We start from the raw sequence: 72,089 nt of genomic DNA on the forward strand, positions 1-72,089 counted from the left end.
CAACTGCAACTAAGGCTGCCTCCAGAAAATTTCCCCGAGAAACCTGCTCTCCCCCAGAGAAAACCATTATATTATTCTAAAGAAGAAGATCACATTTTTAACTTATTATAAGTTTTGAGGATTTTAATTTTCATTAGGGTGGAGATCTGTTTTGTTTTACAACTTGGTTTTATGGAAATGTTTTGCATAACTTCATATGTGGTTTCTTAATCTTGTATGGAAATAAGAGACAGAAACTGTTGCAAGCCGATTAGCCAAACCCCAATGGAGTTTAGCCTAGGGGCAGATGGGTTGGATGAGGAGCTGATTAAATAAGGAGTCAGATAGTTTTTTTTATGTTTGTTTATTTGTTCATTTTTTTTTTTAACAACTCCATTTATTGCTTAGCTGGCTCAGCCTTATCTCGAATATGAGATAAGAAACACCTGTACTCTGTCCCCTGGGAGCCAAGCCAGCACTCCTGCTTCACTTCCTTTTTGATTTGGATAGCCAAATATCCATGACATCATGGTGGGGCTTATAGAGAAGATGCTGAACCTTGAGCCTGCTTTTCACAGCAACAGGAGAGCTGTAAGCTCTAACTTGGACTCAAGGCTTAGACTCTGTTCAAGTTCTTTACAAGAAACTAGAACTCAAAAAAAAAAAAAAATAAAAATAAATGTAACAAATGTTATGAATGTAACTGGGGGAAAATATTAAATAAAAATAATTGACAAAGAAATTAAAGCTATTTCTAGCCATATATAAAAATATTCTATATCACTATTAATTAGAGAAATGCAAATTAAGACAACTTTGAGGTATCACTTTATACTTCTCAGATTGGCTAAAATGACAGGAAAAGATAAATGTTGAAGGGGATGTAGGAAAACTGAAACACCAATCTAATTGCTGGAGCTGTGAACTGATCCAACCATACCGGAGAGCAATTTGAATTTATGCCCACAGGGCTATTAAACTCTGCGTACCCTTCGATCCAACAGTGTTTCTACTGGCTCTATATCCCAAAGAAATCTTAAAAGTTTGTGGCTGCTCTTTTTGTAGTGACAAGGAACTAGAAATTGAATTGATGCTCATTAGTTGGGGAATGGTTGAATAAATCAAGGTATATGAATGTAATGGAAAAATATTTTTCTATAAGAAATGGTGAGCAGGTTGATTTTAGAAAGGCCTGGAGAGACTTACATGAACTGATGCTGTGAAGTGAGTAGAACCAAGAGAACATTGTACACAGCAATAAGATGATGTGACGATCAACTGTAATAGTTTGGCTCCTTTCAACAATAAGATGATTCAAGGCAATTTTAATAATTTGGGATGGAAACAGTCATTTGTAACCAGAGAGAGAACTCCGGAGATTGAATGTGGATTAAAGCATAGTATTTTGACCTTTTTGCTTTTTTTTGTCTCATTTTTTGACCTGATTTTTCCTGTGCAACATGAATATGGAAATGTTTAGAAGAATCGCACCTTTAATCTATAGTGCATTGCTTGCTGTCTATGGGAGGAGGTGCTGGGGGAAGGAGGGAGGAAAATTTGGAATCCCAGGTTTTGCAAAGGTGAATGTTGAAAACTTTGCCTGTATTTGGAAAACAAAACAAAACTTTCACTTTTCCCACCGTGCAGGGGACAGACTAGGGGAGAGACTGGAGGTAGGGGTATTTCTGTAACCTTTACTGTCCCTACCCTCTACTATTATTGATAATTCCTCAGAGGTCACAAGTACTAGCTCTTTAATCATCATATCTATGAATTCATTTGCTCAGAGGAATAACTCATCTAAGGGAGAAGATTCTGAACAGATCCACAGGCAGTGGCCTCATATCAAAGAATATTCAATCTGTGTGATCTTGGAGCAACTCAAATCACTTCAACTAACTCCTAATATGAAATATCCAGGTCAGATGATCTCTAACCAATCCAAGGGAAGATACTGCCCTCAAGCCATAGCACCTGCTCTTCTTTCTTGGGTAGGTCCCTACTATGTGGCGTGGCCAGGCTAGAGCATCCACTGGACTGTCACATGGATCACTGAACAGACTGTCCACACTAACTGGCAGCCATCACTTCTACGTGATTTCAGTGCCTCACAATGGTGACCAGCTCTTCCCAAATGGCTCATTATAAAGTCTTCTCTTTGTCAGCTTCAGTCATTTTAACACTTTTAAAACTATGTGCTCAATCTCAATTCCTCTTAACATTCATCTATCTTTGGTCAAAACACATGGCCCAGTTGGGCCCTTAATACTTCATAGTATGAATGCTTGGGGGGTGAGCTATTTCTCTATTTGATTCTTCACCCTATCTCTGAAAGTCCAGCGAGGTAGAGACCTTTCCATGGTTGGTCACACAGTGACAAACTAGAGCTAGACCTGGCCCTCTCCACCATTCAATCATTTTGGTCCCTCTGACGAATGAATGGTCCTGGCTCTTGCAATCCAGAATTCCATCATAACTTACTTTGAAAAGCATCTTTCACCATTTAAAAGAACATGGGTCTATTATTAGTTGAAAATATGAGACAAATTAAGGTCAAATTTTTACTGTCTTGTGTTTTTTTCTACCTACCACCGACCCTCGCTGTGTTTTAAGCTGATTCAATAGAGAAGGTATAAGAAGGCAAAAGTTATTTGCAAAGAGCATGCAAACAACACCCTGTTTCTTAGAGAAGATTGTGCACTGAGATCTGCAATCACCCATCCCCCCACCCTCCAAAAAAAGAGAAACAAACCATTAGTCACTTTTGTCAACCTTTATGTAAATATAAAAAGAACATTTTCAAAGAAGGGAAGAATAAAAAGTAGTGCAACATTGTTTCTAAACCGAGGTGAACATACACTTGAAAATTATAGGAGGCAACATGTCATGTGCCCACTGTGAAGCTGGCAGGCCCACTAGAGACAGAGCGAGAAAGGAGTCCGGGAACCTGACAAGAAGCTTCACTGTTGCTCGATCAGCTAGTTGACAACGATGACTTTAAAAAAGATGTCCTGGCTACTTAGGGAAATAAATCAAGTATTGCTTCTGTTGTATTCCAAGTAAAGCTTTCCCACAGGAGAGAGAAAGGGCCTTCATGTACCTTTAATGGATAAAATGTTACACAAAACTACATCGAGTTCAGGAAATTGTTGATTTCTTTTTTAAAAAATTAAACTGATGCGCCTCAGTGATTCCATAAACTATTTCATTGGTTAAAAGGAAATTCACAAAAATGTGTGCAAACATATTTACATGCAAACATTTTCTTAGAATGAGAAGCTTCTGACTAAATACAATAGGATAAATGGAAGGGAGAAATGAAACACGATATTCGCTTGCTGGAATGATTTTTCTCTGGTTCAGATGTAGCTGTAAGTAGATGTAAGTAGCCTTAGCTCATGAAAAACTAATCTGTTAGCATTAATTTCATTTAACATTAAAACACAAGATGACCAAAAAAAAAAGAGGGAGAACACAGTTAGGTTTCCAGACAAAGATTTAAGAGATATATGAATAATTTAAATTTGTACTAAAATCATATGTTCAATAACTTTAATTATTCACTGGAAAAATAGAGTAAAATTCAAATATTTCTCAATATTCTCAATAAATCTCAGATAAACATCATTGTCACAGTATATATATATATACACATACATCCATGTACACATACGTATACATATGTATGTCCGTACACCACCACACTTTCAAAAAGAGAAATAAAAATCTCAGAATAGAGACTCCAAATTAAGGACTGATCACCCCACTAGAACAGTCCCTCCTTTCTTTTCACATGGATAAATGTGGTACAACCCACCCCAAGTCCCAGAGAACAGATGCCTCTTTTAAAGAAATACACCAATCCTGGCTCATGATAAATTATTTCTAATGTTGTATCACCCACAGGGTGTCAATCTCCTCACTAACCAACCAGACCAGGGGCTCCTGTCTGGTTAGTCCTCAAACTTGCCTATTATTATTACAACCCTTCTGGCAGAGAAACTCTCCCTCTACTCTCCCTAGGCAAATACACGTATCCTCTGAGTTTCACAGTTCCTGAAGATTAACTGAGAGATGTCTCCCAAAGGGGGGTGGTTGCTGCTGTTTTTCCATGCATCAAAAAGAACCAAATACAACCTGACCATGCCCCTTGTGCAGATACTGGAGGTGTTAAATTTCATTAGTACTGGAACAAGGGCCCAGAAATTCTATTTAGCACCCGCCTGAGATGTTATGAAAAATAGCAGGGCTCAGTAGAAGAGAAGCTGCTGCTTTAAAATAAATCTCATTAAAAAAGTGAAATTAAGCTTTTGTTGAATCTCATTTATAAACACATATTAAACATTGAAGTGACAATCCTTTCTACTTGCTAGGATGTACTGAAATGTCACAGCTAGAAAACTTTACACAGCATGCCAAAATATTTATAAAGGCTTTTTTTCCCCATTTCAATAAAATCATAGACAAGCAGAGATTATAAAGATACAAAATACAAAACAACCACATCATTGCACCAGTCAAAATCATCAAAACCCCAGAGGTAGTCAACAGAAGTGGGCCCTGCAGAAGGAAATCTGGTCGTACAAACCGTGCTGATGCTTGCTCACGGGGAGCCCAGCCTGCACCTGACCAAGCAGTTTGCAGTTATGTCCTTGCAATAAACTGGAGAAGCTTCCTGGGACAGTGGCTAAACCAAAGGCCTAAACACATAATACTGTAGACAGAACACCACTCGACATTTTGGAAAGAAAAACTAGCATTAAAAGGCTAAGCACGGCACAGACACCATGTCCAAGGGACGGACACCGAGAGGAGAGCTCTTGGAAGAGCCCTCAGGAGACAAGAGATATTGGGGGGAGGGTTGGGTCTCAATCTGGGGATCACTCATCTCCAGTGGACAGTAATCCACCCAATATTCCACAATCCTCAGCCTGAGACGGAAAGCTCAGTGCCCAGACAAGGACTCACACATCTCCCACAGCAGATGAAAAAATCACATCCTTTAAGGATTATTCAAAACTCGAGGCTGTAGTACATTAACAACTTTTGTTATTGTAAATTGAATACCACAAGGTGGCTCCCTAGGGAATAAGTCAAATTAAATTCATGTGGCTAAATTAGTGTCCCCATTTTAAATGGAGGCAAAATGACTTTCAAGTCAGATCTGAAAACTCCGGAATGTTTAGAAGCAATAAATTATTCTGCGCTGTCAACTGACTTTTAAAAAATGCTCTGATTATATCAGGCTTAAATCTTAGTTTTTAACTTATTTTCCAAGAATAAAATAACTTTTTAAAAGTCAGCTAAATTTCTGATTTCAACATAATTGAGCAGGGTCTAATCCTAGGCATGGTCCCATTTATGATTAATAGCTGCCCAGGGAGATTCTGACCTCTCAGATATCAGAAAATGTTTCTATTTAATCATTTCCATTTACAAAAAAGCTATTGCAACCTTTAATTTTTTTTCCCCCAAATGGGAATCATCTTCTAATAAATACTAAAATTGTCACATCTAACAATAGGAATAGAAATATTAAATTGAGCAAGTATTGGTATTGTTAAAGCAGCATGCCAACCTATCCAAATAAAATTTCTTCAGTTTGGTGTGCTCATTTTCACCTCAGTGATTTTTAACTTGCAGGATAAAAAATAGCTGGATTTTTTTTTCAAATTATACATTTCCAATGATGCCTTGTTAATCAAGTTACCAGACTAACTGAACATCTTGAATTTAAATATATATTGCCAATTTTTAAGTCTAAACACTATGGTCTGAAGACAAATATAATTTTTTGAGATATGTGCTTTCTAATATATTTCAATTCCTCATTTCTGACCATCTAAAAAGATGGACATAACTGCTACAACTGCCTTATAGAAATCAATTTCATTGATTTTTTTTTTTTTTTTTGATAAGCCGATCTTCATCTGTCCAGCACCGGGACTGGCTCTTTAATCCATATGGATTGTGGAAGCTACAAATGGGGTAAGGGCACTTAAAGGTCTGTGTTTCTTTTGGAGTTTAATCGGATGTTGCAGCAGGAACTTTAACAGAGAGATTTCTTCTGGTATTGGTGATGTGGCGTTGCTGTGCGAGGAAGGAGCGCGCGGGAGGGCATGCACCAGCATCCTTGCAGGCGCCATTTCCTCCAGTCAGTCTGGATTCCATCCCCAGCTTCTGGAAAGCGAGGCTCTAAAGAAGAGAAAACACATCGAAAGCATTCACTGAAAATGGCAGCTGTCAAGGTGAGGGCAGCCATGAGAAGCCATTAGGAGTGCCCCGGAAGAGCTGGCCCACCTGCTGGGTGACAGTGATTTCCAGAGCCCCCCAGCAGGCGGCTAGTGATAAGATATGGTCCCTCTGGCATCCATTCTACCAACAGCATCTAGTCATGGATGTACCAGCATTCTTGTGCCCGAAGCTGAAGATAACTCTCCCCCTATTCCACCCCCACCTCTTATCAAGGCTCAGACACTGCTGTTTTCATGTTTCCTGAAGATTCTCAGTGACTTCCCCCTTATTTGATCCCAAAGATGTCTAAAGAGCAGAACATGTCTTTTGCGCTGAATTCCCAGCACTTGGCACAGTATCCTGCACAAAAAAGGCACTTAATTAACCAAAGACATCCTCTCTCCCAATATCCACATGTTAATCCTCCTACTGCTTCTGGAGGTCAAAGAAAACCAGGGAGCTCACTCTCAGCCCAAGAGCCTTTCCACCAGTTGTGTCACTGTTACCATGGATGCCTCCCACCAGAAGGATCTCCCTTCCTCAGAAACATTTCTTAAGTCATGATTTCCCAAACCTCCTTCCCTCCTGGGCTAAGCCCCTGCCCAAAGTATTTCAGGGTCTCCTCCTTTGGGTTCCCTGGCCACAATGACACACATTCTTCCAAAATTAAAGGAGAATGATGGCAGTAGCTTCTTCCCTATCCCCAAGTCTTGAAAAGAGCGGACATTTCCCTACAAGGATCCAAACACATCTACTTGTCGCTGAGAATCAGATCCAGAACAGATGTCTTCCTAATTGGTACTTCTTTGAAGAATGCAATTATTATTAAGACAAATGGCCAAAGGAAGTGAACAAACAATTCTCAAAAGAATAACCACGTGAAAAAATGCTCAGATCACTACTAAGAGGAGAAATACAACTGGGCAAAGATGACAGAGCACGGCAATAGTCAACATCAGAGAGACTGTAGGAAGAGGAGTCTGCTTGTGCACTGGTGGTACCGATGGGAGGCAATGCAACCTGCTCTGGAAATTAATTTGTGTTGTACAAATAATGTGACTTTTAACCTAGAGATTTCAGTACTGAGCTCATACTGCAAGGAAGCTATTGATAAGAGGCAAGTCCTCCTATATAATTGAATACATACTAAAAGCCTTTTTTTTCATAGCAAAACACTGAAAAAAACAAGAGTAGATGTCCGATGAATTAAAGAATGTGATTTATGACCATGATGATTAATGTAACAAAAACAGCAAAGTGTGGAAAGCACAATGTGAACTGAGAGAAAGCAAAGTCAGCAAAACTAAGAAATACACAATGACTACAACATAAAATGAAAAGTACCACCACCACACACTTAACACCAAGTGAATACTGACAATTTAGAAAAGGCTGAGATGAGCTGGAAGGAAGAGCAAAGAGCTGTGAGAAGATCCCCACATTACCCCTCTGCAGAAGCAAGAGGTTATTTTTCACACTTTTCCAACATGGAACAGGAAAGGAATACTAAATGGAAATTTTGACAATGTAAAAAATAAAAATTCAATAAAATTATATTTAAAAACAGAATTGAGGCAAAAATTTTAAAAATGATAAGCTTATCAGGTCATATTTAATTTGTCCTTTCCTCCAGCAGTTAGCTGAGAGTCCTGTATATAAGAAACACCAGGAGAGTAGCAATATGGTGAGAAGTGGAGAGGACTTGTGATCCATCACTTAAAAGGACCTTTCACCCTTTCTGAAAATATCATTTCAGTCTTAAAACAGATTGAAGCTCACACCTCCATTTCTGGTTTCAATCAGTATGAATGCCTGACATATTATGAGAATAATAATTACCTTAATGTCATGAATAATGATTACAAGGAATAAAGTATTAAAAATTGTAAGGTTCCTTTATTTCTATTTACTTTTCTTCTTCTAAGTCTAAACAGCAAAAATATAAATTTAACAGAAAAAATAAAACTAGCTTCAAAATAAACTATCTAAATTTAAAAAGACAACTATGAATTTTTATCCCAAAGATTTTTTTTAAAGCTACCCTGTTCATACTTTCATGATCTATAATCTCTTTATTCTGATGTCTCTTTGTGATAGGAGGCAGCTCTCCTGATGATGTGTGTTTATCAAAGGGGCCCATGGGCTGCCCACTGATTTTCCTCCCTTCTAATTACATAATGGTTCATCTTTTTTTCTTCCCACAAATCCTGGTGACAACACCCTTGAACAAAGTCGCATTTTTCCTCTTACATATCAAGCACATCTCCATTTCCATTTAGAAGATCCTCAATTTTAATTGAGAAAATGCCATTTCAAGACTTGCAACCATAGAGCATAGAGAAGAATGTGAGCTTTTCCAGCATAACTTCCCACATTACATCTAGAAATGTGCATCTCATTCTGCTTATTAAGGCTATTGTCTCTTAACAGAAACTGGAAAGTGGTTTCTCCATCAGCCCATTGAATGATGCTATAAAGGTTTTTCCTATTTCATTTTTTTTTCAAGGGATACACTAGGGATCATCCTGTGGCACAACTTTCCCTGAGCAATCCTTTTGTTATATAATATGGGCTTTTGTGACACACAATCAATTGACACATATGCCGAGCCGTATGCTGCTATAAGCCACCTAGGCTAAGACCCATCGTCAAAGGGACATGGACCATCAAGTCTTTGTTCATGACCTCATGGACAGGGCTCTGCAGTGTTTGGGGGTTGGAAGTTAGACAATCAAGATCACCTCCAACCATAATCTCCAAAGGACACTCCTCATCCATCGGTAATCATAACAATTTTTAACTCCTTTGTTGGACCATTTTGAGCACTACTTGATATCAGAGGGTTTGTTCTCTCTCATGGAATCCTGTATGACTTGGACACGTGAGGAGTCAGTCACAGAGCAGAGCCTCTTCTGTGAGTGTGTGTTCGCTGCCCTGAATCAAACAATAACTTGGGAATTCTTACTCTTGACTTTGCCACCTTTCAGTTGAGGGTGTGATTGCTGTAGGAGACGAGCAGTGAAAATGCACCTATTTCCAGACTTTTATCAAAATGCCCTCAATATGTCACGAGACTTTGTCCAAATTTCATAATTCGGGGGCCTAATTAAGGAAGCCCTTTCAGCACACATCTACCCTCAACATTTTGGAGGAGCGCAAAGGCTCGGCGTGTCTGCATTCTTCGGTGTAACTTCTACTTCTTCATGTAGCACATATGGAAAAGCGACATCATATCCTGATGTTATGGCTCCACTGTCATCAATGATGACGAACATATGTGGGGAAAGTCACGATGGAGACGTTCCATTTCAGATCTCTCTACCTCTTGTCCACTGCCCAATGTTACCATGTCACCTGTAAACACTCTTTAGACTCATCTCTAAGATCCCTCGCATAAAACAAAGAGCTGATATGGAGAATGCCCCCTTCACCCTCCTAGGCTCCCAAAGCGCTTTCTGCCCTGAGGTTTACCAACCTCATATTACCTTCTGGCAGGTACCAGTATATCCCATCCCAGTGCACCCCATGTATATCCCATCTCAGTACACTCCAGGGCTGCTCCTGTCCCACAGTTTTACAAGGACACCTCACCCACTCTTTGCCTCCAACCTTCACTCCTGCCTCATTCTGTCATGCTTCTGTGTTGGTCCCAGTATATCCCATCCCACTTTAGCTAAACCCCAAGACTCTTTATAAGCACATAGAGGACAGAGAGTTATTTGACCTTTCGTCTCTCTAGCCACAGATTTAACAAACATAAGCAGTCACTGAATAAACATTTGCTGAATTGAAATTAGTGACAAAACAAGTGAATTTTTAGAACCATGAAGTTGTTTCTGATCAATTTTTTAAAAAAAATATTAATGGAGTTGCTTAACATTTTTCTCTCTATAATCAATTAAAACAGTGAGATTTCAACCCACCTTATTATACCAGGCAGACACAATGAGTTTCTCTTCATAATCACGGAATTTTGCTACCTTACATTCACTCTGGGAAAAGATGCAAGAAATATTAGAAAAATCAAACTGTTCCAGGTATTAAACAGAATAAGCTACTTCTACTAAACATTTTAATAAAGTTCTTTCCTGAGGATAAAAGATAAGCCTGAAATTGCATATAAAATTGCAAAGCTTAAACATGACCAAATGCCTTTTACAAAAGCCTTGGAACACAAGTAAACTGGGGGCAGAATGGAAAGAGCATCGCACTGAGTTCAAATCCAGCCTCAGGTACTTAAATCATTGTGTAGGCAAGTCACTTGACTTCTGTATGCCTCAGTTTCCTCATCTGAAAAATGGGGATAATAATAGTACTTCGCTCCCAAAGGACAGGTGAAATCCTCTTTGTAAAGTGCTTAGCACAGTATCAGGAACACAGTAGATAAATATAAATGCTTATTCCCTATGTTATGAAATCACAATAAACTCATTATAATGATCCTGGAAACACAGATCGATATGGATCTTTCCCTTCTTTGTAGGGAATCAGACAGCAGGATATGACACAGTTGTCACGCTTAACTGATAGGTTGATTGAGATTGTGAGACTGGGTTTTTTTCTTTATTTTAAGGCAGAGCCTCTGAAAAGGGGAAAGGGAAGAACTTACTGGGAAGTACTAAGTGATATAAAAACAAAACATCAGTAATTTTTTTTTAAACTTCTTACCCAAGTACCAAAGCCAATTAATAATCATCTATGGTTTTTTTTTAATGTAATAAACAGAACTGGACATATTTTGTAAACTCACCCACGTACCTATGTACAAAGAAGGTATGTGTATATATCATTTTTCAAAAATAAAGTGATGTGAGATTTCAAGTAAATCTAGAACAAACACTAATCCTGAAATCATACTGATCTCTGGTTTCCCTCAGATTCCCCTCCCACCAGAACCTTCTTCCCATAATTAGTTCTGATTTTCTGTATGAGTTGACACATGTACACAACAAAATGTAAACCACTTGAAAGCAGGGATCATTTTATCTTTGTATCCCAAAGCCTATCACATGCTGGCCCATAGCATGTGCTTTACTTTTTTAATATACTCATTCAAATAAATCAAAAGATTTTATTCGTTGTTTGTTTAAATCTGATTTGTGATTTCATCAGAAAAAAGGAGCTCAAAACACTAGCAGTCAAAGGTTATATTTAAAGTCAACATCCAAAAGGACTGTTTAGAGGGTCAACATTGACATTGCACTACTGTTATCTATATCAGGGGGCTTGGGAAGGTGCCTCATGAGGAGCTCAGTGGGAGCCAGGGAAGTTCCAGGGTTCTTAGACCGAGTGATACCATACATGGCAGAGAGTACCAAGTGAGAGTCTAAAGCTCTGAATGGGAGTCTCAAGTTTTGTTGTATAAGCTTAAGATATATCTTTTTTTATTTCACTTTTTCTCATCTGTGAAAGAGGAACAAGAATTCCTACTATGAGCAAATTAAAGTGCTCTGTAATTGTCATCCTTGGCTGTCTTGGGCAGCAGCAAGGCAACTCCACGCGTTCATCTTGGCTGGAAAAGTGAGATTGGGCTAAAAAACTGTTCCCTGGGAGGTCTACACAAAGGCCTGGGTCAGAAGACCCAATCCATAGCCATCCCAATTTACTAAGAGATCAAGTATGTTTTTAGAAATACTTTTGCTTAATTCAAACATGAACCAACCAGGAGTGACTGGTGGAGGTACTGGGTGGGAAAGGGGCCTGGAGATTGGGGCCCTTATTAACTGGGTCATCAGGGCTAGGGGTTTTTGCTCCAAAACACCTAGATAAAACACTTCCCAGAATCCAAGCCCAGGGTCTGGGAGCTAAAAAAGACTAAATGGAGCCTGAGTGAAAATGAAAAATATACCTCCAATATCTCAATCCTTCTGTCTTTCTCTGCCAGGTGCTTTCTCAGTAGCATTATTTCAGCTGATGCTGGATTTAATTTGGGATCCAAGGTTCTAATTACCTGTTCAGAGAAAATAAATACTGCATATCAAGATTTAAATAAGATAGAATTGAACAAAAACACAATAGAAACAAGGTGAGGTATCAGGGAATTTGGGGTTCCTGAGGAATACAAACCCACAGTAAAACTGTCTAAGTGGGGGGGGGGGGGAAGATCGAGGTCTTTGTAAATGGATCCCACCAATGGATAGCTCTAGAACTGGAGTCCAGAAGACCCAAAGTCAAATGTAACCTCAACCACTTCTCAGCTGGGTGTGCTTTCTCAACTGTGAAATGGGGATCACATTTCTTGGCACAGAGTTTGGCATAAGGCAGGATGATTTAGTAGCTGAATGGTCAATACTTCCCTAGCGAGGAATGTAACCCTCTGTTCTCAGAGCACTTCTCCAGCCCCATGAACCTGGCATAGCTGACCGTGAGCAGGAGTCCAGGCCTGGCCACAGAGTTCCCATCTTTCTAAGGGTTGGCTCAGGGAGAGAGAACAGGGAGTGAGGATAGAGCAAACACCCACCCAGAACCAGACTTGGTGCCTTTACCAACGGTCTATTGTTCTTCAACAGTAATGAAGTCTGCAAAGCAGTGTGCCCACAGCAGGAAGGCAAAATGCCAATGCCCTTGCCCTGTGCCCCTGGGCACTTCCAAATTGGGAGGTTCCCACCACTTCAGCCCCCCTCCTCTTTTCTCTTCTCTACCTGCTAGAAACCCTGCCATTGTTTAAGGCCCACCCCGCCAAGCAGCCAATGCCCCCTGCCCCCATCTCCCAGTGAGTAGAGGATCCTGAGCATGACCACACCCTAGCAGCCCAACTCCCATCTAGAGCTTCATTCATGGGGCTCCCCAGAGGGATGGTCTGACTTGGGCTAGTTACTGCCTCCCCATCCCCCTCTTTGGGCTGTCAGCTCTTTTCAAGCACAGACCACATGCCACATCCCTGCAGCCATCACAACTCAGAGCATTTTCTTCATGAAAACAGGGTGAGCAGACGTCCCAATGCATCAGTACTCTGGGCCATCCATGCTGAAGAGATGTCGGGGGCCTCATTTCCCATTGAGGAGAGAAACAGTGTCCACCAGCCGGAGCAGCAGTGAGGGTGACATGAAAACGCAGCCGTATGGGGCTTGGTAAATTTAAAAACACCCCATATGTGCTGGTCAGTGCTGTGGTCATTATGTTGGACACTGCACTCTGCAGAGGCTGGTTACAGCACTACATACACACTGACTATTATTTTTTAAAGCAGTACACATGGGTTGCTGGCTAGTATTAACATCTCCATGACTAGCTGCAACTTCCTGTTAAATGAACATTACATTTTCCTCCCCTTCCGTTAAGTGAGAGGGTGATTGCTGAGCACACCTGGGGAAGCTCCTGCAGGGTCCCTTGGATGCCAAGTCTGCCAGGGACACTCTTGCTCTAATCGTCCGCAGTACTTTTTTCAGGGGTAAATAAGCCTAAAGAAATGAGCCAATTGTTGGTTGGGCACTAGAAATAGCATCCTCACTGCCTAGATCTGGCTCTGCCCAGGACATCCAAGAGCTAGGAGAAAGTGGAAACATTATGCTGTGCATCTGCTGTATTTGTCTGCTGAGGCTACTGAAATCTCCAAGTCCATAATTTATCAGGGATCAACCACTAGAGAAAGGGGCAAAGGGAAGGAAACAATATGGCATCCTAAAGCTGAATCCTGAGTTCTTTATTGTGTTTAATAATTAAGAAACCTCCTATTATATTCTTTAAGAGTCTTGATCCAGAAAGAACAATGATGATTAAATGCAAAGAAGTGACAAGTGTAGAGGGCTGGAACTCTGAGAGAAGTATACTTGAAACAAGGATACTTAGACCAAGGTGTTAACTTGGTGGAAGTGAAGAGATGATGCTTCTTTAATATACACAGACATGCTCAGTATGCAGTAATTGTAATAGGATAATGATGTAATTGTCATAGGGTATTTAAGGGCTGAGAGAACTAGGGACACAGTCAGTCAGAGTGAACAGATTGAAAGAGTATGAAGGAGACAATAAAGACTTTGGACTCTATTCCTAACCATCCTCGTGGTGACTATCCTGCTGAGACCAAGGCCTGTCCGGAGGACCTCCAGAAAGCTAGCCCGGACATTACAGACAAATTATTACAACAAAAGTATATCGAGGCTCTGCAGGCATTTCAATAATACTGAAGAGTTTTAAAGGATCTGGCTATAGTGAAAGCCTGTGTCAACATACTCGCTGTCTGAGCAATCTGTGGCTGCTTTTTAAGTAATGACATAATTTTAAATAATGAAAAGATTACATACACTGAAGTAACCTTTGACAGTCTATGAGAACATGTAGATGAAAACAAGTTATTTTTGCAAGCTTTTGCAAAAAGCTATTAAGTTTTAGTTGAAAGGGCAATGTCTCCTGTTTCTCCTATCAATTGACATTATTAAAAACACATGTTACTGTTTGTAAACTGTCCATAAAAAAGATAGGAAAATTTTACAGCATGTTTCTCAGACATACAAAGAACTGAGCCAAATTTATAAAAATAAGAGTCATTGCCAGATTGATAAATGGTCAAAGAATACGAATGGATGAATTTTAGATGAAGTAACCAAAGCTATCTAAAGTCATATGAAAAACCACCATTAAGAGAAATGTAAATTAAAATAATGCTGAGGCATCACCCCACACCTAATAAATTGACTAATATGACAGTAAAGGAAAATGACAGATGTTGGAGGGAATGTGGAAAACAGATACTGATGAACTGTTGGCGAAGCTGTGAACTGATCTAACTATTTTGGAAAACAATTTGCAACCATACCAAAGTCCTATTAAAAAACTATTCAATATCACTGACCAAGCAAAATCACGAGTAAATCTGTATTTTGATATAAAAAATAAAAATATGTAAAAAAAAATGTAACAGCTCTTTTAGTGATGGCAAATTATTGGAAATTGAGGGGATATCCATCAATTGGGAAATGGCTGACAAGTTGTTGTATATGATTGTGATGAAATACTATTGTGTTATAAGAAATGATGAGCAGAATATTCTCAGAAAAACCTAGAAAAATTTACATGAATTGATTCAAAGTGAAGTGAGAAGAACCAGGATACTATACATAGTGAAACAACAATATTCTATGATAATCCACTCTGAATGACTTACTTTTAGCAAAACAATGATCTAAGATAATTTGGAAGGACTTATAAAAACACTAAAAACCTCCTGAGAAAGAACAATGGAATCTGAATATATACTTGGGCTTTTTGCCCGGTTTTTTTTTTACATGACCAATATGAAAGGGTTTTGCATGACTGCACAAACATAACCTATATTAAGCTGCCTGCCTTGCCTTCTCAGTGAGAGAAGGGAGAGAGAATTTGGAACTCAAAAAAATTTTAAAGCAAACATTAAAAATTGTTTTTACATGTAATTAGAAAAAATAAAACTAAGTTTTTTAAATGAAAAAATAAAAATAAAACCCAGTCTGCAGACTGATAAATGCTCTGATAAAGAAACAAAGGCAATAATGATTGGGTGACTGCCAATGGACTTACATTTCTGGCTTTCTCTAGGTACATTTTATATCTCTCTTCCATCGCTTTCATATCTTCATCTTTCTTCTGTAGGGCAGCTTCGAGTTCATTTATCTTTTGTACTATTAATAGAAATGAACAAAAATATGACGATTTCAAATTTCATTCATGGTATTCCAGTACTTGGACAGAAAAAAAAAAACGAATAGATTTGACATTTTATTTATCTTCTGAAAGACTGGAACAGAGGGAAAAAAAAAAGTTTAGAACTGTTTTTTTTTTTTTTAATTTCATCTTTGGCTTTCTTCTTTAATCTATTTCCCTTAATGGGTAACTAGTCATTTAGAAGAGACAGTGTTATGATTTGCTGCTCAATACCAAGAGTTGAGGAGGATACCTTGGATCTTATAGAACTGAAAAACTTTTGCATGAACAAAATCAATGCAGTTCAGATAAAGAAAATAATGCAGATAAGGGAAAAAATTAATCAGGGTAAAAAATTGTGAAATCCAATCTCTATGATTAGGGTCTGCATTCCCTATCAATGCTAACTGTAACAAAAATGTATAAGATGAAAAGCCTTTTTCTCATAGAGAAGTAATCTAAGAAAAGGAACAAATAGCTCTCTCAAAGATCACAAGTGAAAAACAAGTACAGGAAAGCCTGTTTCAAATCAAGAACAAGCAAAAATGACATCCAAATAATAATGAGGTTTAACCTCCCCTGGGACACAGACCAGGATGAAAAAGGATGGGTTGGGATGGGCTGTGGAAAGTCAGGGCCACAGACACAGGATGGGACTCTATGCATGGACAAGGACAGCAGGCCACGGCCAGAGCATGTGGCTGTGTGTGTAGTCAGACCACAGACATAGCCATGGGGCTATGCGAGCAGATGATGTCTGGCCAGGCCACAGAATGAGGGTGGGATATGTAGACTGGCCTGATTCTACCTAGGACTTAACTGTCTATCTTGAGCCAGAGACATCTCCCTGTCAAGGTCAGGCTCACAATACAATATACCAAAATATTCAGAGCAGTTCTCTCTACTATAGTTAAGAATTGGGAGCAATGGAGATGTCCAAGTGATTGTGCAATGGCCAAATGATAGGGATGCACGGGGTTATTGCAGTCACCTAAGAAACAATGAATAGTAAGAACTTAGGGACACTTGGGGAGGGATTGATGCCGAACTAAGGAAAACTAGGAAATGAATTCTGTGACTAAAAAGGGAAAGAACAAAAAAATGAAATAAAACACTGGAATTATAACATGTAAATCTTGATCTTGAAGAAAAGTTGAGGAAAAATGCCTTCCACATTCTGTGCAGACGTTGGGGATGGGCACAGTTACAGAACACTGTGTATCTATGATTAGTTACAGCCAACTTCTTGGTCAGCCTGTGGAATTGCTTTTTCTTCTCTTTAAATATATATAAATTAGAGGAACATAGGATAGTTTATCTCTCAGACTTGTGGAAGAGGAAGAAATTTATGACTAAAGATGAACTAGAGATCATTACTGATCACAAAATAGAAAATTTTGATTACATCAAATTAAAAAGCCTTTGTACAAACAAAACTAATTCAAACAAGATTAGAAGGGAAACAACAAACTGGGAAAACATCTTCAGTTAAAGGTTCTGGTAAAGGCCTCATTTCCAAAATATATAGAGAACTGACTCTAATTTATAAGAAATCAAGCCATTCTCCAATTGATAAATTCAAGGATATGAACAATTTTCAGATGATGAAATTGAAACTATTACCACTCACATGAAAGAGTGTTCCTAATCACTATTGATCAGAGAAATGCAAATTAAGACAACTCTAAGATACCACTACACACCTGTCAGATTGGCTAAGATGACAGGAAAAAAATAATGATGAATGTTGGAGGGGATGCGGGAAAACTGGGACACTAATGCATTGTTGGTGGAGTTGTGAACGAATCCAACTATTCTGGAGAGCAATCAGGAATTATGCCCCAAAAAATTATCAAACTGTGTATACCCTTTGATCCAGCAGTGTTTCTACTGGGCTTATACCCCAAAGAGATACTAAAGAAGGGAAAGGGACCTGTATGTGCCAAAATGTTTGTGGCAGCCCTGTTTGTAATGGCTAGAAGCTGGAAAGTGAATGGATGCCCATCAATTGGAGAATGGCTGGGTAAATTGTGGTATATGAATGTTATGGAATATTATTGTTCTGTAAGAAATGACCAGCAGGATAAATACAGAGAGGCTTGGAGAGACTTACATGAAGTGATGCTGAGTGAAATGAGCAGAACCAGGAGACCATTATATATTTCAACAACGATACACTGTATGAGGATGTATTGATGGAAGTGGATTTCTTTGACAAAGAGACCTAACTCAGTTTCAAAATTGATCAATGATGGACAGAAGCAGCTACACCCAAACAAAGAACACTGGGAAATGTATGTAATCTGCTTGCATTTTTGTTTTTTCTTCCTGGGTTATTTCTACCTTCTGTATCTAAGATATACTGTGACATATCTAACATGTATAGGACTGCTTGCCATCTGGGGGAGGGAGTAAAGGGAAGGAGGGGAAAAATCAGAACAGAAGTGAGTGTAAGGGATAATGTTGTAAAAAATTACCCTGGCATGAGTTCTGTCAATAAAAAAGTTATTTTAAAAAATTATACTGAATACAGGAGCAAACTTAGAAATGGAAGCAATATAAAAAACAAAAGATGTTAATAAAAATAAAACTTATTTTTCTCGATTCAGCAACTTTACTAAAGTGCACATAAGGACAGAAAAACCCAAGATTTTTATATTGAAAACAGAACTTTTTGTAGTAGCAAACTCCACCACCACCACAACAACAAGCAGCCCAGGAATGGTAGCTGCCCATGCAATATTGTGCTGCTTTGGGAATTTAAAACAATGAAGAATTCAGAAAAGGGTGGGGAGCCTTCTGTAACATGAGGCCAAGTAAAGAAAATAAAACCCTGAACAGAGCCCAACCTGGGAGAACTCAGCCACACCATTTAATGCAAAGGCCAAGATGATTTCCAGGGAACAGACAACAAAGAAAGCCCCTGGGATGGGGCCTGGAGGCCTCTGGACAGGGGCTGAAAACAGGTAAGGTCTTTTGATGAGGTTGGTTTGATTCACTTATTTTCTTTGTTTCAGGGGAGGATACCCTGAAGTACTAGGGGGATGGCAGGGGACAAGGAAGCCGTCAAAGCAGGAAATAAAATAACTATTGAGTGAAAAATAAAAGATATCAACAATTCTTAAAAAAAAAAAAAAAAAAGTAATCTGACAGAAGTTTTGAACTCTTTAATTAAAAAAAAAAAAAAAAAAAAACCAGGAGATCAGAGGAATAGCTAAAATGTTCTAAGTGAATCAGCACCTCTTCCCCAGGAGCCAAAAGAAACAGTGTCTCAATAATACGGCAGATTCTTCCTCCTTCATGTTCATCTAAGAATGTGTGTCTGTGTGGGGGAGGGTTGAGATGGGGAGGGGAGTGAGAAGAGATGAGTCCAACATCCCACCCAAAACTCGGTATTGCTACCCCTGGTTCTTTACCATTTTGAGTCACATCAGGCTGGAGATCTTCAATAAGTTCTTGCTTCTTCTGTAATTCTTCATGGACCTCAGTTAGCTTTTCCCTAAAGAATTCAAAAGATGTGTTTTACTGTAGGTCAAAGGATTCTGGCAAATTCATTAGGATCAAGTCACATTTCCCCTCCTGGAGTTCTAGGATGTTGTAGAGTATCTCTCCCTCCTCCTCTTCCCTCCCACTCTTGCCTTCCCACAATGCCTGAAGCCTGGAGCTGTGCTGTGTAAAAAAGGATATTTAATAAGCCGGACTAGAAGCACCAGGGGTACTCAAGAAAAGAAGCATTTTCTTCTTTCTTGAGAGAGGAAAGTCCAATGCATTTTTTTAAATCATCTCACGCAGAGTTCCCAGTTCTGCATTTGACAATCAGATCTGCTCCTTCAGCTTCAGTGAGCCTATTTAAGAATGGCTGGCAGGCCAGACCTGTCCAAATGGGAACTAGCTCCAAATCAATGCTTCTTGTCAGAAATTTGGCCATATTAAGAGAAGACTTTAAAATGCCAACAAAAGAAATGAATGGACTGTGAAAATGTTAATAAAACATGGTATTTTTTTTTCTAATTTCATTCCTGGGATCCTGGCAGGAGGCTCAGCATTTTTGTGGATAAAGGGGTTTCATACTATGATTTGCAAAAGCTATTTGCATCTTGATAGTTTTAACAGAAGTGATCACTTATTTTCATAATGTAAGAGGTATTTAAGGTCAGAGTACTAGCTTTTGCAAACAGAATCAAAAAGTTATAAACTTTACAAGCACGTATCCTTTCTTGTTACAGGAAATGCAACACTGATCAGTTTGACTTACATATGTGCTTCCAGCTGCTGCTTTAATTTGCTGGACTACAAGATAAAACACAAAGGACTATTAGAAGATGGCCCAGCCAAACAGACACACTAAATACAAATCAGATTTCTTATGTGCTTACTGCTATTTAATGAAAATCCCATTTACAAAGACTTGGAGTTATACCCCATACTTGTGGCTAAAATCACAAAATTAAACTTTTGGTAGGTTTCTAATCATGATTAATAGTACCTCGGAAAAGAAGAAATGAGGAACAGAAGTGAGGAAGGCAGAAGAAAAGCAAACTCAGGGAAAAAAAATCCATAATAAAAATGAATGTGCTTCATAAAAGGCTGATGCTGTATGTAAAGGCTCACTATGAACTCAACAAAGTACACTACAGAATGTGCTATTACTCAATGGCTTTCAACATTTAATTTTCAATTTTTCAATTAGACAGAAAAGACTCCATTTATTATAATCAGCACCTACTCGGGTGATTTTAAAGAACACGGAACATTTTGCAGGCTTTGGAAAAGGCACAATAGCACAATTCCTGCTCAGCAGGAATGGAAGGCTTATAGCTGGAAATGCCACTGGTACCGAGGGAGTTAAAGGAAAGGCAGAGAGCTACTGAACTCTCTGCAAGAGACTTCACCCCAAAAGGTAAGGCTTAACAACAAATATTTGTATTAGAGAGGTTACAATACCGTATATATGCACATATGAGATGCCGCCACGTATGAGACGTTCTCTATTTTCCAAGCCCCCAGGGGAAAAAAAAGAAAATAATACATAGTGCACACAAGACAGAAAGGAAAGTCCGCTCCCTTTGGGCTCAACTCCTCTGCCCACTGCTTCCGCCCCTCCCCCAGGAGCCTCCAAACCTAACTTAAGAATTAGCCCCTGTCGGTCATCTCTCAGACAAGCACTGACGGACAGACACACAGACACAGAGACACAGATGGATATTTTCTACGGTGACGTTCAAGCCTCCCCTCATGCCTGGCTTTTCCTCAAGGAGACTAAGCTAAGGGAGCTCAGGGTTGGGTGAGACTGGGCCTCCAGGCCTGGACATCAAAGAGAGCGAGAGGCAGCATCCTGTAGGACAAAAAGCCTTGGTGCTAGCTGGGACCCTCCTCTGCAATAGGGGGAGAATGTGCCCACACCAGCTTCATCCAGGGCTGTTGGGAGGAAGATCTCAGTAAGATTCAAAGTCTCTGACCACTGTCATTGTTGGCAAGAAGCCCCAATGGAAGGTCCTAGAAAGAAGCTGGACAGCTCCAAGAACATCTTCGGGAGCTGTCCATGGGGCTGGGAGCCCAGAGAACCCCTTAGTGATGTTCTCCCGAGGAAGATCCCTCTTCTCTGTCCTCAGTTCCCAGGTTTGCCTCATCTCTCCCCCCTACATCAGCCCCAAGAATCTCAGAAGAGCAGAAACCTCAGGGGTGGCGAGCCCCAGCTCCAGCCCACGTGCGGGCACTATCCTGAACCCAGGTGCAGCCGGAGTATCAGTCCAAGGAGGGATTAGCTCATCATAAGAGGGTCAACTGACAGGCTCCAAGTCTGCAGAATTGCTGCATCTGGTATGCAGATATATACGGTATTTGATGGTAGCCTCATTGCTAATTTGGGTGTGAAAGCACAAGAGCCCCCCCCCCCCCGACACAGCTCAGACATGTGGCCTCCTCGTCTCACACAGCTACTTACACTCTCCCCTTCGGGCTTGGGCCCCTGCTCCTGGAGAGTCTTCTGAAGGTCTTCAATCTGCTGCTGCAAACCTCGGATGTATTCTTTGCTGAGCCTACATCAAACACAAAGCCCCGTCATTGCTTTGTGTGGAAAGAAGGCGCCCTGGCATGAGAGAGGTACCTGGGCAGGGCAGGGCATCCTGGGCAGGCAGGGAACCCTGGCATGGGAAAAGAGCCTGGCAGGGCAGGGCAGGGCAGGGCATCCTGGTTCTTGCACAGGAGGCAAAGACAGGGCTGGGCGGTGAGCCCACAGAAACCCTTCCAGATCAGGAAAGCCCTTGGTCTTAGTGTGGCAGCCACAGCCTTAGCCCAGCTCAAGGCCAGCTAAGCCTGTTATGATGCACATCTCTGGCACGCACACTTTCTTTACAATCTCCCAGTGAAGGACCTTCAGACCCATTTTTTAGATGTACAAGTATTTGCTCATAAGGAGGCAGCTAACAAACATCTGAACTAGAATCCACCTCAGGCCTCCTACCTGCCAGCGCTTGTGCTTTCTACTGCTTAGGTCTATGCAGTCTGCTAGAGGGATACATCCTGAAGGTGTGGTCCCTTCCACTCCAAGTCCTCCCCACCTCACCCCCCACTAAAGTCACACCCCCTCTGTGGGCCTGAATCTCCACAGTAGGGTGTGGCAGGGAAGCCAGGAGGGAGGGCCACGGACCTTTGCTCTGTCTCCATCTCGCTGGTTTTCCGGTGTTTCTGCTCTAGCTGTTCTTGGAGCTCCGCAATTCGTTCATTTTCGGAACCTTCCTGCTGCAATCGAAGCATCTTATTTTCATGCTGAAGACGAATAAACACTTCTCTGTTTTTGAAAAACAGAAGCTTAGCTTTAATTTTAAAGATCTTAAAAGCTCTTCACATTTAAAAAAGTTTTTAAAAATTCAGTTCCATTTATTCAACTGTTATAGAACCTAAAAAAAGCAGCGAGACTTTCTGAAAGGGGCAAATATTGCCTGAAAATGTTTACAAATAATTCTGGAAAACCCCTTGGAAAATTCACTTATGAACTGTAGTAATAATATATTGTAATATGTGATGGGATCTATCAAGATTCAAAAAAAAGTCAATCGCCTTCTATTAATAGTAGAAGAGAACTTTTATGTTTATTAAATTTATTATTATTAATAGTAATAAATTTAATAAACATAAAATTCTCTATATAAATGAAAAAGGGAATTTTAATTATTTTATTTATTCAATATAAGGCCTTTTTAAATGAAGGTGAAAAAAATCCTATTTTCAAAAGAATAAAAAATTCTGAATAGCAACTGATACAGATTTATAGAGAACCATGACTGAAAATATTAATATGACCCATATTAATGCCATAAATGCCATATAAATTAATGGGAAGCAGCAGATGCCATCCCACTAGAATTTGAGACAGTCTTTAATCCTCCCTTTCAGAACTTTAGCACCAGGAGGGCCGTTGTCCTATCCAGTGTCATGAGAACAGAAACCTGGCCTGGAGAAAGGGTCTACACTAAAAAGGGAGAGGATTAATAATTCAGGAACAGAGAGTGACCTCCAGATTCTAATCTGAATGCCTTAGAATAGGTAAGAGGAAACTGAATATAACTAACCAGAAGAAAGCAGAAAATTTACTTGCTTATGTTTATTGTGGGAGCTGTGGAATGACTGCCTTGATCAACTTTTAAATTACAAGAGCAGCATTTGGAAAGTTTAGGCAAACCAGATCATCTGCTGAAATCTTTTCTAGCTCTGTGATTCTATTCATGATCAAGAGATCACAAACATTATTATTCATATTTATTTTGATCACAAACATTAACCGATAGAAAAATGCTACTTTTCATTTTCTCACCTATATTCTACTGGCATAATTTCTGCAGCAAGGTTCTCGTAACTTGTTGACACGGAGGTACCTGCAAAGATAGAGCATGTGAAAAGCATCTCTCCCCACAGAAGTGTTTGGTCAAACACTGCTTCTGGCCAGCCTGCCGCCCTGCAGAGGCACCGACCTGCCTGACTGAGGTGATCCTGCTGCACCTGAGAACACCGGAGCTCCTCATTGGTCTCTTTTAAAGCATCACGCTGTATGATCAGCCTCTGAAAACAAGGGGAAGAGCAGATTCAACATCCTTCTCATGGCATCTCCGCAGCACCCTTCAACAAGCAGCTATGGCCCCATCTGAAAGAGGAACTAGCTCCCTGAGACTCCGCAGCCAGGCATGAGCCCAGAGGTAATAAGCCCTTGTTGCTACAGGGCAATGGAGGCAGATGCCAACTTTCCAGCATATCCTCCAAAACATCTTCCTAGGAGGCGTTCTTCGACAGCCGCGGGATGAGAACAGCTTGGGAGCAGCATCTCATGACACAACCAGGAGAAGAACCCTCAGACCCCAGAATCTGCCTCAGAACCTTCTCAGGAGGTCAGGCCCTGGGCCTCGGCTCTGCCGGTTAGTCAGTAGTCAGCTCATCTCCACACTGTACAGAGGCCCCGAGGGGAACTTTCTGGCTGAATCCTCATTCCCCAATCACTGAAGGAACTATCCTCCCTCTTACAACCTTGTTGGAGAAGCAGAAGCAGAGTTCCAAACCCAACCATGTGCAAATGATTCCATCACTCGGGACCTCCATTGCCTTTTCTATGCAATGGAGACAATGGTCCCACTACCTATCTGAGGATTTTCTATTAATGACACTATCGCTGGGAATGCAAGATCATCAAGGCTTTGATATTTCCTCAAAATGCCAAGAATCCCAGAGCTGAGGGGGCCTCTGGGGTGATTATCATCTGACCCCTAGATAAGCAAGCAGCAACTCCAGCCTTGACCCCTTGAGGTTCCTGGGATACCTCCTCCTTCTGGCCACCTCTGACTTTTCCATTGAGCAGAATAGAAGCAAGCCCTCATCAACATCATGTCTCCCCAAAATGTGAAAATGTCCCCCCATGGCCAAATCTTTCCTCAAGGCTAAATGTCCCCGGTTCCTCTAACCAACATCTACATAGCAGGAAGGCTGGGCTCCGCAACTTCTCTCTAAGCAGGATTTTGGAACTTGAAACAAGTATTTCCTCCCTTAACTTAGACTGTACACAAGACCAATGGTGGCCCACACCTAGAGTCTACCCAGGAGTTTAAGTCCTGACTCTGAGCCTAAGTTACTCTAGCATTTGAGGCATCAGAGGGAATGAGAAGCCTCCTGATGCAATAGTAAAAGAGGGCGGTGGAGTTCAGGGGTTAAGAACCAAAGCAGAAATAAAAAAAGTGTCATTGGAAAAATGTTCAGGTATTAGGACAGCAGTGGCTGTTAGACAGACAGGGCTTCATATCTCCAGTTAAAGTTGTGGACTTATTAGGACAAACCAGCAGCTACACAGACACAATGCCATAAGCAACCTGTACTCTATAGACCCTGGGACCTCTTATACTTACTTTTGAGGAAAAAAAATAATCTAATTGCATCAAATAAGCCCTAACTTGTACCTTTTAATGATCGCATCAGAGAATGTCCAAACTCTCTCTAGCCAAGCATTATTAGTGATTTCTGACATCTCCCCTTTAGGCCTATTTGGTTTCCACTTTGGGAACAATCATGTCCAGAATGGATGCACAAAAGCTCAGCTTCCTTGATCTCATTTGACATCCCCACATCTTACTGGGATTTCAGACAGCTCTGCCCAGAGCCCAGCACCATACTTCATGCATGTATATAGTAAATAAAGAACACTCACATCTTTTTCCTTAAGTAAAGCTTCATGTTTTTCTTCCAGGCGTTTCATCTCAAAGGCTAATGTGTCAGCTCTTTTAGATTCAGCAGAAAGTTTAAGATGAAGCTCCTGAACCTGTCGTTTAAACAACAAAACAAAAGTATAAAATATAACACGAGGCTCTTATAATGAGGTGAAAAGAAAGAACGCAGGAATTTATAAAGAAAGACAACAAATCCCAAAGACAGAATAATCACATGACAGTCATTAGGCTGGGGCTTGGCAGGAAAAGCTTTCCTCCAGCTCCAGCTGGAGCCATTTCTGGACTTCTGTATCCTCCCAGTCCTGTGACATAGCAATTACAAGCCACACAAGGCCAGAGATGAACGCATGTGGTGGGCACAGAGAGGCCCTCCCAGGTAACCAAGTTTCCCTAGGTCTGAAAGGTGAGGCAACGAGAGAAGAAAGTGGCTGAGAATGGTTTCCTGGAAGTCAGCTCTAATAACTAGCCCAAAAGAACAATCTGAATCAAAGCACCACTTCGCCACAGCAATGAAAAAGGAGAAACAAAAGAGCCACAGGCGAGAGAGACCCTAGACTGAGGGGTCACCACGGAACCATCCTAAAGACCAAAGCACTGGTCTTCTGGGTCTTAGAAGCTCTCATCTCCCTCCCTGGGTGTGGGACCACCAGTCAGCAGACACAAGGGGGGCTCCCCAGATTGACTGTCAATCCGCAGGGAAGATCCACTGTTTCAAGGGCTCCCAGATCTCCCCTCACCACCTCTGTGTCTCTCACCTGCCTCTTGTACATCTCCAGCTGGGTGCGGGCAGCGTTGGCCTTCTTGAGCTCCTCCTCCAAACTGACCGTATTGTGCATGTACATCATGTTGGTGTCCTGCAGCGATTTCACCTGCCTTCGCAGGTCATTCAGGTCTTGGAGCTTCTGACGATAAACTTCTACTGTGGACTCTAATTTACTCGCTTTATCAGAGGTAGTCCTACAATTAAAAAGCAAGAAATCAGAGCAGGCCGATCCAAGTCTCACAGTGGACTTGACAATGACAATTGGGCAATTATGCTCCAAGCCATCAAAACAAAAGCTGATGGGTCAAGGAAGCCCCAGACTTCATAAAGCACAGAAGTGGGCAAAATAGTGGTCATGGTCAGTGGCAGCTGGTAGCCCCAGATGCCCAAAATGAACGACAACTTTCGTTATAAAAGCCCTTTGTAAAAACTTCTATTAGTCTAAATGAAAATACTCACTTTTGTAGACCTTTAATATTATGGTACTTTCCCCCTAAATAACTAATTCTACTTCATTATTAATAGAATCCACTCTAATAAGTGATTCCCCAAGACAAGGAAATGAGTCAAAAGCCCCCTAGACCCAACAAGAGGAGTTTTGTTCACTCATGTCGAAGACTGACTGCCTACTTGTAGAAATAAAGTGTAAGGATTTATTTGAAGGCCTCCCTCCTCCCTTCTTGGATCTTGAGCCTGTCAAGAGACCCAAGATGTTCTAACAAGGTCCCCAGCAGGTCCAAGGCAAACCAAAATAAATACAAACTGATTCACATTGCAACACACACAAACACATATGAACACACATAGACAGTACGTATATATACATTCACAGAAATGCTCACATACACACACACATATATGAACACACAGACAGTATGTATATATACACTCACAGAAATGCTCAGACACATACACACACACACACACACACACGCACGCACACACATGTATCACCCCAATGGAAGGGGCTTGTCAAGCGCCCTCCAGCCCTGCTTTGGCCCCCTCCCAGGCCCAAGAGGAACACAACAGCTCAGGTGAAGTCCCAAAGCCCAGCTCTGGGCCTCTCTCCCTAGTCCTGCCTCCTGCTGACCATTTGAGCCACAGCATGGCCATGCCTTGTGTCACTGAGTGACCTCCACAGGGAACACAGTTTGAGCATGGATCAGGCCCCAAGCTCTCTTGGTGAGAGGAAAACAAAAGCCAATTTTCCCCTTCCCAAAGGCAGATGAAACTAAGTGAGGATTCTAAGGGGAAGGTTTCCATCTGCTAAAAACAAGGAGGCACGGGGCTCAGATCACCTTGTGTGAGGACCCCCTCCGAGCAATGTTTGCCTGACACACAATGTTGGGGGCCTCTAAGGCCTAGCCTGAGTTGGCACCGAGGATCGCCTGACCAACACTCAGCTGGGGCAGATGCTGCTGACGAGGGCCTGGGGCACAAGGACAGCCTGCGCAGGACTGGAGAAGTATGGTCTTGGCTGGGCCGGAGGAACAGCTGGGGACCCTGTGGCTTTCCCCAGACTATAGTCATGGCCCACCTGAGAACATCGATCTCATCCTTCAGGGCTCTCGTTTCCTCAGCCAGGCTCGTCAGCTCATCGTTCCGATGCTGAAATTCAATCAGCTGCTTTTCCAGCTCCTCACAGTGAAGTCGGTAGTCATCTTTTGCCGCCTCTAGCCTTTTGTAAAGAAAAACAAGCTTTATTTTGTGACCATTCCTTGCTGGGTGTGCAGTGTGTGTGCCCAAAGTGGACATGATTTCGTAAACAGTGAACTCTCAGAGGGGACAAGTGGGAGCCCTGTGACCTCCTGAGGAGAATGCGCCAGGCCTAGATTTTCTAAAGCTCGCTGAGCAAGCCCCTCATCCTGAATCCCAGCGGGATCATTTCCTTCAGGCTCCTGTGCTCCTGTGACCAATCTCTTGGCCTCAATGTTGTGCTGGATGACCAAGCCTAGCACTTTCGCTCTCTTTAAAGAGATAAAAAGACCCACTCCATTCACCATCTTATGGGCCTGTTGTGAGCAAAGTATTTCATTGAAACTTACTCATAGAAATAATGATTTTTACTTTAACATCTTAGGAGCCGGCGGCTTAGGCTATTCTGTAATTTTGACCAAAAATTTCAGGTTAATATGTAGTAGATATGCTGGTCAGATAACTAAGAACTGGGCACAGCTGGCTACCCAGTGACTTGGGAGCCCTCCAAGCTGGAAAAGCCTCAAGAGCCCAGCTGGATCGAACCATACTCGAACAAGAGTCTCAGTGCCCTGGACAGAAAAGCAGCATCCGGCTCCTCCGGACCCCTGGGAGATCCTTGTGGCAGCACTTCTAGACACACCAGGAGGTGTCCATTTAAATCAGGCTGAACTCAATACACATACATGTAGATATGTGTATATGTGAATATATTTATATACTTTATATAAATAAAAAAGATGGGACCTATAATCAGGAAAACCTGAGCCTGAAGCACTTAGTAGCTGTGCGACACTAGGCAAACCTCTGCTCCCCTCAGGTTCTTTAAATGTGAAATGGGGATAATAATAACACCTTTCTTCCAGAGTTACTGTGAGGATCAGATGAGATAATGATTATAAAGCACTTTGCAGTGTATCTGGCACATAGTAGGTGAACTATGGTCACATGCACGACAAGTGATATAGGAGGACGAAGCTCACTCAGACCCTATCTGTTTTTGAGCTTCAGCTCAAGCCCCACCTCCCTCCTCTGGGGGGGCCTTACCAGGAGACCCAGGCCTCAATTACAATCAGTTCTTCCAAAATCCTCTAAAACCTGCTTTTTCTGTCATCTGGTGTTATACTATCGTGCGCTACTTTAGCAGAAGGACTTTTGTCCTTAGTGCCCCTCCATGTATCCCCTCTTAGGGGGGGGAATATGTCTGCCAGGTTTCTGTCCCTTCCAGATCTTAGCAGAGTGCCCCAAACAGTACACAAGCACAGAGGTCGCCTGGCCCAAACCCGGTTCTATAAAGCAGGGTCCTGCATGCCAGATGGGAGATGGCCTGCCCCTGCCCCCAGGGCAGCAGCGGCCAGGGTTCCTGAATCCCTGCATGCCTTCCCTCACACACAATGGCACTACCGATGGGACTGATAACAAGAGTCCACATGACTCGGGCCAGTTCGTACCGAAAGTTCTCTTCTTGTAGCTGCTCCAGCTGTAACTGGGCATGAAAATACTTTTTTGCCACCACTGTATTTGGGTCTTCCAAAGAGCCGTCTAACTGATCCAGCCTCTCGTTCATCATCTCGTTCTCAGACACCAGCGTGTTCTTCTCATCTTGAAGGGCGGTCACCTGGAGAACAAAGACTTCCAGGTTGTCACAGACTCCACACAAGAAGAGGTCAAACACATAGGAAGTTAGAATCCTCCCTCCAAAGGGGTCGAAGAGACCAAACTCATTTGTAACCATTAACACCTGGTGAGGAACTTCTTTAGGGATGAACAGGCAGACACTTAAGAGAGCTGTTTCCTAGAAGATTTTAAAATAAACACCATCTCCCTGCCCTCATCCCAGCTTCTTCCATCTACGGCTAGTATTTGGAGGGGTCACTAAGGGAGAGAAAAGAATTGGCTCACTGTTTAAAATGACAACATTTCTGACCATTTGTCTGCTGCATTTACAGAAGGCTGACAGTTGCGAAGGCTTTACAGATGTGATCTCTTTGTATCCTCCAACCAACCCTGGGAGGGAGGTGCTACAGATGAGGAAACTGAGGCATTAGGTGACTTGCTCAGGGTCACACAGCTAAGTGTCTGAAGCCAAATTGGAACTCAGCTTTTCCTGACTCCAGGCCCCATGCTTTATCTAGCACAGAGATGAGAGGTGTAGGGTTAATTCATGGGTTAAACAGAAAACTATAAGCCTAAACACACTGTGGAAGGGAGACAAGGGTGGGCTGCGAAACCGTGTGGGTCAAAGGCTAGCAGGTGAGGGGTCCAGGAGTCACACAAAGAGCATCCCCTTCCCCAGGAGAAATATGTAACTATATGGCTCCGACCTTGAGATCTGCCTCTCTCACCCAACTTTCACCTGACCCATTCCACATTTACCTGCATATCTAGCTCTTGACATCTTTGCTTTAGTTCCTCTTTTTCTGCTAATGCATCCTGAAGTTCTTCTAAGGCTCTTTTGAGCTACAACAGGAAAAAAACATAAATTAAATGTAACTTTTTAAAACTGAAAAATGTGTATTTTGTCTAGTACGTGTGAGCACACACACACAGACAGATCAAATGATTTTTCTAAGTAAACACACACATACAAGGCTTGGAAATAATTTAAAATATGATATCTACTTAGTAGATTTTCAGTAATCCATTCACAAAGAGGCAATTTAATGCCTAATGAAAACAAAATGTAAAGAACTTCATTATTTATCAATAAATTCCACAGAAATCATACTCAAGTAGGTACTATACAATATGTAGACTAAAAATCAAGAAAGAGTACTAGATTTTAATGACTTCTTCAAAAGACATCACAATACAATGATCTCTGATTTAAAGACTTATTAATGAATTTATTGTTTGGCTTCATAATCCAACCTCACTGAATCTCCCTCTCTCACACAGACACACACAGTATACACACAGAGTAAAAATCAAGAAGAGTTCAAACTAAAATGCTTTTGAGATAGCTTCATGACAAGGATCCTTGGGTGGGGGACACAAAGTTACCAGAAAGGAAACTGAGCAAGCTGGCAGGGCCAGGATTCATTGCTAAAGAAGGGAAGTAATTATTAAAGTGAACATTGAGTCTCAGGAAGGGTGTTCAAGCAGGAGGATGATATATGGACTTTCCTGTGATAGCAGAGTAGCTGACAAGCAGGCAGTACAGTGATAACAGAGACTATTATTTAGTTAGGCAAACTGAGAAGAACATGTACTTTCTTCTGGTTGCTTAAAATTTGAGGATTTTAGAATATTTAAGAACAGAGCAGAGGAAAAGCAGATACTAGTATTTAGCTGCTGCAGCCCAACCAAAGGCATTTTGGCCAATGGTCTCACTTGTCAATAGGAAGATTTTAAAAAGCCTATAATCAAACTTGCCAACAACCCAATGAGTTGACCACCTTCCGTGGGGACAAGTCCCCAAACCAACCTGGGATGGAGGGAGGCTCACACAGCCACCCTCTGCTCCCCCCCCACCTCACCCTGCTCCCCCATGACCTTGGACACATGCCACCTAGAAATGGATAAATCATTTCTTGCATTGCTGGTTACCAGGCACTGAAAAGAAGGCACAAGAATTTTTATGGGAGGCTTCATCTCAGCCAGCAGCTCCTAAGACATCTGATGTCAGATCCCTTAACTTGCCACTTCATAATCGTCTCCAGGCAACAAACTGCCTCTGACATCACTTGGACTGATTCTATCAGTGGTCCAACCACCTTCTGAGGGAAAACAGTCACCAGGCTTGGATCAAACTCTTCACACAGTGCTGGACACTGCTTTGTTAACACTGAGGGGGAGGGAGATTATGAGGTACCCACTCTGCACCAAGCACTGTCCATTATGAGAGGAGGGACTGAGAGCCTTCTAGGGCATTCATTACCTGATGTTCCAGCTCTCCAGCATCACTTGAAGCACAGCTCACTATTTCTTTACTCATTAACTATGAAAGAGAAATGTTAAAATTAGTCATATACAAGATAAAAGAGAAGTACCAACACATGTTTAACAATTTATAATTAGCGATATCTGTCTGATTTCAAATAGCTCTCAGTACATACGCTACTCAAGATCATCTTACCCTAAAAAGAATTTTAGTATAACAGCTTTAAGGTGACCCTAAAATGACCGACAGCCAAGTAGAAGAAACATCTAAGAGTAGGGGAGTCTAAGTCAGGGGCAGTCAGCTTCCAAAAAGGTTTTCCCAATGGCTAATCATACTGGGTTAGGGCCTACTCTGCATTTCTAGGCCAAGGGCCAATTGCAGTAAAGTCAAAGATTTGGTCTCAAGGTACAAATACTGGTGGCCATGGAAAGCTGCAAAAGCTTCTACACTAAGGTGTGTACTTGGGATCTTAGGAAAATACACACACTGATCAATAGAATCAAGTAAAAGTAATCACGTAAGTTAAAGACAAAATACCCACATATTTTGGCAAAAATTACAATTTTAGCTGAAAATCATAAGCTTGGTTTTAGAGTACTGTTCATAGAAGAAAATATACTTGTCAAGAAATAGTAATAAAATTAGATCCCAGGATTAAACAGTTCAAAAATACAATGTGCTAATTTGAAGAGATTTATTTGGAAAGGCCATTATCAAGTAAGAATTCATAACAAAATGAAAAGATTCGATAAAATCCTCTTTAATTATATGTACACATATACATTAGTATACATATACATATAGGCATACATGTGTATCTCATACACATGACAAAGACTGACCCAAGAGGTGCTTTGGAGACAAACTAAAATTGCACAAAACTATCTAGATGGCAAAGAATGCAAAAGCATTGATAAAAGTACTTATGAGCCAGGGTAAAAGTCGACTGTCCAATTAATTTCCTAAAAATCATCTCCCCCAAATTAAACCCCACTAAAAGTCCCCAAAGCACTCAGGTTTGTTGTTATCTAGAAAAAAAAAAAGCTTATTTGTTCTTGGTTTGTCTTCCCTGGCCTCACTTTTTCTGGTTCAAGAGGCCTCTGAGGGCACCAGCCCTTTCTTTGCTCCTCACTCTTTCTGTAAGAATGTCTACACTCAGAACAATCCAGGTCAGAAACCAAGTTGTCAGCCTGACCAGGCCATCAGTTACATCTATTTGAACAAGATCCTTCTCTTTCCCTGCCTGCTCTGAACAGGCACCATACTCTTGGGAGGAAGCTGCTAAAAGTGGGCTATAAAGGACCTCAGAGTCCCGGTCAATCGGATATTCTCTCTTCATCAGCTGAACAAGAACATGTTTGTGAAATGGCCACTAAGTGCCAGTCATGACACTAAATGGCAGAGATACAAAGAATGAAGCAGTCCATTCTCCTGAGGAGGAGATGTGTGTGTGTGTATAAGTTTATGCATGTGTGTATATCTATACACACATACGAGACTTCTCTTCTCCACTGGAGATTACTGATGGGACTACAGAAACCCCTTATCTTCCTCAGTACACACAATCAAGACCTAATTCTTCTCTCTTCTTCTAAGCATAGGTAATGGTGCTTGTGACCCCTACCCTCCATTTCCTTTTATAACAGACCATCACTTACCTCCTGAATAGCAGTCATCACAACATGCTGAACAGATTCTTCAAGAGTCATAATTTTCTGAATGTGTTCTAGGGTATAAAGTACATAAAAATATTTGAAAAACGCCTGCCTTTCTCCATTAAGGACATTAAGAATTGTCCACAATGAAAGAAGCAACAAAGAATAAGCAGTTACTATGGGGGTTACTCTGCCCTGCAATCAGCCCTCAAGCTCAAGGGAGCAGCTCTCCTAGAGCTCAGCATCTAGCTGGGGACGTGGCCTACAATCAGACAATAAGTAACATTATACAATAATGCCGAAGAAGTGGCAGATCCAAGGTCCAAGGTGGCAGGATGAAAGAAGTGCAAAGGATATATGAAAGAGATGACCTTTCAGAAGATCACATCTAAATCCAGCCTTTCTAGGCTGATGAAGCTGCAAAAAAACTATGGCACAGCTGTGAGAAATCAGAGCCCCTGAATCATGAGGGGCTCAAGTGGGGATTCTAGGGCCCAACAGAGTCTCCACAAATAAAAATGGTAGAGGAGGCAACAACAGAAGCAAAGCAACAGGACCACAAAAGTGCACACAAGAAAGCAAGCAGTCCAGGTGGCTGGACTTGAGGCAAAGGCCCCCGAAGCAAGGCTGGGAAAGGAGCCAGGGCAGGTTGAGAAGGGCCTGCAGGGAAACTGATGCAGAGTTCAAAAGGAAAGCAGCAACAGTGTATTATTATGCAGAGCAAAGAATAAACAGTCAGCAAAGGGAAAAGGGATTGGGCAAGACCAAAAAAACAGAGGCTATTAACACTAATTTCAGCAGTGTGAGTTAATAACAAGAAGGAAGATGCATGAAATACAGAAAGGAGAATCAGCAAAAAATGTCACAGCAAATTTGTTACCTGAGATGAGAGGGAAGACTCAAAGCTAACTTCAAGATTCTTTTTATTATTTTCCCTCAAGTACATTTAAAATGGTTTTAACAAAAAAAAAATGAACCTCAAATTTCTCTCCCATGTCCCTTTCCCTCCTTGAGAAGGCAAGCAATTTGATATAGATTACACATAACACTGAGATTTTAAACAATAGTGAACTGGTGAGTACCTGTGCCATTAACAGAAGAGATTAAATCAGAAAACATCAAGAGAAGACTCTCTCCTGGATCATGCTAAGATGTCAGTTGAATATCCCAAAGGTCTGGTCTCATGCATATATGGACAAATGGGGCTTAACTGGGAAAAGGAACGAAGATTGGAGATGTACTGATCTGGAATTCATTTATGCAGAGTTCAAAAATGAAATCAGAGAAGTGAAAGAAAACCAAGAACAGAGGAGAATGTTGGACAGATGCAGACCTTTTAAAGGAGGGGGAGCCAATAAAAGACTAAGAGGAAGGCCAAAGTGTGGTCACAGGACCTAAGACAAGGAGGACTGACTCTAGTCAAGGGTGACAGTGAGGACTTCTGAAAGAAGATGGCAGTGTCTGCTTCCTCCTTGGGGCTACCATCTATGCCAGTTCTGATGTGTCTGAGATGACCCGCTGTTGAGCCCTGTTTCCCCTACCTTGTACTTTGCAAGTCGGTTACTAGAAGTCAAGGGTGAGACTCTCTCACTATCACCGAGGACACAAGAGCAGAGGCCCAGCCCTTCCAGCTCAGCCAGGCTTTTCATATCATCTGTATCGACCTGAATCCCCTGCTCCTATAAGGTGCCACAGTCAGTATCCCTTAAGTCTGCATCTTGGGGAGAATCAGAACTGATGTCTCTTACAAGACAAGGGGAAGATTAACTCTGCTCTCTTGATTCGCACTCATATCTCAAAATGCCTCCACAACCCAGCAAGGAGCTGGATGACAGCTCTGTGCAAAATATCTGAACAAATTTAAAAACAATTCTTATTCCTTGACATTGCTGCTTTTCTTTTTAGAAAGTAAGAAGAGAACTGGGCTTCCTAAGTCTCAGAATGGCCAAAGGGACATTAAAGAAAGCCTGAGAATGACGTCATATTTTAGCTCAGCCTGAGGCATCCTAAGGACCACTTCCAGGAACCAAACAGCCCCTCAAAAGATGTCACCATCCTACACATACCTTGTTTCTTTTCACAGTTGACTGCACAGCCTAAAATAAGCTGTAGTAATCTGCCAAGCTCCGTAGGGTCTGAGTGTTCAGTTATTTGGCTTAAATCAGGAATAAGTTCTTCAGAAATCTGTTGACCTAAAAACTGCAATATCAAAAGAGCATCGAGTCAGGTTTTTAATTTAATGTGATGCAGAGAATGAATCAAGGACACTTGCAATTTTATTTCTAAATAAACATTTGATCGGTCATGAAAACATAAAGAAATTACAGACTAGAAGCACAAATGAGTTAAAGAAGATTTGAAATCATTGATAAAACAAAAAATTAATAAGAGCTTAAAAAAAAGTTTTTAAAAATGTCCCCAACACAGTCTTCCCATCAAAAAAATCTATACAACACTGAAACAAAATGTTCGTTTGTGTGGTCTCAGAAGCCATTATCAATGTAAGGTATAATCTTATAGAGATTTCCAGATGTAAAAAAAAGTGTAAGTCAATGAGGCCTATATCCACAATTTCTTGTTGCAAGAGTAATGTCTGTAGAATAAATGGAAAGGATAACCTGCAGGGACCTATTTGGGAATGTAATTGAGTTCAGCTTTCATTTTTCAAGTGACTATAAAAGCACTCTGGGAAATAGGACAAGTTTAGATAAAATTCAGAAAGTTAGGAAAGAATTCTCCAAAAGGGATCTTTTTTGGACTAAAGTGCCAGCCTAAAATAAGGAAAACTTGAGTTCATCTCCAGCCTCGGACAGTTCCCAGCTCTGGGACCCTGGACAAGCCATTTCCCCCGTCTGCCTCAGTTTCCTCATCTGTTAAATAAGTTGGAAAAGAAAATGCCAGACTAGTCCAGTATGTCTGCCAAGGAAACCCCAAATGATGCCATGAAAAGTTGGTCACAACTGAAACAAGTGAATAATAAATAATTGTGTAACAAGCTAAAAGTTTTTTGATAGGAAAAACTGCAATATTCTCCACAAGAGGCTAGCAGCAATCTGGGGTTTGGAGCTCACAAGTGGATTGCTGTTTCATGTCCCCAGATCATCCAGCTAAGATTTATGCAAGTACTAAATCATTTGGTCCACACTGTCCAGAAAAGACGGAGCAGTCTATAGGAAGTTTCCAGTCGAATGCAGTTTCTTGATCCAAGGTCTTTCTACCTGGAGCACTCAGCAGAAATTACCTGCTGACACTTCTGAGCTTCTAGACACTAGGACATGAGATACTCTCATCATTCTGTCAGCCATTATCACATTACATGAACTCCCTAGCAGTGTTGTTGCAGAGTATTTTCCTGGCAAAGACACTGCAATGGTTTGCTATTTCTTTCTCCAGCTCAGGAACTGAGGCAAATGGGTGAAGGGGCGTACCCCGAATCACATAATGAGTAAATTTCCGAGGCCATGTTGGAACTCAGCTCTTCCTGACTCCAGACACCCTAAACGACAGGTGGCACTTTACTGACAAATGGCCTAATTAGTGTGTGGACTAATGGTCAGTGTTGTATCCCACAAATTCTGAAAATGCAGTTCATTTGAAAAAAACACAGCAATGTTACTGTTAATATTCCAATTATGATCAGATGTGAATGAAAAACAAAATTAAGTAATACATGATATACGTGTAAAATAAGTCATCGTTCATACCTCATGATAATAGCTTGTAATTCCTTGAAGAACCTTCTTCAAATTACTAGCCTAAAATGAAAAAAGACAAATAAATGAAACTTATGCAACTGTTTTATACTAATGTGAGCATCACCGTTTTATAATAGTGTATTTCCACAGACACCCATCAATCCACCAGCATTTACTTTGTTTCTGTCCTGTGCAAGGCACTGTCCTTGGTACTGAAAACAGAACCACCTACCACAGTTTCTGCCCTGAGGGAAGCCCATATGCAGATATAAGAGCTCCCAAATGAAGAACATGCAGAGGCCTGAAACTGAAGGGACTTGCTCAAGATCACACAATCAAGACAGGACTTGAACCCAAGGCCTGTTGGTTCCATACATTTAACAATGGGTCCAGTACAGAGAAATACAAAAAACAAGGTAATTTTCTGCAGGAAGGCACCAAGATAATTCTGGAGGAGAAGGCAACCTGTAAGTACTCAGGCCCACGGAAGGATCCCCACAGTCATACGTTCACTTAAAACCACAGGTAAGCACATCTGCTAGATGCTTCTGAATTTGTCATTTTAAAATCATGGTTTGGCCATGCTGAGCTGCAGGCTGCTGTCCTAGCCTCCGTCAAGACCCTTCTGCTCCACCCATGTATTCATCTCTAGGACTCCAGTCTTCCCCTCTGGCCCCCAATCCTAATGCCTCTAATGCTGGGTACCTAGGGAGTGCTAGAAGGCCCAGAGCTAGAAGGATCCGAGTTCAAATCTGACCTCAAACACTGGTTAGTGTAGGACCCTGTGCAAGTCTTTGAATCTTGTCCCCATTTGTATAATGGGGATAATAACATGTTTATTATGGAATCAAATGAGAGAATGTTTATGAAGTGGTTAATTTGGTGCCTGGTCCCCAGGAAGCACTAAATAAGTGTCAGCTTTCATCATCATTCTTCTTCCTCATGCTTATTATCTCCAATTTACTGTATTCATCTGATTTTATGCTGACTCCCCTATCAGACTATGAGGTCCTTCGGAGCAAGGACTTTGTATCCCCAGTGCTTAGCAGGGTCTGGCATCTAGTAAGTACTCAATAAATGCTGATTATGCAGAAGCTCAGAAGAGAGACAATCTGCAATGTGTGTGAGGAGCAGCAAGGTCAGTGTGGCTGGAAGGCTGACTGCTCGGGGAGGCAGGACAAGGCAGCTGGGGTGAAGGCAGGAAAGGCTCAATGCCAGAGGCCTTCACGTGGTCATAAAGACACATTTCTAAATGAAGGCAGAAGGAAGAACTCTGCACGTTCCTAGGCCAGGAGCAAATCCGGGGCCAGAGGGCCCTTGTTAAAGATCTCCTTAGTGACAGATCTCCTTGTGCTTCCCCAAACAGGGTCATGAAAATCCTTCCCCTTGGCCTGGCTACTTAGAAAGTGATTGCCTCCCTTTTCTGCCCAGCTCCACACACTGTTACATGCATCATCTTCACTAACCAACCCTGCTGACTGCTATGAAAAGATTACATCAGGGACCACAAATGCCAGTGGCCTTTTTCCCAGCCTCAGTCTCTAGACCCTCGTGGAATACCACCACTTTATCCTTCCTGAGCCCTGCTTGCTCCCGATCTTCCTGTCATCATCTTTTCTTGGCCAATAATATTATTACTGATGGTATTTATGCCTACTATGTACAAAACAACTGTTGTTCCCTGCAACAAAAGCCCTATATTTCTTTTTTAATCTTTTTATTTCCAGTGACTGGCACATTAACAGATACTTAAATGCTTGTTAATCAATTGATTTGGTTAAAGTTCCCTCCTGAATTAGGACTTCTGCTTCTGACCAGGCTATAAGACTGAGCTGTCCATTCCCAAGCTCTCTCAGGATTCCCTACTGCCGCTGCCAGCTACAGACCTCCACAATCTGTCTCCAAGCTGATTTCACAGGAAGCTTCATGCCGTGTGTGTCCCAGCCAAAGCTTATCTTGCCCAGATTTTCCCTCTGGCCTCTGGGAGCTGGTTCGTGCTCTATTTCTTACTGATCTGGTGTGGCTCATCATCAAGGCTCTCCCCACTCCATACCCAGCTGAGGGGCCATTTTCCAGAATGAGAAGTGCCTAAATCATCCAAGTCTGCCATGTTCTCTCCATCCTCAAAATCCCTTAGGCTTGTGTGTATTTGTGTATAAAATACATCCTCCCACAGAACATGAGCTCCCCAAAGACCAGGATTATCCTGTGTCTACACACGTTTAACTGAACTGAGGAAAAGTGAGGATCACCTCAACAGCACTCTCCATGCTCTAAAATTGTTTTCCTCCTATACATACAAGGAAACTGAGGCTAACCAAATCCAAGTGATTGAACTGGGAGTAAAGTACCAATGAATCTAAAGATCACACAGCACCCCCACCACCTGTGCAGGGCCTTCCCCCAGCTCCCCAACAGCTTTGTATAGCAGGCTGGGCAGACTGTATTAAAAACAGAAAGCCAGGGAGAGTCCTGGTAACCACATTGTGGCTTCTGTCCAGAGTCACCTCCAAGAGAGGGGATGGTTACTCAAGGAGGCGCACATGGAACAATAGTTCAGTGAGCAGACTATCACTTTTCAGCCAGGAAAACCCCAGGATCTGGCCTCATAAAGAAACATAAGCATTTCCTCCTTTTCTTTTCTCTGCCCACTCCATCAGTAATCCCTCAGCTACTAGATATTAGAGTGAAACTTCACTCTATTAAGTGAATTAACCCATAAAGGCCCATAAGACTTAGAATCTGGCTGAAAAGCCTTTTGTATGACAGATATATATATAGATGGCAGCTTACTATGCATCTTGCTGTTTTGTTGACAAAATACAAAAATCTCTGACTTCAATAAACATCCAGAGTATGTTTATATAAAGATCTCAAATACAAATTGAGTGTTAAAAGAAAAGATTTAGTGAAATTCTATCTTTCCCTCATTTTTAACGGAAGTATAGAAAAAAAAATCTAACTTCTTTCTTTAGAAGGAAGAAAATGAGAATGGAAGATTGGCTTTTATTTTGTAATTTTTAAGAAGGTAATGCCCACTTGTGGGTTCTTTTCCCAGTATTTTCCTGCTAAAAACAATTTTTTTTGTACTTTATTTTTTGAATTATTGATATGATTAAGAATGGCATGAACTGGTACATTCAACTCTAGTCTTTTAACTGAGATGAGTCTGTATAATTAAATCAGCTAAAAATACATGAGATAATAATTTTTTTTTACATTTAGATAAATTCAAATTATTTTAAGACCACATGATGATTTTTTTAGGAAATTTAATTCAGATCAGGTTTCATAAACTTTTGAGAGCCTAAGATCACAGACCCCGGGCAAGGCAGGAACTGAGAAGTCAACTCATAAACCCCCTACTTTTACAGAAGAGATTGAACCAAAAGCCTGGGAGATTAGGGCAGTTTCCAGAGGTCACCAAAGAGTGTGCTTTAGAGGCAGGATCTGAACCTAAGTCTTGTGACTCCAGACCAGAAAGTACTCTTCCCATTGTATCAAAATGTCTTTGAACTTCAGCAAATTAATCAATGTCATCATGGATACCTTTATTCTCCAATTGTCACCAACATCTTCTTTGATTCGGCCTAACCACGAGTCATTAAACCAAGCCACATCTCTGGAATAAAGCACAAACATGAGCAACCAATAAAACACCTGGAGACACTGAGAATACAACAAGAATGTCCAATTACTTCACCAAGGAAGCGAGCACTTTAATATTCAGAGAAAACTTAAAGGTTCCCTCAAAATTATTCTTTGTATAAATGTTTCAATATAATATCTTGCATAAAAAAGTTTGAAAACAAGTTCATTTTATATTATAGGCCTGCAACTGTATAATGGCTAGGGTAAGACTAACTCTGTAACAGTCTTTTAATGCTTCTAAGTTTGGAGGGGCACCATGGGATCTTGGTTATCTATAACTAATATAAACTTCTCAAGCATGTATTCAGACAGTAAACATTTATTGAACAATTACCAAGTGAAAGTTACTAAGTTAGGTGCTATAGGAGAATATAAAAGTGAGTATCTCTGCTTTGAGGTTTTCTCATTTGGGAAAGGAGAAAGAGTAGCCCACAAACAAGTGTTTACAATACGCCAAGATGGCATGAGCTCCCTTCCAGCTAAGAAGGTTGCAGGGAAGTTCGATGGAAAAAATAGGAGCTCACACAGTTCAGTGGCAACTGTGTACTCTGCAAATATGTGTTCTGTGCACTGCAAATATGTGCTCTCACTTGGGTCTTCTCTGCCTCTCTAGAAATAATGTCAAGTTTTCTTAATCTTTTCCCAAAATGCAGACATTATGGTTATGACATATATAAGGCAGGTGAAACATTTTTTTTTAAACAAAAGTAGCCTATTAATAACCAGTTTAGCAGAACCAACCAGATGAACTTGATTGGTTGCAGTGCAGTGTGGTTTATAACACTCAATTCCATGCTCTTTCTGATGGTGTGCTAAGAACATAAGTTTAACACTACATAGCTGATGAGGGCTATGACTTTAGAAGTTAATTACAAAGCTGTACAAACATACTGTGGCTATGGTTAACTTCTTAATTTCTCCAGGGGACCTGATCATCTCTTCTCTTCCAATCTCAACTCTGACCCAGAAATAAAATGTAGGTTCTCTACTCAACAAAAGATCCCCTATCAGTCCCTAGCTACTAGTAAAATTATTTTAGTAGAAGGAACAAAAAAAGAATGAACATTTAAAAGTGACAGGTGTCTGAAATATGCAAAAAAATAACAAAAACAAATGATAATCCCAAACTTAAAACTAAAATTCAGACCTTTCTAGTTCTTTGAGGTTGCAATAGCAAAATCCTAATCCCCAAAAGTACACCAGAACAATAAAATGCTGTTTTTATTAACTAAATTAGAACTAAGATTATTCTACAATAAGATTCCTAGGAAAAATAGAATTATAACCAGATAATTTTAATAAAAATTTATATTTGAATGGTGGGTGAAATATATATATACATATATATATATATATATATATCACTTAGTCCTCCCTTCCTTTCTCCATTTATCTAGTTTAAAAAAAATAAAAGCCACAAAAATCTTATAGAAATTATTCAAATATTTTAACATCATTTGCTATCCTTAAAAAAAAAAAAAAAAAACAGGTATTTTCATTAGAATAAAAACTGATTTTCACATAGAGAGAAATGATTAACTATAGTTTACAGGTATCATCCTATACATCCTTATTTAATCTCAAATTTCTTCTCTTAATTTCCAGATTTAAGGTATCTTCTACAACATGCCTTTTCTTTGGCTCCCATCTTAATATCTTGCATAAATAAAATGGGAAAGGACAAATTTTAACTTATAGGCCTGTAACTGTATGATAGCTAGGGTAGAACTAGTTGTCAGAGCATTTTAATGCATCTAAATTTGGAGGGGCACTATGGGACTATGCTATAATTGATGTACTTCACTTTACAGACATAAATGATATTTTTAAAAACTGTAATTCTAGAATCATGAAATAACAGAATTTTAGCATCAGAAGAGATGAACTAATAAACATCTGTTTGCAGATGAGGCAGATGAATACCTACTTGTATAAAACATATATATATGTAGGCTACTTTTACTTCTTTGAGCAAAGGACTGAATTTAATCTGTCTCTACCTCTTCTCATTTTAATTTTCCTTTATTGGAACAATTCCATCCAAATCTTCCTCCAATGCCTCAGTGAGGTTTAAAAGTCACCTGAGTCATCTATAAAGACTATAATCAAGGACACATGGACACACACACACACACATACACACACACACACATACACAAAGTATAGTGAGCTATATAAAATCTTTGAGCTTAGGATTAATAAAAGCCACAGATCACCTGACAATGAGACACTCGGCACTTAACTGTCATAGTAACTTGTGAAACTTTGGCCTGAGGATTCTAATGCCTGTCATCTGTGCTGGTGAGGGGAACTGACACTGTCAAAGCCAAAACAAATTTATGCAGCATTTGCTACACTGCCAGGTACCAGGCACTGGGTATATCAGCGCCAGAATAAAGAAAGAGCCTGCTTGCTTCTCAGGAAGCTTACACTTTAGTGATGGTGACATCCAATGGTATACAATTGGCTGGGAATGGTTCTTCATACCTTGGATGGCAGGTCCCCCGTATCTCTGACTTGTAACTAGCAGATACTGAAGAGCAGAAAGCTCTTTGCTCTTTATCCCAACTCTTCTGCCAGTCAATGAAAGGTAAATCAACCACAGATCCCTAGAGATAAGCTGTGATTCCTGATTTCAACCCAACCTACATTTCAATTACTGTCATAAGAGGACTCTTCAGATTCACTCTACTACTCCCCTACATCTGTGTGATTTGCACAAAATTAGACAGGTCTAACTGGGTTCAAATCCTGCTTCTACCTTCCAGACGTCCATTCCCTCAAATGCAAAACAGAAACAGGGGGGAAGAGATGATCTCTGAGATCTCTTTTCAACTCTAATCTCATGATAAATTACCTTGAGATATGTGCTTGGCAAATTAAATATTATTAAGCATAATTGTATAAAAGTATTGCACTGAAATCTTAGGTTCTCAACCTTACCCTGCCTCACTCCTTTTCACACTTACAGAAAGGAACACAGCGAGAGAATCGAAGTAACACAAAAGGTCAGTAATATTTCCAAAGCTGACCTCTACCCCCTAGGTCTTTCATTGATAACTTTTAGGTGAGTTCTAAAACTAGCAAAAGAAGACACCAAAGACCTCCCCTGACAAAAAGTAAAGCTTCAATAACAACTCCAAAAGCAGGATTGTTTTCCTGTGAAAACCCTCACCAGTGGCTGCAGCCCAAAGCTTTGTTTTGAGTCTCCTCCTCACATGACAAGCTCCACACCTTCCTTTGCTCGATCATCATCTGTTAGGCAGGTTTCAGATCCATCTTTCTAGCTGCCCTTATCTCTCTGTCAGTCTCTGACAATTTACATTTTGTCCTCTGAGCTTCAGCTCTGCATCACCAATCGGATGTCTTAGATGCATGTCAAATTCACCAGGTCCAAAGCAGAAATTATCTTTCCTCTTTATACTTAGCTCTTTTCTTTGAAACCTTCCCCATTCTAGAAGGCCCCATCCATCCTTCCAGTTGGTGTCATTCTTGACCGCTCACTCTCATCCTAAACTCTCATCTGATTGCCAAGTCTTGCTGATTCTCCCTGGGCACCGCTTCTCCCATCAGCCTCTTCTCTCCACTCAGTCAGCAGCCATTCTACTTCAGGCCATCATCACCTGTCACCTGGACTCTTGCATCAGCCTGTTAACTGATTTCCCTGAATGCAGATTTCCTCTCCAATCCTTCCTTCACACAGCTGCCAAGGCAATACCCACTAAAGATCTTACCTGTCACACCCCAGCTTCAGGAAATTCCAGTAGCTTCCTCTTACCTCTAGAATTAAAAACCTACTCTTCCATTTTGGTATTTAAAGCTCCTCCTAGTGTGGCTCTAATTAGCCTTCCCAGGTTTGTTACATAATATACTTCCTCTTCAGAGCCAAATCAGTTTTAATGTTCTTCACATCCATCATCCTGGATCTAGAACCTGGAGTGCCCTCTCTCCTCTTCCCTCTGTCTTTTAGCTTCTTTCTAAGCTTTCCTTTCCTCCTCAAAGCCTCAGTTATTAATGCCTCCCCCTCCCCCACTTCCAGTATTTATTTGGTACATATTTACATATGTTTTTACTGTACATACATACTCCTTATGAAATACAAAGTCATTAGAAAAAGGGACTAGTTCATTTTTGGCTTTCTATGACTAGTCTTTAGCACAATACCTGATACATACTAAAAATTCTGCTTGAATGATTTCCCATCAGATGTTGATTACAAAGCTTATACAACTTTCTGAAAAAGAAACCTAATTTTTTGGTCTAAGTGTCAAAACACAAACTCCTCTATTTAAGATTTAAAACCCTTTACTACCTGATCCATGTGGCTCTGGCCTCTTTCTAGCTTGATGTCACATTACACTTCTCTCTAATGTTTATTCTCCCCCAGCTAATCACCCAACTTCCACACCTTTGCTCAAGCTGTACTCTGTGTCTGGAGTGTTTTCTCCCTAGCTTCCTTTAAGGTACAACTCCACTCCCACCTCCCACACAAGGCCATTCCTTTACCTTTCTTCAAGCCCCTCTCCCCCAAGGTATAAGTGCTCTCTCAATACTACAAATGAGTTAGGGCATATTTTGTTCTGACTTATCTGTGCATACGTTTCTCCATCAGAACCAAAGGGACAATATAGTTAGTATTTTTGTCCTGAATTCCCAGATTCTCATTAGCATACTTCACTGCACACAGGAGATACTTAATGAATACTGGTTAAGATGAAATGAATTTTAAAGGTCCTTCAGAAAAAAAAAAAAGACTTAAAAAAAAAAGACCCTATTAGGGGAAAAAACACTGAAATACTCTAAGATAACCAGATACAGAAGGTATTTTAATACCTTCACAAGCATTATGAACAACAATTGACAATCACTACTTACATCTGATGAAGAACTTGTGCCATGGCAACCCCATTCGTTAATTGCCGGACATTCTTACAAGGGGCAGCAGTATTGAATGTCTGCAACTAAATGACAAAAAATAGAATGAGATGTTTTTCTTCTGCAGCTTGTAAGATGTTACCTACAAATGACTTAACATTTAAAACAAAGGAGATTCTTTGACGAAGAGACCTAACTCAGTTCCAATTGATCAAGGATGGACAGAAGCAGCTACACCCAAAGAAAGAACACTGGGAAATGAAGGTAAACTATTTGCATTTTTGTTTTTCTTCCCGGGTTATTTTTACCTTCTGAATCCAATTCTCCCTGTGCAACAAGAGAACTGTTCGGTTCTGCACACATATGTATCTAGGATATAATACAACATATTTAACATATATAGGACTGCTTGCCATCTAGGGGAGGGGGTGGAGGGAAGAAGGGGAAAAATCGGAACAGAAATGAGTGCAAGGGATAATGTTGTAAAAAATTACCCTGGCATGGGTTCTGTCAATAAAAAGTTATTATAAAATAATTTTTTTTTTAAAAAAGGGAGAAGGGGAGAAAGGAAAAAGGAAATAAAAATAACCTCATTATAAAAAGACCCTCAAAATTTAATCATCGAATTTCTCTGATCACAAAATATGTTAAATAAAAATAAAATCCATGAACTTTTTAATAAAATCATGGCAGAGAAAAATACACATTTTTATACCTATGTTTCTATGTTTCTTTTCTGTGCAAAATCACCTGGGTGGAGGAATTTCAGGTGGGAGTGGGGTCTTTTTTAGTAACCCCAGGGTAAAAAACAGAATGCTCATAAGAAATTTCAAAATATCTTTCTGGCCCACCTTAGCTACTTTTGAAAACCACTCAATGGAAATATATTTTAAGGAGAAAACTTTTGAAGAAGTAGGTCCCTTTCCTCTCCATCTGTGACTTTAAAATTCTTCTCACACATTACCACCTTATGACACGCCGAAGGCTAGAAACTTCAAGTCTAAAACTGTTTGCAAAGTATGTCATTTAGTTCTGAAAATAAGAAGGAAAGGAAGTCTGACAAGATGCCCATTCTCCCACAACTGGCCCAAAGCCAGGACTAGCCTGAGGCTAGTTAACCTGTAACAGGGCCCTTGTAAACCTTCCTGAGGGCATGAGAAATCAAGAGTAAGGGAGGGTGGCTTCCATTTTGTGTTCATTTTTTATTATTGCTCCACGTCAATTTGGAATTATTCATATGGATATTGTTCTATATGTAGAGCTGGGAAGGAGAGGGGACTTTACTGGTCAATCTCTATCAGATGAAGAAATTAAATTTTACAGTAAAATGATTAAAGGGAGAAATAGACGACTCCTTTAAAACAAAATTCAGTAACAACTGGTTGCCAGAGAAATTTCAGCATGACCCCCTTTTAGTTTGGCAAGGCTTTCTCCCCAAATTTACATTTAACTTCTGACCCCTATTCCTGTTCATCTGATCCCAATCCCTTTTCAAAAACAAGGATGATATCTCCTTTCAGGGCATCCACTCTCCCACTTTTCCTCCAGCTCAAATGATCTTTTGGCTAAGGTTCAAATTCCTCAGTTTACCACTTTCCGAACTCTTATGAAAATCCCACTGCCATCTTAGCTTTCTCATGTGACTTCTTGTTTTTTTTTTTTTTTTTTTTTTTTTTTTTTTGAGAATGGACTGTTATTGTTAAGCTAGAATAAAGAGCTAGCATTTATAGGTGACTTTTAGGTTTTGCAAATCACTTTACAAATGTTTTCCCAATTCTTTGAGGCAAGTGTTATTTTTAACACTTTTTAACAAACAAGGAAAATGAGGCTGAGAAAGGTTAAGTGATTGTCTGAAGCAGAATTTCAGAGACCAAGTGGAGCTATCCACTCCATCACCCGGTTATCTGATCCTGCTCATTACATCTTCTCACTACAATTATGGCTGAATCTGAAAATGATACTGCAGGTAAAAGTGGAAAGAAAAGGCTTATTAGCCATAAACCCTGTTGGACAGATTCAGCAGTCCTCTAGGGGTCAACGGAACAGAACTTATATATCAACCCCATGAATGTACTATTTGCTGAAACCTGTTTTTAAAAAAAACATTTCGGACAGGTATGATATTATGTAAAAACATTATAAGCCATTCCAAAGAATCTGCCTTAATGCCCACAATGTCCATATTGAGGTCAATTTCTCCTCCTGACAGTCATATAAGACAGAAGTGCCTCTTGGCAGAGTTTAATTTAGATACAAAATAAATTAGATAAGAGTAAAATGTAATTTCATTTGGGCAAATTGAAATTATATAACCAAGTGCAGTAGATGAATTAAAAAACTGGAAGGGGAAAAGACAGGGAAGGAGGGAGCAGCCTTCTTTGTACTTACTCCTTAACAATGAGATTTAAGAGCAAAGCCTCTTTAGCCTGTGACCCAAAAATAACAGAGATCCTAACAGGGCCACAAAGGAGGCCCTCTACTAATCCCAGTGGCCAGGCAAATGACAATCAAGTCCTGGGAATTTAGCTTACTTGCGTTTTTCTAAGATAACATCGAAAATAAATTATCGAGACTGCCAAATGTTGCTTCTAATCTCTTTCCTTCTCACTAGTCCACACCTAATTGGCAGCTCCCCTACCAAGCCCCTGGTACACTTAGACCAGTGGGTATCCTCACTAGAGATCACACTGTTGAGTCTTCAGGGCCCCAGTGGGATTCTGTTCTCTCGCTCAATCCATTTGAGGCCTAGAATTCTGTCCTTGGTGCTGCTGGTTCTTCTTTGTCTACAAGGAATTTTTTCTTAGAGATCAACCGTTCCCATTATTTCCATTATCCTCTTTCTTTGACATCTAAATGAATGTGAATATATATGTGTATATACATACATGCATGTGGAAATAGGTATATATATACCTACACACATAAACACAACATATGAGTATACACGCAAATGTATGAGTACATGCTTGCCAGATGCATGCACATACATATATGCACGCACACACACACACACACACACACACACACACACACACACCAGTTCTGAGATCCAAGCTCTTTCCCAGGCTCTGATCTGGGCTTCAATGTATGTAGGAGTGCCTGATACACATCATTGTGTCCCACTAGTATCTCAAACTCTATAACCAAATATCTCCAAACTTCTTTCTGCTCAGTCCACATACCCGGTCAAACCTGCTCTTCCCCCAGACTTCTTTATTTCTATTAATAATACCATCATTCTTCTGTCAAAACTTTGGAGTCATTTTTGATGCTTTTCTTTTCCTTTCTGCTCCTTTCAAATGCTAAACGCCTACATCTCTGCTATGTTATGACTAGGTTAGGTGCTTTGCTCCTGTCCCCCTCCTCACAAGCATTCTGCTACAGTCATTAGCTGTGCAGAAGACACAGACTTGGGAGAGGCTACTGCCACACTGGAAGGCAATGGAGAGTTAAAAAAAAAAAAAAAATTCAACAGGCCCTGGACGCTGGGCCAAATCTAGCAAGAAATTCAGTTAGGACAAATCTGTCTTCTGCTGCAGTTAAAAATTATCATATTCACAAAGACTGAGGTGAAGGGGAACTAAACAACAATTCAGTTGAAAAGGACATGCCTTTTGTCAGTTTAGCTCAATAAATATTCTTGCAGGGATCCCCTCTAGCTTGGTGAACACTGCTATCTAGCCAGTCTTACAAGAGTAAAGCATCCCCCCCTAATCTAATCTAAAACATCCCTAACTCTGGACCTCCTCAGGCTTACCTCCTGTTAGTCCCTGATAGAGTCCTCATTTCAGCCAACACTTGCCATTACTCCAAAAGCGAGTTACAGTTCTGCCTCTCTAAATCCTATCAGAGCAGTACCATGGCAGAGTGCTCTATACAAAACTGGCCTTGGAGCCTTTGAAAATGAGAATTGTCCTCAGGAAAAAAAAATATATATATATATAATATACATATATATATATATAGCCTCTCTGTGCTCTAGGCAACTCTCTCAGACCATAGCTTGAAAAGAAGCCCCATCCTCAGCTCTTAACACTCACCTCTGTCCAGTAAATCCATTGCCAAGGTTCTGGTCACACCTTCTACCTTTTACATCTACTTTATTATCTTGTGCCTGAATTACTTATTCCAAATGCTTTCTGATTGACCTTCTTGTCTCAAGTCTTTCTACCCAGTCCAATCCATCTCATCTTAGGAGCCAAAATATCACTCCACCCTCATTCAATATTCAATAAAGTCCACTAGTTTCCTTATTACCTTCAGGATCAAAATACATAAAAAGTTCTGTTTAGCACTAAACACCTGGTACTCTCTACCTCTACCATCTGCTCTCCAATCCAGTTATACTGGCCTGCTTGGATTTCCTGGAACAGGTCACTTTGTCTCTTTGTGCTGATGTTCTCTTCCTCCTCACATCAGCCTCTGTGTTCCAAGAATGTTGTTGACTAGAAATAAAATTAAAGGCTATAATCTATTATATTGTTACATTGTACTTACTCCTGACAAAGGTAGGGAATTAGGTCTGAAAAGGTTCCACCTTTTTAGAAGATTTTCCCAGTCTGCCATTCCCTACCCCCAACTGCTAGTACTTTTATGCCCTGACATTTTTCCATTAGGATATATCTTGTATATACAAAATTACCTGAATGTAGTCTACCTCCTTAGAATATAAACTCCTTGATAACAAAGACTGGTTTTTCTCTCATTGTATTCACCAAGCTTGGGAAAGGGCCTGGCACATAATAAGGACTAAATACTTGCTGACTGAATGACTAACCCTGCTAGAGGGAGTGAGTCTCTTTACCTGGGAGTTTCCTCTCTCAAAAATTGCTAAAACCTAGCTCTAAATTCAATCTAGTTTCCAAGTTCCAGTTAAAATGCTACCTCCTCAAGAACCAAGATTTAAAGTTCCTTCTTAAGAATCTTGGTAACATTTTGGAACATCCTTAAAATAATTATTACTTACTACCTAGTGCTGAGTTTTATACACATATATACACATACACATACATAAATATGTTTTATATCTCCTATAGAGGACTATTCCTATAATTATTACATTCTGCCTGGTACTGTAATATATACACACATATATACATGTATGCACATACACACATATAACATATGTCTGTGTCCTCTATATGCATGTATATACATGTCTATATGAATATATAATAATATTGGCTTTCCTGAAGGCAAGAATCATCTTATTTCAGAGCTGCTAAGTGAGTGCCTTACACATAGCAGACATACAAATATATTTGCTGGCTGCCACAGAATTAACACTATTTTAAAATCTTAAAATACAGTTAGAGAAAATGAGCACACTTATGTCCCAATGACATCATAAAGACCTAAATTCCCTACCTTTGTCAGGAGTAAGTACAATGTAACAATATAATAGATTATAGCCTTTAATTTTATTTCTAGTCAACAAAATACATGTACAAAGATGATGATGACTACAATTTCTAAATTCACATATTTATTTACCAGGTGATTATTACAGTTAAATGACTTGCTAATTGTAATCCAGAAACTTTATACATTTCGCTTCTATTTGAACAAAATAATTAAAATCTCAAGTTTAATACAAAAATTTTATCTATTTTAAGAAACCTGTCCCCATTTCCCTATTTTGGGGACCTCTGGGTCCCATTTTGGGCCCACTTTGCAACGCGCCCAAGGCAGGATAGGCTGGCACCTCTGGGATCCAGGACACCTGCGGCCACACCCACAAGCCCTGTCCTCGGACACTCGTGAAACCCGGGAACTCGGCCTTCGAGGCGTTCTGGACCGCAAGGGCTCTCGTCCTGATGGCCAACAGCGGTCAGGGGCACCCTCAGACACGGACAGGGTGCGCGCATGCATGCGCGTGCACACGTGTGCCCATACCTGCAGGTGTAGACATTCCCAGCCCAAGCTCAGTTCCAAGCTGGAGGAAAGCCGGCCCCCAGCACTTCGTACAAAGAAGCACTCCCTCCCAATTCCGCGAGAGGGTCGGCTGGGGGGAGGGAGCGCCTGTCAATCACCGCGGAGCTCTGGGGCCTTTCGGGGGTCCTGGGCCCAGGCCCCCGCACTCCCGGAGAAAGCTCGGAGGACCCAGGCCAAGGTCACATCCCCAGGTGGGAACAGGGCGAGCCCCGGGCCTTGTCCCTCGTGTGCTGCCCACTCCCTCAAACCCCTGGGCTCCCAGGAGGCACGTAGAGGGCCGCCAGCTGAGTTCCAGGTGTGTCCCAAAGCCAGGTGGATCTGAGTCCGGGTTACTACTGGGGGCGTGCCAGTCACCTCGCGAATCCCCCAGGGCCTCAGCTTTCCCCAGCATCAGCCCAGGTGACCCACGTGCGGCCGCGACGATGGCGAGCGGAGGGGGTCAAGGTACCGGCGCGACCCTCTCTCCGCATCCTCGGGTCCCCCAGCCGCCCCTCCCCTCCCCCCGCTCACCCAGATCATGAGGCTGTCGCAGAGCTGGAGCTGGGGCTGCGGGGGCAACTGCTGCCCTTCCATGACCGTGGCCGTGGCCTCCGCCGCCGCCTCCTTCCTCCGCCGTCGGAGCCCGGAGCCCGCGTCCACGACGGCCGGCACTGGCTCTCGGAGCTTGGGGAGCCAGGCGCCTCGGCCGCCGGCTCAGGCGCGAGACGAGCGCGGGCTACGTAGGCGGCGTCAGCCCGGCGCGCCCCCGCGCGCTCCCGCGCGCCCGCCGCAGGCCCCGCCCCACCCCCGCCCACAGCAGACCCCGCCCCCCACCCTCCCTCCCCAGGCCCCGCCTCTGTTCGCCCCCAATGGCCCCGCCCCCCGCCCCTCGCAGCCCCCGTCCCCGCCCCTCCGTCCTCCCGCCCGCCGCAGACCCCGCCTAGCTCGTCCAGCCCCGCGCTCCCCTCCTCCGCACGGCCCGCCCGCGCAGCTTCCTTAGCCCTCGAAGCACCCCCAGAGCGAGCTAAACCGTCTTCTCTCACCAGTTACAAGGAAGGTGTCGCGTGCCCGTCCGCGCCACCTGAAGGGGGAGGGGGAAGGTAAAGGGAAAGGAGGAGCGCGGTGAGGAGGCGGAGTCCGGGACTGGACACGCCCACTAGGTGTCCTGGCCAATGAGCGTAGCGAGGGGCGGGGTGGGTTTATGACCTGCGGACGGGGGCGGAGGCGAGGGCAGGACCTCCCGAGAGCTACCTTCACCACCTGAAGATCCTGCCTTCTTTCTTCCTCTTCTCCAATGGATCCTACCCACGTCTTGTTGGCACCAGGTATTTGGCTTGACTTCTCCCCGGTTAGACTGTGAGCTCCTTGAGTGCAGGCCTACTTCTCCCTTTTGTCCCGAGTGCCGCCGTGCAGCGCCTGGCACACAGTAGGGCTGCTTCTGCCTTCTTTTGTGACCCCAGTAGGGCAACACAGTGCCCGGCACACAGTAGGGCTGCTTCTGCCTTCCTTTGTGACCCCAGTGCTGCAGCCCAGTGCCTGGCACACAGTAGGGCTGCTTCTGCCTCTGTGTCTCCAGAACTCAGCACAACACCTGGCACACATTAGGGGCTGTTTCTGCTTTTCTTTGCGTCCTCAATTTTGCAGCACAGCGCCTAGCACACAGTAGGACTGCTTCTGTCTTTCTTTGCAATCCCAATGCTGCAGCACAGTACCTAGCACATAGTGGGGGCTACAGAATTCTGCCTCTTGTGTCCTCTGTGCTCAGTACAGCTCCTGGCACACGTAGGGGCTGATTCTGTCTTCCTTTTTGTCCCCAGCTCTCAGCACAGTACCTGCCCCAGAGCAGAAGCTGCTTCTGCCTGTGTCCTCAAGACTCAGCACAGCATCTGGCACACTGTAGCAGCCATTTCTGCCTCTGTATTCCTAGCACTCAAAATAGTGCCTGGCACATAGTAGGAGCTCCTTTCTGCCTTTGTAATTACAAGTACAATTCCTGACACATAGCCTTAAAGTTCAATACTGCAAAAACTTCTCTTAAAAACAGGATGGAAGAGAGGTCAGGGCCCATCTGTGTCACCTCATTTTTCATGAGTCTAGGAAGGTAAGAAAGCATGATGAAAATTTCAATCCAATAAATCTAACAAACATTAAGTGTCAGCTATGTGTCCACCTGTGTGACCTGGAGAAGTTATTAAAATGAAAACAAATTCCTTAGGCCGTGGTTTGCTCCAATGTACTGGGGAAGGACTGGAGAAGTCCCTTCTAGCTGTGGACCTAATAAGAGTCTGTAGCAATCTCAGGGTTTTCACTGAATGGTGGAGGTGGAGGGATATTTCCACAGCATTCAGAGGTTGAAAAATAGAATCGCTTGAGAAGCTTCTCAGTAATTTATTGGGTAAGTGAGGATGTTGATCTGGATCTGTGGAAAAAGCCTGGGACATGAAGTCAGAAGTATGACCTTTGGGAATATCTTGAGAGTTCTTCCCCATTTCCTCATTTACATAATGAGAGGTTGGATGATTTGCTTATCTCTAAGATTTCTTCTAGCTCTGAGTCTATGATACTGTTTTTTTTTTTTTCCTACTGTTGCCTTCCTCCCATAACACTCTCACAGCCCCTAGGCTTAAAAGAGAGAGAGAGAGAGAGAGAAAGAGAGAGAATATAATCATATTAATTATAGCTGGCATTGATATATCCCCACTAAGATTTGCAAAATATTTTACTAGCATTTTATTTTATCCTCGAACCAATTCTCCATGGCAAATTCTCTTATTAAACCCATTTTACAGATGAGGAAACAGAAGTTAGATTTAAATTTGCTTTCCCTTCCATGTAAATGCCCAAGTCTGGATTTCAAATCCAGTCCAGGTAGAAGGCTCTATCCTTGGTGCTATTATCCACATATGTCAAAATAAATATGATTTAACTCTCTCTATTTACTCCATGTGTATAATGTTGTTTTGTCATTTCTGTCTCTGGCTCATTCCAGTTTGATTTCTCTCAGAACATTTAGCAGTAGATTCCAATAATGAATTTCTTTAGCTAATGCTGCCCTCTGTTCCTAATGCATTCTTTCTGCCTACTTTTTCATGCTCTGTTTTCCATCCTTCATTTCATTCCCTAGATTGTTTCCACATCCTGATAGTTTCCTTAAACATGATTGTGATATGGACTGAATTTCTTTTTGAGAACTAATACAACTAGATGATGCAGGAGAGTAAGCACCAGCATTGGAGTTAAGACCTGAGTTCAAATCCAGTTTCAGGCACTTACTAGTAAGGTGATCCTGGGTAAGTCACTTAACATAGAAAGAAAAGAAGGGAAAGAAAAAAGGAAAGAAAGGAAGGAGTGGAAAGAAGGAAGGAAGGAAGAGAGAAAGAAAAGGAAAAAAGGAAGAAGAGAGAGAAGAAGGGAAGAAGGGAGAGGAAGATAAAAACAAATATTTTAGAGGGCCTACAAATTCAAAAAAATTTTTTTTTTATTTCCAATATGGTAAATGTCTATAAATATAATCCAGATAAACAAAAACACTTTGGAGATATCCTCAATAATTTTTAATAGGATAAAGTTACTGAAAACACAAGTTTGAGAACCACTGCCCTAGAATATGCAAATGGCATATATTGCTTTTTCATTCCTTCTACTGCTGCATGATTTTTGACTATAGGTCCCATCAGACTCAGTTCCCTGATCTATAAAATGGGGATAATCCTATCACCTTACCTACAAAGTTATTGTATCAAGTCAGATATAAAATAATAATAGCTCACATTTATATGCAATTTTATGTTCTGCAAAATGTACCTCCAAGGTGATCTCTTAGTTGCCACATGTGGCGGCTTTTCCCATTTGTCATCTTCACTTACCTCTCTGAAGCATTTGAGAAAGAATTATATTCTCTCCTCCTAGAGAATGATTTTCTCCACTCTGGGGCTGCCTACATTCTCTAATCCTCATGACAGCCATGTGAGATTGGCAGTGCAGGTGGCATTTCTACTTTGGAGATGAGAAGATAATACTTAGAAAAGTTTGAAATCATATGAGTTCATATTGGAAATAGGATAAAAAAAATAGATCACCCTAGCTGTGTGACTCTGGGCAAATCACGTAACCCCAATTGCCTCAGGGAAAAAAAAAAAAAAAAGCTCACCTTATTTTACTCTGTTTCTTTCCACCATGATTCTAGTGTTTAATAAAATGTATCCAAAGAATGTATGCCAATTAATATAAAATATACTATAGTAGTCTATCTGCATAATATAAAAATCCCTCTTTAAGGGAAGTCTTAATACTATGAGGAAATCCAGCATTTCAACTTAATAAACACCAATGACATCGGTGTTGGTATTGCTTCTCTAGACCGATGGCATTGACTTTTATCTTGCCACTGGACTTCGATTATTCTGGAGAGAGAGTGAAGCTGACAACTTTGTGCAGCTCTTTCTCACTTAAATCCAACTCACCTACAAATCAAGAATCATCTTCATGATTTCTTGGCCCTCTTTGAAAACAAAGGATGAACAAAAACAGACCAGTGATCTCCAAAGTGGAAGCGATGGAATGACTCCAAGAAAGCCATGACTTGTTCTCTTGGAGTGTGTACAAATTGAGTTGAGTTGCATCCCGATATGACTACACTATTTCTCCTATTCCACCAGTGTCCCCTATGTGGCTCCCCTTAGTTATAGGTCACTTGGGGGTAGTTATAATCTAACTCAACTCCAGGTACCTTCTCTTCCCCATCATTTTGTGCAATGCCTTAGGCCCTCTTAATGGGGTACTGTGGACTTTCAAGGAAGAATCACAGAGTAAACACACACACTTTCTCTCTCTCTCTCTCTCTCTCTCTCTCACTCACTCACTCCTTCCCTCTCTCTAATAGATACATTTTTATGAAAATCCCCCTTTCCTTTTTTGCACTGATCTCACTGTTATTTGTTCCTTTACCTTCCCCATAACATCATAATTCATTCTTTAAAAGTAAGATGTGTGCCATGGCTACTTTTTTCTCTCCTTGCTGATTTACATCTAGTAGGTATCTAATAAATGGTTATTGCTGTCTGGGGTGTAAGACAAGGATTTCAGGATATTCGGATAATTATTGACATAGGACTGTTTTGGAAGCTATGGAGCTATATATGCTCTCGAAATATACTTACAATGCTTGAAGCTATGATTTCACCAATAAAGACAGGGTATCTCCTCTACCATTGAATATCTCAGTTTTTCTTTTTGAATTGCTGTGATTAAAAAACAAAACATAATGCAACATCACGTGGTTGGTAATGGCCAGTGCCCCACTCTGCCCCGAGCTTTGTGCTTCTCACCTGGCAAGCACAGGAGTGCCAGGAAGGACCATTCCCTCACTGAACCCAGACCCAGAATTTTTAACAGCTAAAATTAGAGCTTTCATTCCTTTAATCTCCAAGAAGCCAAGAAAGTTTGTGCCAAAATGAGGCATCAGAATAAAAAGACTTTTTAAATATTTATTTATTTATGTGTAATAATTAATAATAATGAATATTTATGTAAGGTCTCCTATGTATCAGTTAGTGCCTTACAAGTATTGTGTCTTTGAATTCAGTGTTTAGCATAGTGTCTGGTACACAGTAGGCTCTTAATAAACATTTGGTTGGCCCTTACAACAACTCTAAGAGGTAGGTTCTATTTTATCCCATTTTACAGTTAAGGACAGTGAGGCAGATTTGGTCAAAGTGAAGCCCTCACCTCTCATTCTTGGTGAGTTGGGAGATCTCTAGACCAAGCACATGAAGACCTCCTGCTGCGGAATGGGCAGATGAGAACAATTTGTTCAATGGACATCGAGGCAGCACTTAGGGCTTGGTCAGGTACTGAATTTGCCAAGGTTGCCCACTGCATCCCGGCCCATTGCTAGTTGTCTTGACTTTTGTCTTGCCACTGGATTTTGAAGACTCTGGAAGAGAGAGCGAGTCTGATGATTATACTCATTTAGTTCTAGTTCATGCATTAGTCAAGATATCACTTGTGATATCATTGCTCTTCCTTGAAACAGGACAAACAATAGTGACAACCTCTCACCTCTTCCTAATTGTGAATGAAACTTTTGAATCCAAGCGTAAGCCTTTTTGCAATTATCCCTGCCAAATTTCATCTTATTAGATTTAATCCAAAGTGTCAATTTTCTAGAAACCACAGTGATTCACAGTTCATATTCAAAGAGTATCACAAGAAGAAGACTTTTATTAAAGATATATATGTATATGTGTATGTATATATATATATATATATATATATGGAGAGAGAGAGAGATACACATGTACACATATGTATGTATGTGTATGTGTATTTTTATGGAGAGAGATGGATGAAACATGAGATGGTTTGCTCTTCTGAATACATTGATTTATTAAGTCATGCATGACAATTGCCTAACAAATCAGCTCAGTTTAAAGCTAGACCCTGAATATAGCTGGAGGCAAACTTTTATACATTAAAACAATCAAATAAGACTAATGATTTAAAAGAAAAAGTACACCATTAGATGATCTGTTTTTTAATTGAAATATTGGGGACTTTCCAAGTTGAGAAGGGAAGAATGAATAAGTGTAATTCCCTGAATTCAGAAAAAATGAGGTATCCTACTCTCCCCCAAATATCTTTCAATAATCAAAGGAACATGGAAATGATAATGGATTGAAAAGAATGGCATCAGTATACAGATGAGACATAAGTTACTTGAGATGTATATTTGTGAGAAAAATCTTTGCATTAATCTTTGGGTCTTGATTTCTAGGTTTCTGGTCAGCATAACCTATGGCCATGATTAAGAGTCTTTAAACAAGGAAGTGCAGTATATCTTTCCAGCCATGCAGAGATAGGTTCAAACAATACAAAAAGTTTCTTCTCCCCCATTCTCACAATTGAATAAAGTTTTCTCATGAGACAGAATTTGAACTAGACCCATAATCGAACAGAAAAGGCACTGAGCTAGTTCTAAGGTGGAGTAGATCTTGATTCTCACAAATAATCACTTTCTATCACAGTGCTCTCAATTTTCTCTCTCTTGGGGCAGCGAGGTGGTGAAGTGGATATAGCACCAGCCCTGAAATAAAGGAGGATCTGAGTTCAAATTTGGCCTCAGACACTTACCACTTCCTATCTGTGTGACCCTGGGCAAGTCACTTAATCCCAATTGCTTCAATAAACAAACAAACAAACAAACAAACAAAAAACATTTTTATCTTTCTCTCCTCCCCCAGATGTATATGTAATATATGCACATACATATACATCTATGTGTATGTGTGTTACTTTATTTGAAGATGTCAAAGCAAAGAAAGAAAGCCAACACACTAGATAACAGAATCAGAATTCAAAGATACTGAAAGGCTAAAATATTGGGTTTAATCTAATAAGATGAAATGTAAGGAGAAATGCATAAATCTTGGATTTAAATTTTAAATAATTAACCTCCCAAATATGACACAGAGAAGACATGAGTAGAATGAAATTTGTATAATGAATAATCTGAGGGATGCAGCCAAAAAAGTGGATGTAATCTTGTATTACTTAAGGAAAACATCACATTCATTCAATCAGTCAATCAAGCAACAAGCACTTATTAAACATCCTTAAGGCAACTCAGGCTTCCAGTGTTGTAGATCCATAACAGAGTCTGCTGATCTTATCTCTACAAGCTGTCAAGATTGCTCTTCTGATTGTTACTGGGCCCGAATCTCTCCTGAAATCCTCAGTGACTTTTTATTCTAAGTACAAAGTTTTTCTGCCTTCTCTAAGGAGTGGGATATATCATGAAATATTTTCTCTCTCTAGAATATCTGTCTTGATCATAGGAACTTCCAGAACTTCGGTTACCCATAAGAGAACACTCAAAGAGATAACTCTGCCAGAAACCATCTTTCTCTGCTAGCAGGATAGATTCTGGGACCCGCCTATGTAGGGAATTCAGAGCCTCTGTTGTTTTACCCCAAAGATTAGGACCCAAGAAGAAATATTTTTGAGTTCCCTTTATGAAAACTACAGAAATGCTATTTATTAATATAATGTTTTTGTTGTCACAAAGAGCTTTTACCCTATTTTATTTGTAACTGTCCACAATTAGCCTCAAATTAGAATCTGGTTGCATTGCTTTAGTGCCTCAAGTTCTAGCAGAAGGAAGACCACTTATGGTTATTCTCCTGAGCATGGTGCTGACTCTGTCTGCAGAATTCACCACTTCAAAAAGGGTCCATCTTGTTTTTTTTTTCCAGAGTAAAAAAGATATGGTTAAAACTCAACTAGCCAATAAGTTGCTTTCATCATCTTGACCAATCTTTAATGCTATCAGCTTGTTCCCACTCTGTTATATGGTCATTTAATTAATTCTTTGTATATAGTCATCGAGTTATTTAGGAATATGCCCTGGTTTGATTAGAAAATTCCCTGATTTATCTCCTTTACACATCATGTTGTAAAACTCTTGTAAGAAAAGCACCTGAGCAGCTAGGATAAGGGAAGCTGTCAAGTATTTCTGATACTTCTATCCAAGTATAAAAATCACAACTCTAATAAGTTAGCAAGAAATAAGAACAAATAGTTCTTGAAAAAAAGATAATTGTGAACAATTAAAAACCACATGAAAGTCTGAATCACATTGCTAAAAATAAGAGCAATTCAAATCAAAATATCTCTAAAATTTTATCTCACACTCAGTAAATTGGCAGAGATGGCAAAAGGTAGGAATAGTCAGTGTTGAAGGTGCTGTGATTTAGTCCAAACATTCTGGAAATCAACCTATAATTATGTTAAGGCAGTGACTAAAATAGCCATAACCCTTGACCCAGAAGTTCCACTGATGGGCAAATATCTTGAGGATCAGTCAGTGAGCATTTATTAAACATTTTCTATGTGTCGGGAACTGTAAGCTCTGAGGATTCAAAGAGAAAGCAGAGGATGTCAAAGGCAGAAAGCCCCTTGTACACCACAATATTTATAGCAAAGACCAGAACACAAAATAGATGTCTATCCAATGGGGGACTGGTTAAACAAATTGTGACTATGTTGGAATGTTCCTGGGCAGTAAGAAATTTGTTGTTCAGAGATTTTCAGTCATGTCTGATTCTTCATGATCCCATTTGAGATTTCCTCATCCAGCTCATTTCACAGATGAGAAAACTGAGACAGATGGGGCGAAGTGACATGCCCAGCATCACACAGCCAGTGTCTGAGACCACCTGAACTCAGAAAGGTGAATCTTCCTGACTCCAGTACACTCTGTGCACTATAGCGCCACCTAGCTGCCATTGCTACAAGGAACAGTGACAGAGATGGAGAGACACATGTACTGCTACAAAGTGAAATAAAAACCAAGAAAATAACATGAGCAACAATTGTAACAACGTACAAGGAGGGACTGGAGGAGAGAATATCTTGACTACTCTGTAATTGTAATGACTAAGTGTTTCCTGGAAGAAGTGATGAGGGAAATGTTCTATTTCTGCAACATTTTGCATATAATGTGTTGTTCAATTTATATGTTGATACATTTTGCTTCTTTTTTTTTTCTCTGTTTGATGTGTTGGTACATTTTGCTTCTTTTTTTCCTCTGTTTAATATGTTGGCATATTTTGCTTCTTTTTTTCCTCTGTTTGATGTGTTGGTACATTTTGTTTCTTTTTTCCTCTGTTTGATGTGTTAGCTTAACAGTACCAGACTTGAAACTATATTACAAAGCAGCAGTCATTAAAACCATTTGGTCCTAGCTAAGAAATACAGTGATGGATCAGTGGAATAGTTTAGATACACATAACACAATAATCAGGACCTATAGTAATTTAGTGTTTGATTAACCCCCTTCCCCCAAACTCCAGTTTCTGGGATAAGAACTCAATATTTGACAAAAATTTCTGGAAAATTGGAAAATAATGTCAGAAATTCAGCATAGGTCTACATGTCATACATGTCAATATAATGTCAAATGGGTGCATGATTTAAGCATAAAAGGTAATACTGTAGGCAAATTAGGAGAGCAAGGGATAATTTACTATCAGATCTTTGGAGAAGGGAGGAATTTGTGATCAAAGAAAAACTAGAGAACACTATGAAAGGCAAAATGGATAACTTTGATTACATTAAATTAAAAAAAAAGCACAAAACCAACAGAAACAAAATTAAAAGGGAAATATCTGGGGAAAAAAATTTACAGCCATTGTTTCTAAAATATGCAAAGAATTATGTAAATTTTATAAGAATACAAGTCATTCCCCGATTTATAAATGGTCAAAGGATATGAACAGATAATTTTTAAATGATGAAATTAAAACCATTTATATTAAATGAAAAAATGCTCTAAATCACTATTGATCAGAGAAATGCAAATTAAAACAACTCTGAGCTACCATTACACACCTCTCAGATTGGCCAAGATTGTTGACAGGAAAAGATAATGATAAATCTTGGTGGAAAAACTGGGACACTAATACATTGTTGGGTGGAGTTGTAAAATGATCAAACCATTCTGGAGAGCAATTTGGAACTATTTCCAAAGGTCTTATCAAACTGTGCATACTCTTTGATGGAGCAGTGGCTCTACTGGATCCATATCCCAACGAGATCATAAAGAAGGGGAAAGGATCCACATGTGCAAAACTATTTGTAACAGTTCTTTTTGTAGTAGCAAAGAGTTGGAAAATGAATATATGCCCATCAGTTGGGAAATGGATGACTAAACTGTGGAATATGGAGATGATGGAATATTACTGTTCTATGAAAAATAATAAGCTGATTTTAGAAAGGCTTGGAAAGATTTGCATGAACTGATGCTGAGCAAAACAAACAGAATCAGGAATACACATTTTACAGTAACAGTAAGAATGTGTGATGATAAACTATGAAAGACTTAATTCTTCTCAGTGGTTCAGGGATCCAAAGGAATTCCAATAGACTTTGGGCAGAAAATGCCATTTGCATCCAGAAAAAGAACTAAGGAGACTGAATGTGTAAATCAACCCATGCCAGGTTCACTTTTTTTTTTCTATTTTTCCCCTCTACCATGGTTTTTTTCCCTTTTATTTTGATTTTTCTCACTCAAAATGATTCATAAAGCAATGTATATTAAAAATAAAAATAAAATGGGGAGGGATTGTGAATTGAAAAACTCGGGGATATGCTGTGGTTAGCTCAGACAAGCTTGCAGGAGTCAATTGATAAATTTTCACTTTCACCTCAGAAATTGGACAATGCAACAAATCAAGGTTTGATGTATTGTTTTGTTAATTGTCTAGAATTAAGAAAGTAATGGAGAAAATGCAAATAATGTACATTAAACTTGTCTTATAGTTTTTCAGAAAGACATCTGTTAAACCATTACCAGATCTTCCCTTCTAAGTCCATAGTTTGTGCTACTTATTAGCTGTGTCACTGTGCAGTTAATTTCCCTCAGGGTTAGTTGTTTCATCTGTAAAATAGAAAAGTAATATCTCCACTACCTACATTACTTACAGAGCCATTAGCATCTAATGATAATAACAAAAAAAGCTCTTTGAATTCCATAAAACACTGCAGAAATGTCATTTATTAATATTATGTTTTTTTAATATGAAAAGCTACTACTCTATTTTGTTTGTAATTGGGGTTTTTGGCTCCTTATTTATTAAAGCTTTTTTTTATTTTCAAAACATATGCATGTATAATTTTTCAATATTGACCTTTGCATAGCCTTGTGTTCCAAATTTTCCCCTTCTTCTTCCCACTCCCTCCCCTAGTGGAGGGAGTTACAGGGTGTGAGAAATTGCATAGTCTCTCTGGGGCATCAAATAATCCATCCCATTGTACCTTTATTTTAAGTGATGAAAATCCAGCCCTCATGTCTCCTGGTCCTATTATCCATCTTTATGGATCAACTCCCTTTCCAATCTCCTCTTTCAGCCACGATAAACAAAGGATAACAATAACAATAAACAAACATAACAATATATGTTAAATATGTTAAAATATAGTTAAAACCCAATATATACTTATACAATTATCTTGGTGCATAAGAAAAATCAGATCATTAAGGAAACATAAGAAAGAAAACAAAATGCAAGCAAACGCACAAAAAGAGTGAAATTGCTACATGGTGATCCCCATTCAGTTCCCACAGTCCTCTCTCTCTGAATGTAGATGGCTCTCTTCATCACAAGATCATTGGAACTAGCCTCAATCATCTCATTGTTGGAAAGAGTCACATCCATCAATATTGATCATCATATAATCTTGTTGCTGTGTATGAAGATCTCCTGGTTCTGCCATGTCACTCAGCATCAGTTCCTCTAAGTCTCTCTGGCCTCTCTGAAATCACCCTGATGATCATTTCTTACAGAACAATTATATTCCATAGCATTCATATACCACAACTTATTCAGCCATTCCCCACTGATGGGCTGTTTCAGTTTCCAGTTTCTTGCCACTACAAACAGGGCTGCCACAAACATTTTTGCACATGTGTATCCCTTTCCCTCCTTTAAGATCTCTTTGGGATATGAGCCCAGTAGAAACACCACAGGTTCAAAGAGTAAGCACAGTTTGATAACAGTTCCAAATTGTTCTCTAGATTGGTCGGATCCATTCACAATTCTCCATCTGTTTGTAATTTGTTCTCAATTAGATCTGTGTTTGAATTTGGATATTTGCCACTACAGAGTCTTAAGGACTGGAAGAAAGGAGATGACTTATGATTAAATAATCATAGGTCCTGTAGGTATCCTGTAGATATGGGAGCCCCTGAGAGGTTTGTTGAGAAATTCTACATTGTTTCTATTTCTGGTTATCATGAAGGGACTGGCCTCACATGGTCAGATTGCTAGGCTTCCACTCTACTAATGAGAAGGGACTCTAGGTTAGGTTAATTAGATTTTTATCCAAGAGTGTGGCTCTTGGTTTTCCCAGTCTGTGTCAAAAGAGAACTAACAAAGCTTAAGGAGAAAATAGGATAGGAATTGTACCTGGGATTCCATTGGTATAGAAACTCCTTTTACCAACTGAAGTGAGCTCCTTCTTCAAAATATAAGTGACATGTCCACCATCACATTGACAATATGTGTCAGAGGTAGGACTCTTAAGATCTTCTTAATTCCTACAATGCCATGTAGCCTCTCAACACAAAAGGTCATTAATGTGATAAAGGAACACATTTCAGAGTTTCATGCAAATAAATTATTGAAATTACTGTCACTAGTGTTAAAAAGGAATCAATAGGACAGAGCTAAATCAGTATTGAAAACACCTTGCCAGAAAAACCTTTAAAAGAGGGAGTGCAATAGGAAGAAGCCTGAAATGAATACATTCCCTAAGTGACATCTAAATCCTACAAGAAGAACAGTCACAAAATCACAGTATTCCCATCGTCTGAGGTGTGTAAATCCTTTGTTTATCATGGCTGAAAGAGGGGGTTGGAAAAGGGAGTCGATCCATAAAGAAGATGGATAATGGGACCAGGAGATATGAGGGCTGGATTTTCATCACTTAAAATAGAGGTGCAATGGGATGGATTATTTGATGTCCTAGAGAGACTGTAATTTTTCATGCCGTGTAACTCTCGGTATTCTATCTGTACATGATTCTATGCCAAAAGAGACTGTCAACCCTTTAATTTACATTAATAAACATATTTAAACAGATAGGGAACATGGTGAAGGTGGAAAGGATAGCTTTACTTTTTCTGTAAAGAAACAATGATCACTTTCCATTAATCAAACATTTAGTCATCTTAAAAGAAGCTTCTGAACAAATATAAACTATGATTAACTATAGTAATTTAATACTGCGATGTCTAGCTATGTCAAATGAATAAGATTTTTTTGAGCAGCTATTATCTGTTAAAAAAAAAAAAACAACAACTAGTGAGGATCATGAATATTCAATTAAAAAGTTGGCAGTATGGATCAGCGTGATCTATATGATATCAAATATATGAAAAACAAATTTAAATCTTAAAAAATGCATCTCATTTCCCTTTTTTAATCTTCAGAATATTAAATCAAATGAAATGATGTTTAACTTCCTGAAATAAACACAATGGTCAATCGCTCCCAACCTCAGTGATATGTTAACATTTTTTTTTCTATCTTTAGGGGGGAAATGGATTAGATTACTCTTTTAAGGGACTGATCTATTTTTTTTTTTCCTATGCAAAGCCTTTCTGCATATATATTTAATCAGATTAAAGAAATAAAACAGTGACACATAGTGGCCAGTTATGTGATCTACAGGTTTTTATTTTCTCAACCCAAATCAAAATTTATGATTTAGAGAGATACCTCCATTTATCTCAAAAGATAAAGTGAGATTCATTAAACATTTTAAAAACTAAATTAATTTTAAGTTCATATATGTGAAAAGATATAACATATGACATGTGTGCTTAGGAGGGATAGCAGTAAATAAAAATGAAATATGTATCAAAACTACAAAAAGCTTGCAAGTCACTAGCTTGGGAATATTTATATATTATTATTATTTAGGAAAGCATGAGGATAGATGAAAAATTGTGATTAAATATAGGCCGATAAAGTTTTTTATGTGTATATTAACTGGAAATAAATGAAAGCTATATTTGTGAAGATCAGTAATTCCTCTTTCCATTTCTCATGTTATTGGCCTTAAAGTAATCATAGAAATGAAAAAATAAATAATCCTTATATTCATAAAACCTGGCTCAAGTTATTTATGTGCAATAAATCATAAGTGATATCATTGGAAGATTTTTTTTTCCCAGAATGTCGTCACATTTATTGAACCAAAAAAGAGATATTTTCTCCTCTGACCCTGAGACTAAATTTTTTGAGATACTTGGTATGGCTCAAATAATCAATATTTGTTTATAATAACAATTATAGGTAGCACAATTGAGAGAAGCTGGGTGGTGCCATTTTGGATAGAATCCTGGGCCTGGAGTCAGGAAGATTCATCTTCCTGAGCTGAAATCCAACCTCAGACACTTACAAACTATGTAACTCTAGGCAAGTCAGTTAGCCCTGTTTGCCTCAGTTTCCTCACCTGTAAAGAGAATGAGATAGCAAACCATTCCAGTATCCTTGTCAACAGAACCTCAAATGGAATCATAAAGAGGCAAATTCAACTGAACAATAGCAACAAAAATAGCACTTAGCATTGCCAGGCACTGCGATAAGTACATTACAAATATAATTTTATTTGATCCTCACAACAATCCTAGGAGATAGATATCATTGTTATGCTCATTTTACAGATGAGGAAATTGAGGCAAACAGAGATTAAGTGCCTTGCTCAGAGTCATTCAACTAGTGTCTGAAGTCAGATTTGACTCCAGACCACTTTTACCTCCCACACTTTTTAATCATAATCAAATCAATATTTAATTATATATGTTTTCAATTATCTTATAATTTTTCACCCCATACGACTCTTGATATTTTGTCTGGCCATGATATCTTGCCAAAAGATACTGTCAACAACCTGACGAGTCAATGTATTTAAACAGATGAGGAAAGTGGTCTGGGTGAAAATGGTAGCTTTGCTCTTTCTACAAAGAAATAAGCATCGTTTTAGTTAAAGAAATATTTAATCATCTCAGATGAAGCTTTTGAATAAATATAAAATATTATTAACTATAATAATTCAATGTTAATTTAAAAGGTCAAATAAATCTTTGATTATAATTAGGAGCATATTGAAGTAGTAAAATCATGAGAGGCACCATTGTTTAAGAGACAGACCTAGGAGCCATGAATTACCTCTGTCATTTGGGAACATTCTCTGGCTTCTCTAAACCTCAGTTTCCTTACCCATAAAATGGAGATGATAATACTTGGTCTACCTATCCCATGTCGCTGTTATGATGGGTTTGGATCACACATTTTTGAACTTTAAAAATTCTATTATTTCAATTTGTACATCCCTTTCTTCAGTTATTACCCTTGTAAATGTTTCCTTTGTAACTGAAATGTTTCAAGCAGATAGTGAAAAGTATTATTGTTTAGCAACATTAAAAAAGAGAGAGAGAGCAAAGTCTGTGCCTAGACAAGCAAGAGTAATTATTATTGCCTTCCAGGGAAATAACTGCCTGTGAGATGATTTAAATATCATAAAATTGACCTTTGTGATCTTAGGATGAAAGGAGAATGAACTGCTTGTCTCGTTTTCCTTTTTTAAACCTTGTAAAAATCTGGGAAGGATGTGTGTGAGCCCCATGGCTTCAATATCTTGTGTGATTCTCTCATAAAAAGACAGAATAGTTTATTATGTAATAGAATTTCATGAGACTGGGAAGGGCCATTTATCTCCTCAGGTAGTTCCTGGCTCTGTGCTTCCTGAAATCCCCTTACAGATGCAAACTTGTCTACTTTTAAAGTGCATATAATTCCAGGAGAGAGGACAGTCTACTCGGTCATTTCCACTTTAGTGTGAATTGACTCAGAACCACAGTGCTTGGCCAAAGATGAAGAACCAGCCAGGAAGACTTGGTTTCAAGTCGTCCTCTGAGTATACTGACTGTGTAAACTGGGCAAGTCACATGCTTGTCTATACTTTAGGCAACTCTCTAGTCATAGATATTGTAGAGAACATGGAGGTCTGCCTTTGTGCAGGGAATTTCTTGATCTTAGAGTTCCCTGTTCAAATTAATTCTCATTTAGTGGATTTTATGGAAGTTTTCCAGAATGATTTGGACTAAAAATTATTTAATGGTATCTTAAGTATTAAATAATGGCAGAATAATATGAGTAATGTGGATAGTTTATTAAATTACCCTGAGGTCTCACTACACATTTTTGTTGCTGTAAGAAGTGCAAGTGCAAGCATTGGGAAAAACACCGGCCCACACCCATGAAATTACAAATTTAGTCCATATTCCTATGGGCTGTTCAGAGGCATCAGATTCAGAAATAGGGATCACTAATCACACAAAGGGCAGCTAGGTGGACCATACTGTATAGGGTGCTGGGAAAACTTTTTTTTTTTAATTAAAATTTGGCCTCATATACTCCCTAGTTGTGTGATTCTGGGCAAGTCACTTAACCCCATCTGCCTCAATTTCCTCATCTGTAAATTGAGCTGGAGAAGAGGCAAGCTATTCCAGTATCTTTGCCAAGTAAACCCCAAATGGGGTCACAAAGAATCAGATATGATTGGGAAAAAAATGCTGGTACCAAACATAAATATCCCTGTGGGCTACATATTGACTTAATTCCAAAGTGTACTATTTGTGTTTTGTTGTATTCTTATTCATTTTGTTAAATAGTTCCCAACAACATTTTATTCTGGTTTAGATATTCTGGGTGGTCTGTGGGCTGTTTCTGAAACTTCTACCTTAGTTTATCTAAGCTTTTCTCATGAAGAAATTTTTATAGAGTTGAGAAAACCTGAGAACACAGGACATCTGGATTGGGGGAATCATAAAACTATCCCCGACAAGTAGGAAGGAAGGGACATAAAGCCTGAGGGCTGTTATTCTAGTCCTTCCAATATTGCCTTAGGATGCTTTTTTGAAAATTGAGTATATGGCTAATGAAGTGAGCCTTGTTGTGCAATTCAGGATGAAATCTAAGTGTGTTCTCCCTGATGTTCATTAAGTCTATTTCTGTTTTTCTCCTTCAGAAAGAATTTTAAAAGATATAGATAGGAATCACCAACTGAATGTAGTCTCAGGCTTTTCAACGCTATCGCTTACTGATGCCCAAGGGCTGGTGGTTGTGGGAACTCTGTCTTGAAGACTTATAGGAGATCATTAAACTGACAAGATCTCATGAAGCTGTTTGTTTTGCAACTCACACACAAAGGATTATACAGGGAATCACTGTGTCAGAGTCTGGAAGAAATCAAAGAGCTATCATTGACCAAAAATCTCTCTATAATTCAGACAAAAGAGGACTGACGATTTAGTTTTTATTTGATGTGCTCCAGTGAGGGAGAACCAACTTCCTCATAAGGTGGTTCATAGAAATAGCATTAGCTCCATTCAGCAGGTGAAAAACTGAGGCTCTCAGTCTCCCAGTCACTTTCAATGGTCACACAAATAGTACCTGAGAGGAAATTGAAACTCAGATTTCTTATCTCCAAACCCATCACTATTTATATTTTTTTTCTTTTTCTATCTTATAAGTTGCACGAAGTCAGGAACTATCTTTTATATAATCTTGGTAACTTACTAGCTTTTATATAATCTTGGTAACTTCGTCTAACTTCGTCTTAGTATTAAAGACAGTGTTCAGCACACATCTTCCTGAATTCAAATTTGATCAAACGATATGTGATCCTGACTAAGTCACTTAACTCTGTCTCAGTTTCCATCTGTAAGAATGAGCTAGAGAAGAAAATGGCAAACCACTGTTACAACTTTGCCAAGAAAACCTCAAATGGAGTCACAAAGAGTCAGACATGACTCAGCAACAATAATCAGCATACAGTAGGTCTTTAATAAGTGTTCAGTGTATAAACAAAATGAATGGCTTGAGAGGCAGTAGACTTAAAAGAGGGGAAACAAAAGGCAGGACTCCACGAAAGCTGTAAAAAAAAAAAAATCTGGTTTCTATTGCCCATTCAAAGAGTTACTAAATTGAGCTAGTCTCTTGAACTTTCCAGGTTTCAGCTGTCTCATTTATAGGATACATGACCTATTAGAAGCAGAAGGGGTCAGATTAGAAAGCATTAACTCAAGTTGATCTTGAGTCAACACACTTGAGTTTGATTATAGCTGTGAAGCTAAACGAGATGTTTGAACAGAGATTGGGATTTTAAACTCTGCAAGCTTCATGTTTCTTTGTCTATAAAATAACAACAGCCATGCTTTTATTTCCTGCTTCATTGGACTGTTCAGAGAATAGTACATTGAGGCTTTCATCTGGATTGCCCAGTTATGGCAGAACCATGATGTCTCACACCATTTTGCTGGTATAGCCCACTAGGATGCCAGAGGGCAGAACTTACATATAATGATGAATTAAGACTGGGAGAGTTTTGTAAAATGTATGGAGAACAGCTAAAGAAAATGAATCCCAATAGCACCTCCATCACATATGATATCAGTTTTTATTTCACTGATGACTTGGCCAATCTTAGCAGCTTCATGTACCAGGCAGAAACTCAGACCTATCAGCCCTATAATAAAAATCAAGCAGAAGATTCTCCATGACCACATGCAATAAGTTGGCAAATAATGGGCAGGATGGGAGGATATGAGGTAACACTGGGAGAAGGGGACCAAGGCTTGGAAAATAGGTTCAAACAGTTCAGTGTAGTGGAGGCCATTTACTTTTAGTCCTTTTTCCATTTGGTTACTAGTTATTAGGCCACTGGAGAAAGTATTATAAGATGTTTTTCAAGTTTGATCCAAAGTATTTGTCCCTCCCTTCTTTACTTCATTTTCTTCCTTCTTTCCTTTCTCCCTTCTCTCCCTTCCTTTCTTTTCTTTCTACCTTGCTTTTTTCCCTATTCTCTTGCCTCTTTTACTTCCTCTTTCTTTTTTTTTTAAGTAAAAAGTAGCTGAAAATTTATCTCGTTTAATTAACACTTGGTTACTGTTCTTCGACTGCTTGTTACCTTTACAATGTTCATTGAACTTACACTATTAATGGATTTTTCCCCCCAGAATTACAAAGGACTTATAAAGACTTTAGTAGAGAATGAAAAAAAAATGATCTTTGGTTTTTCATTTGTTTAATATTTTATAAGCCTCCCAGTACTCTATAAATAAGAGTTATTCTCATGGGTGAACTGATAAATGTTTAAAAATTTTCTAGGAAAAATGTGTGAATTCACTTTTAAATTAAGTTTGCATTATTAACATTTTCTCCTTTACTTTCTTAATACTAATCAACAAAATAATGAGGCATGCCCTCACTTGTAGCATTTGCTATTTTCTGAGGTGAGAAAATTGAAATTTCTGACAATTTAACAATCAGTTCTTGAGAACATAAATGATCTGGCTTCCGGGATACCTCTGACTTCATTTTCAGAAAACGTTTATTGAACACATAAAAAGAGAAATAATACAAGTTTACTATATTGTAGTTGCCATGTCAAAGAATGCAGATGAGTGTTACTAGAATGTATAAGTAGTGATTACATGACCCTGTCCAGAAAATTTGAATGAGATACAGGTCTTGAGAAAGGGCAGTTTATGTAGCTATATATATATAAATGAAGTACAAATCTATGAAATGGAAGAATATATATATATATATATATAAATGAAGTACAAATCTATGAAATGGAAGAATGTGGCCCTAGAACTCTTGATCCCCATGGAGGGGGTTGAGAGAAATGGCGGTACAGCATGGTGACTGGCAAATGTGTGACTTTCTCTCTGTAAAAAGGTGTCCACAGTTAACTTTTAAGATTAATCTGCATCATTAACATCTTCTCCATCCCTTTTAAAGTCTAAATGATTAACGATATATCAAGCTGTGATTTGTAGTATCCACTTAC

At 40.0% G+C, this 72,089-nt stretch overlaps 1 protein-coding gene and 1 pseudogene across 1 annotated transcript; one reads left to right on the forward strand and one right to left on the reverse strand.

Annotated features, from left to right (window-relative positions):
• Positions 1–2,737: 2,737 nt before the first annotated feature.
• HOOK1 (hook microtubule tethering protein 1) lies at positions 2,738–52,385 on the reverse strand. The gene is made up of 22 exons (XM_051999568.1): positions 52,197–52,385; positions 45,753–45,838; positions 40,776–40,848; positions 37,236–37,286; positions 35,598–35,730; positions 33,535–33,602; positions 31,874–31,933; positions 30,370–30,453; positions 29,445–29,611; positions 27,836–27,976; positions 26,291–26,492; positions 25,517–25,627; positions 23,802–23,889; positions 23,645–23,705; positions 22,481–22,621; positions 21,776–21,869; positions 20,087–20,121; positions 19,248–19,330; positions 15,709–15,809; positions 12,062–12,163; positions 10,137–10,205; positions 2,738–6,174 (listed from the first exon to the last, which is right to left on the reverse strand). The coding sequence occupies exons 1-22, from the start codon at positions 52,257–52,259 to the stop codon at positions 6,004–6,006; spliced, it is 2,184 nt and encodes a 727-aa protein (XP_051855528.1). The 5' UTR covers positions 52,260–52,385; the 3' UTR covers positions 2,738–6,003.
• An 18,147-nt stretch (positions 52,386–70,532) lies between these two features.
• Positions 70,533–72,089, forward strand: part of LOC127563241 (enhancer of rudimentary homolog) — a 5,879-nt pseudogene continuing 4,322 nt past the window's right edge.

This window comes from Antechinus flavipes, chromosome 4, assembly GCF_016432865.1.
Source record: "Antechinus flavipes isolate AdamAnt ecotype Samford, QLD, Australia chromosome 4, AdamAnt_v2, whole genome shotgun sequence".
In the NCBI taxonomy this organism is placed as follows: Eukaryota; Metazoa; Chordata; class Mammalia; order Dasyuromorphia; family Dasyuridae; genus Antechinus; species Antechinus flavipes.

Excerpts from the sequence above, each read along its gene's own strand:
- HOOK1 (XM_051999568.1), bottom strand. The coding sequence starts at position 52,259 with ATGGAAGGGCAGCAGTTGCCCCCGCAGCCCCAGCTCCAGCTCTGCGAC. Across the intron at positions 25,628-26,290 it reads TGGAGATGTACAAGAGGCAG|GTTCAGGAGCTTCATCTTAA; the intron begins GTGAGAGACACA and ends TTTAAACGACAG. Across the intron at positions 23,890-25,516 it reads CTTTACTTAAGGAAAAAGAT|AGGCTGATCATACAGCGTGA; the intron begins GTGAGTGTTCTT and ends CCTTGTTTTCAG.